Source organism: Benincasa hispida, chromosome 5 (assembly GCF_027475165.1).
Source record: "Benincasa hispida cultivar pf3 chromosome 5, pf3_genome.v1.1, whole genome shotgun sequence".
Classification (NCBI taxonomy): domain Eukaryota; kingdom Viridiplantae; phylum Streptophyta; class Magnoliopsida; order Cucurbitales; family Cucurbitaceae; genus Benincasa; species Benincasa hispida.
In genome coordinates this window covers 37180969-37253057 of record NC_143482.1, presented here as the reverse complement: position 1 = coordinate 37253057, position 72089 = coordinate 37180969, and the positions used below count along the sequence as shown (strand labels likewise).

The window sequence follows — 72089 nt, the reverse complement described above, 5'->3', positions numbered from 1 at the left end:
GCAGTCATCTGGTTCTGCAGGGATGCGATGGCCCCGTTATTTGCGTCATTATCTTTTACTCTCAATCTCTTATCGTTTTCTCTCCAGTCCTCGTGATTTTTATAGATGCGATCCTGGATGCTCTTGGCCTCGTCATACGTTTTTTCTAGCAGGCCACCAACAACTGCCGCATTGGCAACGGTCCGCGAAGAGGGATTTAATCCGTGATAAAAGATCTCCATTTACAGGCAGTTTGGTAATCCGTTGTGTGGACAGTCCCTTACCAACTTCTTAAACCTAGCCCAGGCATCGCTGAGCGATTCGTCAGTTTCTTATTCAAAATTTATTATTAATTTCCTTCTCCTAACATTCTCGATTGGTGGGAATACATATTCATAAACTTTTCCACCACTTGTTCCCACGAAGTGATCTCTCGCCGTTCGAGAGAATACGCCCATTTTCTTGCCAGATCACACAAAGAAAATAGAAACAGAGTTAGTCGAACTTCTTCGGTAGAGATGTTCATAAACACAAAAGTATTGTAGATTTCTATGAAGCTCTGGAGGTGAGTGTTCGTTGCTATGGTGATTCGCTCTAGGAGTATTTTGTATAAAATAAATTGGACGAATAAGTTCTAAGTATAAATGACGCGTTTAAGTAATTGTAACGCGTTGGGGCATCAGATATATGCAACAGAACACACATAACTCCTAATGACGTTCAAGTTTTCCTAAACCAGACCCAAGTATAAATCTAATTTAGGTTCCTGGTAAGTCTAGGGTCAAACTCAGGGATTCAGTTAACCAAATGCAGACCTTGCATTGTATCTATTGTAGGGGTTTTTCCTAAATAAATGTGAGAAATATGTTATTTACACTAAGTTGTTGTGCCTGTGCAAGAGATGCAAAAGAGTTGAGTAGTTAGTGATGGATCATGTGAGAATGGAGTTTAATGTAAGTGGATGCATCGATCTAAGACGAATGTACACAAACCAAGATGTGATGTGGATGAGATGGAGTGATTTGCTTATCTTTTGTTCATGAGTTAGACTTCATTCAACATTTCTCAATGCGAATAACATACAAAACCTATCTCTAGGATGCATGCGTCTAACACAGAATGCAATAGACACCAATAAGTCTATCTCTAGCTGTACTAGGCGTCCTACTTGATGCAGCTTAGTTATTCTTTCGAACAATCTAAGTTAAAGATGCTTTTTACCAATTTGTCAAGTTGGCTTGAGCGTTGGAATGAAGTTTGACATAAAGTATTAATGCGTTCAACATAAACAAGAAATAAACAATGGCAAGTATGATGGATCAAATATATGAATTTTATAAAGAAACGGAGAGTCTTTACAAAAGCATTATTTAATCAAATGAAGTGAAAGCGATAAATGAGATGAAAGAAACTGAGTCAAGCCAAAGAATACAATCTCTTGTATTTCTTTGGCTCAATCTCGTTGTGTACAATCACTTATATAGGAATTGGATGAAGTGTCTTTCTCAAGAGTGGCTTCCTCCGCTCCCTGACAGACGATGGTGGTGGTTCTCAACCCTTCTGATCGTCTGGCACCATAACCCGGCTTCTAAGAACTAGAACTATGACTACAATATATAGAGAGTAAAGATCTTGATTATTTGCGAACTTCTTGACTCTAGACGGACTTCATCTATTTATAGGCGTTGATCACGTCCACTTGGTGAATGGGTAGCATTAAAGTCCTTGCCCTGATTAACATTAAAGTCCATGCCCTAATTAGCCGCCTGACTCTCGGAAGTTTTTCAGATGTCACCTGCTGCAGGTGACCATACTTGCAAATTGTGATGTGAAGCAATCAGCCTGGAGAAATGAATCTTCTCTACGTTGAACTCCTTCCAACGCATGTCCCATGCGTTAGAGCCTTTCCTACGACACTTGTCTAATGCGTTAGCGTTAATCCTTGCGTTGAAATCCTGCAATACAATGCGTTAATGTCATGATATTTAGTAATAAAACTTATTTTGCATGAATTTGCTAACGTTTGAATAAATCCATGCGTTTCTTCTTAAAATGAGGAGAATCTATCATTAAAAACCTTAGTTGTTCCAACTTAAGAGCAAAAATAACTTGTATTTCTACAAGTTATCAGTGAGCGTGCGGGTCCTCGCCACGCCTTCCTCTAAATTGTCCACCAATCTGGATCATCTGCAGCATCACCGGTTTCATTTCAAATCGGGATCCATAAAGGGCAAGCCTCATGATTCTGGAGAGAAATCGTAGAGGTTTGGCGATGCATAGTCCCGAATGGGCCTATTACGATCGTTTGCCAGTAGGATTGGATTCACCATGATGTTGTTTTCGTTTGATGCTCCGTTTCCAGGTTGCTCTATCGTATCTTCTTTATCTGGTTGTTATTGTTGGCAGCTGTTTCTTAATCTTCTTCTGAACATCCTCTAAATCTCTGGGTCGTAATTCGCTAGAGATTAAGAGCTGCAAATAAATCAGAAATATTACCGTTAGCACATTGATTTCTTGAAGTCCCCAGCAACGACCTCAAAAACTTGATGCGTTATTTTATGAGGTGAAGTTATGGAATGAGATACGGTGATGGAAATGCGTTGAGCAACAACTTTTCTCAGTAGAATCCAAGTATAAACCCGGCTGAGTTTCCTGGTAAGTCTAGGGTCGAACTCAGGGACTAGGAAAAACGGTATGCGGTGATAATTTCTAAGAAGACTTTGCAATAACCAAATAAATCAAATAGTTGTTTGGGTTGTTGTATGCGGTAATAAAATAAACGAATGCAGTGGATTTGAGAATAGTTCGATTATGCGGCAGATACACTGAGTATGTGGAGGAACAGATTGAGAAGGTCTTTCACTAGCGTTTCCCGAGAATGCATCAAACTATGCGATCATGCTACACTCATGCGACAGCATATCATTTTCCAATGCAAATGCAGTGCTCCTAGTTCTAGGACGCATGTGTTGAATGCAACAATGTCCATAGAGCTTATTCCTAAGTCTCTACTCTTTTCCTATGCGATGATGCAAGATGCACATAAAGACAAGGTGACTGCATACAATCATATCCTGTCTCTAGGATGCATGCGATGCGTTAATAGAAAACAGTGTTTATTCCTAAGCTTCTATCTCTTGATTATGCGTTCTAATCTGACTCTCCCGAGCCTAGATTCTAACCTGGCTTTTCTAAGCCTAGATCCTGTTCTTAGACTACTCTCCCAAGTATCCCTAATGGACGAATGATGCGTATATAATAAGAGATAATCGCATAAAATGAAGATTCCCAATTATACTAGCTAAGTGCTTCTCAACCCATTCGACAAATTTAGCTACTCATGCATAATAAACAGAAAGTGAACAGATATAGAGTACTAAATTCCATTTCTATAGATGAGTTTAAATACAGAATGACAATGGAAGATAAGGATAGAGAGCCTGGTAGCAATCCCTTGCTTCCCAAGGCTTTTACACTGTCAACTCTATTCTGTTCAGGAGATGTTCCTGCTTCTGCAGGAGCTGGCCTTCTTTCTGATTTTGAAGCCTCCGGCACTCTCCCAAGTTCACCGGAACGATCTATCGGCACAATATCGCTTCTCTCACTTCCGCCTTCAAATAAAAGAAAACCTAAGAACAAGGTTAATCTGTCTAAAGGAGAATTCTCTAACTATCCGAACTGTCTGACTCTTTTAATGAAGGTTGCCATTGGTATTTATAGAGCTTCTGGGTAAAAGGCGGCTTCTCTCTTATGATTGCACAATATTTCTGTCCCATCATGACTTTAATTCTCTGACTGATGCACCGAATATTTCTCACCAAAAAGTTGTTCTTATTTTACCCGAAGGGTTTGAATTAGTTTGTTATCGTTAGCGGCTTGTCAACTTAACTCAGACTCAATCGTCATCATCTTTCTATCCCATCGTGATTAATTATGCTTTTCACCGTGATGTGCCCACTAAGTTGCGTTGGCTCTATATGGAAATCCTTCTTGAGCATATGTTTGCGAGCACAAATCACCACAAAGCCTTGTGGTAACACTGCGCTCAATCGTTGCTTTCTTGTGATCGTACTTTTCGCTTTGCGTCAACACATATTCTGCACAAAAATACAAAAGTTAACTGTTTCTATGCGATAAATGCATGCGACCGCAATGTTATGAACTTAATGCTTTTTGGATGCAATCTATCATATTTTATCAACCCAAACCTTCATTGTTTAATAACTTAGCACTGTAATAACGTTCATTTTTGCCCGTTATCAAATCCCATAATGAATGAAGTATTCAAGAAAGAAATCTTAAAGTGATTGGACGTAGGAGTAATCTACCCTATTTTCAATAGCAGCTGGGTAAGTCCAGTGCAATGTGTCCCCAAGAAAGGAGGAACAATAGTGATAGTCAATAGTAACAATGAGCTCATCCCTTTAAGGACTGTCACGGGTTGGCGCATCTGCATGGACTATAGGAAACTCAACGTGGCAACAAAGAAGAACCACTTCCCTTTTCCCTTCATTGACCAAATGCTTGACAAACTGGCTGGAAAAGAATCTTATTATTTCCTAGATGGATACTCCGACTATAACCAATTTTAATCAACCCAGAAGATCAGGAAAAGACGACATTCACTTGCCCCTTTAGAATGTTCGCGTTCAGACACATGCCCTTTAGACTATGCAATGCACTTGGAACATTCCAAAGGTGCAAGATGGAAATTTTCTCTGACTTATTGGAAAAGACCGTTGAAGTTTTTATGGATGATTTTTCAGTTTTTGGAGACTGATTTCAATCATGCTTAGATAACCTGGAAGTTGTCCTCGCTCGATAAGAGGAAACAAATCTTGTGTTGAATTGGGAAAAATGTCACTTTATGGTGATTGAAGGCATTGTTTTGGGCCACAAGGTATCTAAAGCCGGGTTGGAAGTTGATGAGGCCAAGGTAGATTTTATAGCTAAACTTCCTCCGCCATCAAATGTAAAAGCTCTACGAAGTTTTCTAGGACACGTTGGCTTCTACCGAAGGTTCGTAAAAGGATTTTCTCAAATTGCGCGACCTCTGAGTGCATTATGAGAAGCAAACCGGCCCTACGAATTCAATGACGATTGTTGCAACGCATTTGAAACACTGAAGTATGCATTGACGATAGCTCTGATATTAATAGCACCGGATTGCACGCAATATTTTATTCTAATATGCGACGCAAGTGATGTTGCAGTAGGCCCCATGCTGGGGCAAAAAAAAGGGAATTTGATACACCTAATCTCTTATGCGTCGAAGATACTGAACGACTCTCAGGAACATTATACAAACATGGAGAGAGAAATGTTGGTTGTAGTGTTTAGAATCGAAAAGTTTAGTTCTCACTTAGTTGATGCATCAGCAACCATCTATACAGACCACTCAGCCATTAAATTCCTGATGAGTAAGAAGGACGCGAAACCAAGATTAATTAGATGGGTGCTACTATTACAGGAATTTGACATTAATATTCAGGACAGAAAGAGGACTGAAAATTAGGTGGCTGACCACCTGTCCAAATTAGAGAATCAGGAAATACAAGACCAAAAAGATGAAATCAAAGATGCATTTCTTGATGAAAGCTTATTGAAAGTTGAAGGCAGGGAACCTTGGTACGCAGACATAGTTAACTACTTAACTACCAAACAATTCCTCGAACACTTCAACTCTCAGCAAAAGAAACGGTTGGTACACTATAGCAAATTCTATTTTTGGGATGAACCGTTTCTCTAAAAACAAGGTCCTGACTCCATCATGCGTCGGTGCATTCCGGAGAGAGAGACACAACACATTTTGGCTGAGTGTCATGACTCTCTTTACGAAGGGCATTTTGGAGGGCAAAGAACCACTGTGAAGGTTCTTCAAAGCGGATACTGCTCGCCTACCCTCTTCAAAGATGCAAGGGAGTATGCTCGCAAGTGCGACCCTTGCTAACGCACATGAAATATCTCATCAAGGGACGTAATGCCTCTAAACAATATTCTTGAAGTCAAATTATTTGACGTCTGAGGCATCGATTTTATAGGACCTTTCCCCCTGTCCTGCGGTCAACAATATATCTTGCTAGCAATAGATTACGTATCAAATTAGTGGAAGTAGTAGCTTATGCCAGAAATGATGCGTCGATTGTTTCTAAGTTTCTCGCCAGGAACATTTTCACACGTTTTGGAACACCAAGAGCCCTGGTGAGTGACGAAGGTACACATTTCATTAACCGCATCATTTCAAAATTGTTTGCCAAATATAATGTCAGGCATAAGATTGCTATCGCATACCACCTGCAAACCAATGGTCAAACTGAGGTATCGAATCGGGAAATAAAATTAATATTGGAAAAGGTTGTCAACGCATCGTGGAAAGATTGGGCACACAGGCTAGATGAAGCACTCTAGGCCTACAGGACTGCCTATAAGACTCCCATAGTATATCTTCATACTCCTTAGTATTCGGAAAAGCTTGTCACTTACCCTTAGAGTTGAAGCACAAAGCTTTCTAGGCAGTAAAGAAGCTGAAATTAAACTTGGACGCCACGGGCGATCAACGCAATCTTCAGTTCAATGAGCTTGAGGAATGGCGGTTGAACACATATGAGAACAGCAAGCTTTATAAGGAGAAGACCAAACGTTGGCACGACCGACGCAGTAGTAAGAAAGAGTTTGTTGTTGGCCAAAAAAATTTATTATTCAATTCACGATTTCATTTGTGCCCAGGAAAATTAAAGTCATGGTGGTCAAGATCATTCATTATCAAAACAATATTTCCCCATGGAGCAGTAGAGTTATGCGGGAGGATGGCACAAATATGTTCAAGGTAAATGGGCAAAGAGTGAAGCCCTACTTTGAAGATGCAGTAGAACGACAAAAGTCATCCCTCGCATTAAGCGAAGCCAACTGAGGCTTACATCGAAGCATCCCTGCATTCTCATCGACACATATTCCAGGGATGCTTCTTTTACCTTCCTTTTTTTTGTATTATGTATGTTATGACTGCGTTTGTATTTACTCTGACTGGTTGCTTGTCCTTGTGTTACGTTTTAAGTTGATTGATGATTGTTATTGCTTTCTTATTTAACAGATTTAATTAATTTAACTAATGCGTTGGTCTTAAGCCTACGCATGGCCTAAACCAAAAGGACGCATCTCGAAAACACAAAGCACTCGACTGCCTAGAAACCCTAGGCACGTCCTTTCGTCTGCTTAATGAATGATGATGTCAGGCACCGCCTGACATCACCTCGTCCTCTCTCACAGGCCTATAAAACGCTCACTTTCAACACTCTCTCTTCTTCCACCTATTTCAACCCTACTTCGCGAAAACCCTTGCTCCCGAAGCTTCACCGCCTCTTCAATCAAATCTGTAGCATCTGACAGCCAAAACCAATCACTGAGCTATGGAGGCGAGTTGCCGGTAAGTTCCTTTTCATCTTCTTCTGCTTCAATGTCACCCCCCTTCAAACCCTCGCTGAATCTCAAAAATCCCCTTTCCGACTAAGCCTTCGCATGACGAACCTTCCTCCATATCCTAGCGACCATCTTGGTCGAAACCCATCAAAACCACCACAAATCCAAAACCTTCTAAAGCCCACCAAAAACACAAAACTACTGCCAAACCTAAGCCCAAAACTCCCACCAAACCAAGGCAGTAGTGCCTTTCTACCTCCGCAGCTGCCGAGAAGCCCAACACGTAGCTGGCCCTACCACCGTTTATTTCAAATATTACACTGGTGGGTGCGACGCATGACCCTATTCCCACCCATCTCCACACCGTACCATCGCCCGTCGTGAATCCACTTCCCCCTTATCCATCCAATCCTTAGCCACCATTTACCCCATTGAAGTAGCAGAATTAGGCCAACCCCTTCAGCCGCCTTCACCCATTACCATTTCATCTCCCGGGTCACCGCATACCCCATTCAGCACCCCACCAATCACACACCCCAGACCCAGCTCTGATAGTCCTACGTCAAAGCAAAATAGTGCAAACTTGCGAAATTGGCTCGAAGAGACGAACAAGAAGTTTTTTGAGCAATTTTGGCAAGTTTGAATCAGGGACAAGTCGAAGAGGAACAAGTGATGCGTCCCGACCCAATCGACGCATCACATGAAATTGATGAAGCGAAGCGTTATGCAATGATGCTTGTGATGGAAAAGTAGGCATGCACAACGAAATTGAGGATCAATTTTACCCTAATTACATAAATTAAACATACAACCCTAAATTAGTTAATTAGGGTTTTTTAGAAACAATACCTTTGAAGCTCCCAAAACTCGTCTATCTCCACTAGAACACTAACCGGACAACTACTAGAGCTGACCTACTATCCTCTGGACTCAGAACCGAGTTGTGGGACCCAATGGATGAAGAATCCGAGAGAGAGAAAGAGAAGGAAATAATAGAGTGAAATTTGGGTTGGGTTTGGATTTTTTCAGCCCTATTTTTAAAAACTTAATTCCAAAATGACAACCCTATATTTATAGAAAAGGGCCATGCAAAATTGAATGAAATAACTTCATATACTTGTCGGTTTCTCTCTCTTCACCTAATTTGAACAATTCGAATTATTCTATCATACTATTCTAAGTTTATTCCATATGAGCTAGTAAGGAAACCTAATGGACCTATAGATCATGGGCTCCAACGATCCGAGATTAGCTGGCTAGACTCTTTAGATAGAGCTAATCAACATTCGTTAACTCACGGGTCATTCCACTATAGTCTCGTACTTGCACTCCCCTCACTATAGATATATTTGTGTCCAGATGATATAAACATGATTAGTAAGCTAATCCTTCACAGATTGTTCGTAATCTCGGCTGGGTCATAAAAACTGTTTTACCCCCGAGACTACATCTTATTCCTTAAGTTCCACTAATCCTCTAATGAACAATTGGTTTAAGGTCAAACCTATAAACCGAACCCTTCTCGGGCCAAAGAGAGGGTGGGACCCCTTGTTCAAGACCTAGATTCAGTACTAAAGGGAACAACCTATCTACTATCTCTATAATGGGTAGGAGTGAATTCCATCTTGCACCCTATGTTCCTAGCTATCCACCTAATCTTACCCCTGAAATGGGAGGCTTAGTGGGCCAGCGATAATGAGCTATCCTCACCTACAAAGATCTAAGGATAATTCCGAGTGAACAGGAGTTCATAGTTAGCTCAAGATTAAGATTAAGTTACCTAGGTCATCAATTAACAAAATAGTTAGTTTTATACATTAAACGGCATTTAGAACGTAAAAAATAACTATTTCATGGTTCAGTCTTATGTAAACTTTTTACATAGGATGCCCCCATTTTCATGTCTCCACATGAACGGTTTAGGATCACATCATTTGTAATAACTAGAAAATGGGCCGCATCCATATATTTGAACTTGATCCACATTTATGTCACTACATAAAGTTCAAACTTAAACTTAATAGCCTCGGAACCTTAGTTTATTGAATTCATGAATATAGAATTTAAATTTACTAAAGATTTTCAATAACAGCTTTATTGAACAAGAATATGATATTACAAACTACGAGTTTTAGGACATAAAAGCCAATAGCTTGAAGCATAGTTGGAAGAAGAAGAAGAAGAAGAAGAGAGAGAAGGGGAAGTTGGCCTGGATGTATCGCAACCTCGCCAATCTGACGCGGATGAAGGGCCATCAAAAGGAAAGAGAGTGATGAGAAAAAGAAAATTAATTTTGAAGGATGAAGAATAGCAGTTTGCATCTAGTCCTGAGGGTGCAACGCATGAGAGCTGTTCAAGATCGAGAGTGTTGGAAAAGGAATTGGAGGGGTACTAGCCTGCACGACAAGAGCGAAGGAAGTCTTCCCTCCAAAAAGAATTGGAAAATGAATTAAGGGAGCTGGCTTAGGAAGCCAAAGCACATGAGGCGGGCAAACGCAAGGTAACTATCGCGTTACCTAAAATGACCAAAGGGAGGAAGCACCAATTTAGTGACATCCTTGCCGAGAAGGGCTTCTTCCCTAAACACAACACATTGCCACCATATATAATCGAAACTGTGGACGCAATAGGCTGGGGTCAACTATGCGTCGGGCACACAAGGATTTGGCCCAACCTTGTCCGCCAATTTTATAGTAGTGAGTTTGATATGAAGAAAAATACGGCATTTGTTGATGGTATTTTGGTGCGCTTCTCAGCCGACAAAATTAATGAAGTGTTCAATATCGCAAGCAACCCGGACGCAGAGGGAAATCGCATCTTGGAACATCCAACTCCAAGTCAGATAGAAGATGCGTTAAGATTAGTGGCCAAACCTGGAAGCACATGGCAAACATCAAGAAGTGGAGTAATGATCTTAGCTTCCAAGAATTTGAAACCGAATGCGAACTTATGGTTATACTTGATTAAGAAAAGTATCATGCCTATAACGCATGATGAAACAGTATCAAGAGAATGCGTCCTGGCCATTTATTGCATCATGCAGTGCATTCCTCTAGACGTAGGGAGGATAGTCATGGACCAGATCAAAGCCATTAAAGCAAAACCACGAGGACAAATTTACTTTCCTTAGCTGATCTGTGCGCTGTGTGAATGTCGGGGTATCCCTCTGGGGGATTATGAGGAAATTAATGATCTGATGGATATCAAGTTAATTAGGCGTCTGCTTCGCGGTTCGCCGCACCAGCCTGCCCTACCTTGCAAGGACGCGACAGTAAGACCTCGACCCTCCCAACGTGCCCCCAAAAGAAGACGTATTCGAGTAATTGAACACAGCGATGAGGCTTCAGAAAATGAAGATTACGAAGCGGAGCATGCGTTTACTAATGAAGAAGCACGACCAAACTTAAAAATCCCTCTTCCAAACTCACCTTTGACCCCGCAAGAAGGAATTCTTGATCCAATGCAGCATGAGACTACTAATTTAGAACAAGAAATCCCTAGTCCCCTTCCTTCTCCCTTATCATCTCCAATTCCAACTTTTGTACCTCCTCCAATTATTTTTGAACCAAGTGGGTTAGGGACAAGCAATGCAGGAAATATTGAAGACCCAGTTGAAAGAGCCGAAGAGCCAACATCGGCACAACCACGCATTGATATTGACGAGTTGAAAACTTTCATCAGCGATCAACTCAGACCACTGGCTGTGTACATTGAAACACTTCAACATCAAAATAGGGTTCTAAGGGATTACATGCGGCAGCAAACAAGAAGAATGAAGGACAAGTTCATGTATACAATGCAATATATTAATCAAGTCATGGTCGGAATGTTTGCCTTGCCACCGCTACCTGCCCACCTAAGGAACCCTCTGCGCTTCATGGATGAAGACTCTGCAGAATAACGTAGGGATGACGCGTCAGCACAATAAATTTAGGAGTGTTAGTTACTTTGTTTTATTTATTGATCTTTTGTATTTGTTTGTTATGTTTGTTTTATTCCATTACTGAGTTATCCAATGAAATGAATGAAATTTCTATCATTTTTCATCCTTGCATATGTCCTTAGCATACCTTTCTTGTTCTTTAGCTATTTTTCTCGTCTTATGCGTTGTTTTACCCCAATGATATTAGTAATATGGAATTTATAAGTACAGAGTAGGCATTAGGAAAATCAACAAAGCCTGAACTTTTCTAAAAAGTCTACATGTTTTCATTCTAATGCATACAAGCTCTAAATCAAAACTTCTTTCAAAATTCTCAAAGCCTTTTCGAAATTTTATTTCTCTTTTAGTAATGAGGATTTAGTTGATCTCCAAAATTTGGGGGTAAGGGAAATCGGAGTTAAGACGCATTCATCGATTAAATCAGAAAGAAAGGAAACAAAATAGAAAGATTTTAAACACAAACTCCTTTGTCAATACTCTAAAAGAAAACCTCAAATTGGCATGAGTTAAAAATTGGAACAGGCACTTAGTCGTAGTTGGATGCTCGCATGACACCTGTGGGGGCAAGCCAAAACGAAGTTAAGTCTCCTAGACCAATGCATCCCAAAATTCCGCTATCTAGTTTAAAGAAGCTATATCTTGAAATGCATGCATGCTAGATATAAGTTTAGTTGTGAAGGGCTCTCACTCGTAGTTGGATGCTCGCATGACACCCGTAGGGGCAAGCCAAAACGAAAGTGGGATACCTTGAACAACACATGGGTAACCCAAAATTCATACTTTTTCTTTTAACTGGCATCTGTTTTTTTTTTAAAAAAAAAAAAAAAAAAAAAAAAAGGAAAAGCATCTAACACATTGCTGGTTTAGAAAAAACGAGAATGTTTTGAGAAACAAAAGGAGTTGTTGACAAAAGGCTTGATACACCTGAAATAAAACATTCTTCCTTTTAGAAAAGAATCAACCTGCATGACATTTTCCAAACTCTAGTCTCAAGTTTATAAGTGAATATGATGAGAAGTGAACCCTGCACACTAAAGACAATGGAGATAACAAAGAATTATTTGTGGAATGCTCGAGGACAAGCATTGTTAAACTTTGGGGATGTGATAACTTGTAGAAATACAAGTTATTGTGGCTCAAAATTTGGAACAATTAGGGTCTTTAATGATAAAATCTCATCATTTTTAGAGAAAACGCATGGAATTACTCGAACACTATCAAACTCATGCAAAAGAATGTTTATTGCTAAAATACTGCGGCACTAACACATGATATTGCAGGATCTCAACAAATATTCTAAGTGTCGCAGGCAAAGTTGAACGCATGGGGCATGCGTCAGAGGGATTCAACTCAAGGAAGATTCATTGATTCAAGCTGTTTGTGTCAAATCACCACTTGCAAGCATGGGCATTTGTAGCGGGTGGCGTCTGAAAAGCATCTGAGTGTTAGGCGGATGACCAGGGTATGGAATTTAATGTTGTCCATCATCAAGTTCGAGAAGACCGACACCTATAAATAGAATAAATCCCACCAAATGAACGGATCTTTTAGCTCATCGCTTAATTCTGAAATTTTGAGACCTTAAATTTTTTGTGCTGTGGTGACGAGAAGAACAAGACGGAAGAGAACCACCACCACCGCCGATCAAGGAGCGGAGAAAGCTAAGCTCGAGAGAGAACTTTCTTGCAATTCTTCCACAAGTGGTTGTACACGAATTAGAATTGAGCCAAAGAGGACAAGAGATTGTACTCTGTGGCTTGACTCCTTTCATATCATCTTACTTATCATTTTCGTCATCTCATTTGATTAAGTATTGGCTTTGTAAAGACAATTAATTTCATTATAAATTCACATATTTGAGCTATCTTACTTCGCCACTGTTTATTTCTTGTTTTACGTTGGATGCATCTATAACTTCATGCAAAATTCCATTTCTAAACGCTTAAGCCAATTAAATCACTTGGTAAAAGCAGCTTTAGCTTAAATTATTCGAGAGAATAAGAAAGCCAGTATTAAGTTAGAAACACTTTGTACATCTAGAGATAGACACACTGTGTTTTATTGTATCCTGTGACTGACGCATACATCCTAGAGATAGGTATTGTATGACATTTGCATTGAGAAGTGCCGAATGGAAGTCTAACGCATAAACGGAGATAAGCAAGTCATCTCATTCGCATCATATTCTTGTTCGTGTACATCTAACTTAGATCGACGCATATCACTTGCATCGAATTCCATTTTCACACGACCCCTTATTCTCTACTTGACCCTTTTGTATCTTCTTGCACACAGACAGCAGCTTAGTGTAAATAACTCATTTACACATTCACTTAGGATATTTCTACAACAATTACAACATAAGGTCTGCGTTAGCTTTAATTTAAATCCCTGAGTTCGACCCTGGACTTACCAGGAACCTGAGTTGGCTTTATACTTGGGTTTGATTTAGGAAAACTTGAATGCCTAGAGGAGTGTCATGCGTCCTGTTGCACAGCAATAACGTATCAACGCGCCACTAACGCATCATAAACGTATCAACGCATCATTCACATTTACACTTATTTTTCCAAGTACTTTATACAATACACTCCTAAGCTTCCATCACGAAATCAACGAACAATCACTCGGTGAGATCCTATTTAAGTTTGGAGATATTTAAGTTGATGGTTTACAGAACACCTGCTACCTGGGGATCAAACCGACGTATGAGTTAGGCTAACCCGATTTTATGAGCATGCATGAATGATGTGAGGTAATAAATTGGTTTATCACCAAGACTTAGGGTATGTTTTATTAGTCGAAATATACCTAAGAAAACATTTACCCAAAACAAATAGAACACTTCAGTAGGAGATTAATAATATAACGATATATTATTTTTAGCTCTCACGTCCCTAAGAGTTCACACCATTAGGTCCATACTCAGCTTCATATCATTTTTATTGCAACTACTCCATTCAGAAAGTGTTTGCATGGGTCAATAGCAAGGTGAATAGAGAAGTAGTTCATAGTAAGTGGCTAAAGAAGGTGTGTTAACACATCCTACGGTCTCCTCAATTAGGTTGGACCGTGAGATTCCTACGTTGTGCCTGCTTATCATTTTTAGACGGCATTAGCTAGTCGTCTTTTCAACGACTATCCCCTTAGAGGGTTGTAACATGGGATTCAAAACAACTCAAAATCCAAAAATGGATGGGTCTCTTAGGTCGATTCCCAACTTTGACTCTCTAATTCAGTTGCATTATTGGGGTCGACCTCTAGGGTTTGAAAATGGCGGGTCACACTTACGAGAATTACTAAGAGTTAATATATTCTAGACCAAAGAAACAATAGCTAAAAGATCTATTGGAGTATGTGTTACTTTGGTAATAGTGATTAGCTGAGATTGTCTCAATACAAATGAGGAATAGCAGACTGCCCCATGGTGGATATTGCTCTAAACCTCTAAATATCACTGCAATAAGAATAATGATGGGTACATTATTTTCTTTGCTAAACCTGATTGGATAATATTAAAAACGTTTATAGCAATTCACTAATAGAATTTGTTTATATTTTCAGCATGACTAGCTCTTTAGTACAACTACTTGCTTCCAAGAAACTTAATAGGGACAATTATGCTACATGAAAATCAAACTTGAATACAATACTGGTAATTGATGATCTTAGGTTCGTTTTAATTGAGGAGTGTCCTCCAAACCCTGGCTCAAGCGCAAACTGAATTATTCGAGATGCATATGAAAAGTGGACTAGGGCAAATGAGAAAGTCAAAGTTTACATTCTTGCCATCATATCTGATGTCTTGGCTTAAAAACACGATGATACGGGTACTGCTGAAGAGATTATGGAATCTATGCGGGGGATGTTTGGAAAACTGTCCTTCTCCCTTAGACATGATGCCATGAAGTATGTTTATAACTGCATATGAAATAAGGGACCTCTGTTAGAGAACATGTCTCATGATAGTCCATTTCAACCTGGCAGAAGTAAATGGAGCTATCATAGATGAGAAGAGTCAAGTTTGTTTTATTCTAGAGTCTCTTATGAAGAGCTTCTTACATTTCAGCACAACTGCGATGATGAACAAAATAGAATATAACTTAACTACTCTTCTCAATGAGTTTCAGACTTATCAGTCCCTCTTGAAATCTAAGGGACAGGAAGTAGAGGTAAATATTGCCACCACGAATAAAGTCAATAAAGGACCATCCTTTAAGACAAGGTCTGGCCCTTCTTCTTCTAAGAACAATAGTGTTTCGATGAAAAATAGTAAGGGAAAAGGGAAGACTCTTACTGACCACAAAGGAAAGGCAAAGTTGCAGATAAAGGAAAACGTTGCTACTGCTACGAGGAGAGGCACTGGAAAAGAAATTGCCTAAAGTACCTTGCAGAGAAGAAACCTGAAAAAGCAAGTTCCTGAAGATTGCTTGTAGAAAGCAACAGCGTTATGAATAGGAGAGGTTGTCCCAGCCAAATCAGTGGGAGTTTCTAAAGTTTTATCTGGAGATAGATTCATTAGATAATGTATTTTTTGTTTCTAAGATGTTAAAAACAATCTATCTCTTGTTAGAACAATTGTACAAAGTATCTTTTGACATAAATGAAGTCCTCGTTATAAAAAGAAGTATTCTTATTTGTTCTACTAGAAAAAGAACTTATATGTTAAAAACAACCTAAGCAATGACAATTTTAAATATCGAGATATTTAAAATAGTTGAAACGAAAAATAAAAGACAAAAAGTTTCTTCAAGTACATATCTTTGGCACTTAAGACTTGTCACATTAATCTCAATTGGATTGAGAGATTGGTTAAAAGTGGTCATATAAACCAGTTATAAGACAACTTTTTACCTCCATGTGTCACACCCCCTCCTGGTTTACCCTCTAAAACCGGAAGAGGATATGACGGCAGCAATTACCAACCTAGGTGCCAGCATTTACTACTAACTTAAGTGAACTTGCTTAAACCTGAATATGCAACGACTTGGCACAAAACACATCCATTAAATTAAACAATGCAAGTCTTAATTACAGATCCAAAACAAACATATGTCCAATGAAATAAGATGACCAAGACAAACATGTGTCCCAAAAGAAAATAAGTTTCACAAGTTCCCAACTCCTTTCCAAATATGTGTACATCAAAACAAGTTTAACCTATGTTTCTTCCTAAGGTCACCAAACTTTGGGTGGCAAGCTGCAATGGATTCAACCGCGAGGGAACTGACCATTACCTGGGAAAAAGGAAAACATTTGAAAACTGTGAGCTAGTTGCTCGGTGAGTGACTCATAGAAATACATTCTTCTCAAACCTTTCATATGCTTTAATGTAAAATAAATAACATGCTGGAAAATAATCTCAAGCAACTTGCATAATATCATAAATTAATCATAGCGTTATAATCAATCATGCTACAAAACCTTAGTTGAGGACAAGCATTCATAGTTTAAGCTCCCAACATCCATTCATGTTCATGAGACCCATACTACGGTCCCGTGATAAAGACTGTGACTAGGAGACCCATACTTCGGCCTCTCATAAAGAACTACCTACGTGCACGTGGAGTATACTAAGTACCATCAAAACCTTATGTACTTCCTCGGATACCTTCTATACCTTCGGTATCCGGTATATTAGAACATAATATCCATGGGAGATTCAAGCATCATTATCAATCAACATACATACTTCACAATTAGTAACATGTAGTTGCATTACTTTTCATACATTCTTAACATATTCTAGGATTAACAAAACTCATTTAAAATACAAGTATAAACTTTAGTTGCTGGAAAAACCCATGAACGTTAGCATGAAATTCATTTGAAACGCATGTCCCTTTTGTGAACATATTTGAAAACATTTAATCACTTACAAATCCTTAAGCTTGGTTCTTTCTAAGCTTTGTAGGCCTCCCCAATGGATGTAGCTCCTACACATAAAAGAATAAGAGTTAGTTGCTACTTGGCCTCCCTTTTGAGACCACTCTTTTAACTAAGCTCATACTTGGAAAGGGGTTGCCTAATCATCCAACATTTTTCAAATTCAATTTCTAACGTAAATAACTTGAAAACTAAAACCCATTTTAGGGAAGTTCCTTCTTCAAACATGTTTAGAATTTCGTTACCAATGTTACCTGAAAGTTTAGCATGAAACTCCTTATGGTTTAACCTGAACCCTCAGATCTTTCCCGATAGCCCTAACTGCAACTCCCTGCTTGAGTAAAGATTCTAGGGTTAACTTCCCAAAATATATAACTTGAACCATCAACCCTTTCCAAGGTTCTTTCTACAAACTTACTTGAAATGGTATCTACGAGAATACCTTGAAGTCTTGGCTTGAAAATCCAAGTAGTTCGGTCTAGATTTACATTTCTTCATCGAGTGCCCGAAAACGCTTGAAAATGAACCTTCGACTCCTTCTTCCTTCTCTGGCCTTCTTTTCGATGAGAACTCCTTTCCAAAGGCTCAATTTTTGAAACTAGACTCAAAAAACTTTCCAATGGTACCAAGTTTGCCTGGTTTGCTCGAGTAAAACATCCAAAATGAGCCCTTCAAGTTCTCTTCCTTTTTATACTACTGTCCAACCCTTTACCTGAAATCTCCTTAAGCCACCTCACCCACTAGAGGAGATCAAGGGTCGAGATTAAGCCATCTATCTAGGTAACTAAAAGAGAAGTCTAAAACTGAGTGTTTAAATCTGAGCATTTCGAGCAACTCGATCCTCGTTGGGAAAACTCGATGGAGAGAGGTCCTTACTCGACAGAAATTTCAAGGACTCTCTGTTAAATACTCGATGGGAGGACTCGCTAATCAATGGGGAAACTCGACACTAAGAGCTTGCTCGACGTACGTTCTTCACTCGACGCTCGAACTCGACACGCAATCTTTCCTCATTTACCCTCGACATTCGCCTCCTTCCTCGCTCACTTATACTCGACACTCGGAAACCTTTACTCGATGCTCGACCCTTCTCGATTACTTATACTCGATGCTCGCCTGGCACTCACTCGATGCTCAATTATCCTTCAACACGATCAACACTTAGTTAGAATTTTTCTTGTAAAGCCAGATTAATATGTACTGAAAGCTAAGTTTTATTACTTAACCATTTTTCCTTCTTCAAACTCACCTTTTACCTCTGAATTCACAAATCCAATCTAACTTAGATATTTAACCCATAATTTTGCTTAACTTAAACCATAATATAATTAAAAAGGTAGAAGTAAGGTGTGGGTCTTACACCATGTGAGTCTTTTATGCGTTAATTTTGTTAAGTGGAAATATGGATGATATGCGTTGATGGATTGCGTTGTGCACTCAAGTTTCCCCAGCGGAATTCAAGAGTAAATTCCTCTGAGTTTCCTGGTAAGTCCAGGGTCGAACACAGAGACTTGTGAAAATAGCTGCGTTGGTGATTTTTATGAAGACTTGCAGCAACCGAGTAAATAAATAAAGTGTGGGTGTATTGTTGCATTGATAAAAAAAGGAAGTAAATAAAAGCGGCGGATTTGAGAAAGATAGTGGGTTGATAGATGCAATGAGTATGTGATGAACGGGTTGAGAGGGTCTTTTAGTTAACGTTACTTGGGAATGCGTCAAACCTTGCGATCAGGTTACAACCATGCATAGCAAGTCATTTCCCAATGTAAATGCAATGCTCCTAAGTCTAGGATGCATGTGTTGAATGCAAAATGTCCATAGAGCTTATGCCTAAGTCTCTACTCTTGTCCTATGCGTTAATGCAAAATGCATGAAAGCAAGGTGACCGCATACAATCATACTGTATCGCTAAGATGCATGCGGTGCGTTGATAACAAATAGTGCTCATTCCTAAGCGCCTATCTCCCGTTTATGCGTTCTTGTTGACATATAAATTTGATTTATAGTTTATGCACATTACTGATGAAAGAATGAATCATGCAAGCTCAAGTCCCCGGCAATGGCGTCATAAACTTGTTGCGATATAAATTTGATGATTCTATTTTAAACTACGATATATGATGCATGATACAAGCTCATGTTACCATAAACTTGTAACGCAAAATGTAATCTTATGTTGTGTTGTTGCTCATGCACACTTTATGCGATACTACATCTAGATAGATGCGTTGTTAATTCTATGCTTGTAGTACGCTATGGAGTAATGCATTGTCACAAGTTTCCTTGTGCTGAAACCAAGTATAATTCCAATGCAAGTTTCTCAGTGTAATCTAAGGTCGAACATAGGGATTGTTTTCATTAATGTGTTACAGTCGTGATATATGCGACCAGTTTGTACAATTAATAAAGATTGTGTGTTTGTACAGGAAAGTAAATTGCGATAAAGTAAAATTGTGTAGATAAACTAAAGTTGCGTTAATAAAATAAATTGCGATGAAAATAAACCTAAGCTAATGTGACACAAGATACAAGATACATGATATACATGATGCTAAGTTCGAGACTGACTGTGAAATTTATACAAAGGATCGTGGTATGCGATGGCAAGTCTTTATGGATGAATCAGAAGGAGAAAGAATAATTAGTACAAACGTCACAAGTTCGTTAATTGCGTTAAAGATGTAACTAAGGTTCCGCTTTCCCTTGGTGTACACCTCTCGGTGATCGGCCGCGTTCCCATATCTCTATGGTGAAATAGGGATAAACGTGATGAATGCAAGGTTGCTTCCATCTCTTGAACTACTTCTTGCTTTAGTTAACGCATTCTTCCAACCCTCTCTCGATAGGCGGGATAGCATTTTCACTTCTGCTCTCACAGGTGAAGATGTCGTCTAGCATGCCTTGACTAAACTTAATTATTTCCTTAACCCAATTAATTTACTTGCTTAATTCTTGTTGATTACCCATGGGATTAAGAAAACGTCATGGAGAAAATGAATTATGGGTGAACGGAAATAGACAGAGAAATGATAATGGAAATGACCATAACATTCAATACTAAGATTAAGCGTCTGATACATGGTGTGAATGATAGAGATTAAGAAGGTGAGTACAAGTGATGATAAAGAGATACAAAAAAATATAGAAGAGTGTCAACGTCATGACACAGATCTGGACGGTGGTTTTGCTTGCCGGCGTGTGGAATGGATAAAGAGAAGAGCTTCCCTCTCAGGCTTGCTCGTCTGGTAGAAGTGACCTTCGTAGAGAGCTTCGACAGCAGAGATCAAAAGGATTCTTTGCCCAGAGACTCACCTCTCGGCCTTGTCTCTTAATTCTTCCCGGATCTACTCTGATTAGTTGCTCAACCAGTCTCTCTCTCAGATCAGTATATACACTTTTCTATGTATTCAAGCCTCTTGTATATCCTTTCAGTGGAATTGCCGGAGCTATTTATAGGCTCAGCTTTGACTCTCTGCCTTATGGTCCCCACTTTATTGTTAAGGCAGTTCCGGAAATGGTGGAATGAATATTCCTTCTGTTACGCAATCAATTCTGTTAGAAATGCACAACGGTCAGCTGTACACGCATCAGAATCCTCCGTAATTGCGTTACTCTTCACTCTTCGATCGTTTGCCCACATGCGATGTTGTTTTTTATTACCGCATGCGGTTGATATTGGGTTAATCGCTTAGTTCTTGATCGATTGTTGCATGCGCCGTCATTGCATTGATCGTCTATTCATTTCTGAATGATGGGCGCAATGCGACGTAAATGCATTGTTCTTTCTATCTTGAGCCTTGAACACATGCAGTGACTTGATTTCCTGCAAAACAGACTTGAAATATTCTTTTCTACCATCGCAATGGTGTCAGTGGGTGTATTGACTACAATTTATAATTCTCGTATTTCTTAGTTAATTTCCATACAATTAACGCAACTTTCCTTTCTTTTGGACGCAATATCCAAATAAAACAGTATAAATAACTTGTATTTTTACAAGTTATCAGTTCTAATCTGGTTTTTCCAAACCTAGATTCTGACCTGACCTTCCCAAGTCTAGATCCTGTCTTTAGACTACCCTCCCGAGTATCTCTAATAGATATACATAAACAAGATAATCGCAAAGATGAAGATTCCCTCGTTATGCTAGCTAATTACTTCTCAACCCATTCAACTAATTTAGCTACTCATGCATAAATAACAGAGAGTGAACAGATATAGAGAAAGACATTCCATTCTTATAACTGAGTTGAGTACAAAATGATAATGGAAAATAAAGGTAGAGAGTCTGGTAGCAATTCCTTGCTGACTGAGGCTTTTTACACTGAATCTCTATTCTGATCTACAAATGTTCCCGCTTTCGCAGGTGTCGGCCCTCTCTCTGTCTTGGAGCTTCCGGTGCTTTTCCAAGCTTGCCGGAATGATCTATCGACACACCTTCTTCCTCGCATTCACCTTAAAATGAAAGAAGACTATGGATAGAGACGTGAACTTGTAAAGTGATGAAGTAATCGACTGCATAACCCCTTCTCTAAAGAATGCACTTGGTATTTATAGAGTTTCCATGGTGAAAGGCGGCTTTTCTCTCCCGGTTGTATAGATGGGACAGCTTTTATTCCTGATTGAATTGCCGGATGATTGTTACCGATAAAGCTGAATGTACTTTTTGACCGTTATCGGCTGTCAACTTAATTTGGATCCGACTGTCATCAGCTTTCTGTCCCGTCACTCTTAATTATCCTTTCACCTGGATGCGTCCACCATGCTGCGCTGACCAAGTTGCGGTGATTCTTCTTGGGCGAATATTTACAAGCATGATCAACGTAAAGTCTTGCGGTGAAGTTGCGCTCAACCAATGTATTTCTGTGATTGTACTCTCTGCATTGCGTTAACGCATATTCTGCAAAAAAATGTAAAGATCAACTGCTCTAATGCGTTGGATGCATGCGGCCGCAATATTATAGAATTTATGCTTAATGGACGCAATTTAACATATTTCATCAACGCAGTCCAACATTGTTTAAGAACTTAGTCCTATGATAATGTGCATTTCTGCCCATTATCACACCACCAAATTTAAACAATGCTTGTCCTCAAGCATAAGCTCAAGATTCCTTTAGCAAGTTAACTACAAAGTTCTCTCCCTAGATTTCTCAAGGATACTTCGTTCAAATCCTATATACCAGAATTTCCTTTAGTCTTATTCAAGTCTCTTCCTAAAATATTTCTAAGACTTAGAAATTGCAAGCTTAACTTTCAAAAGGACTTTACTAAATTCTGGAACATCGCATGATTTATTTCAAAAAGAAAATTTTCCACCGGGGTGACAAATGATTTATCCTTGCACAAAAATTTTCTTCATTGCTATTTTTTTCTGACCTTGCGCTGATTCGAGTGCCTTGCCTTCATTTTGGCTTGCCCTCACGTGTATCATGCAAACATCCAACTACGAGCAATGCACTATTTCTTAAACTAAACACATACCAATTTGGTAGTGGAGTTGTGGTCATTGATTTATGCGTTGATCCTGGTGACTTACTTTCATTTTGGCTTGCCCCCACGTGTGTCATGCGGACATCCAACTACGGGTAAGTGTCTTTTCACAACTTAACTCTTATCAACATGGATTTCCCATTGCGTTGACAGTGAAGTTGTTATTCTCAAATATTTTTTTTATAGCAAGGTCGAATATAAATACCTCACCCCTAAATTTAAAATATGACAATGTTCTCATTGCCAAAAGAAATTAAAGTGTCATGTGATGGTCATAGAATGCGTTGTAAAGAAAGTTTGAAAGAAAGCTAGCAAACCCCTAACTTCTAGAAATATTTCATGAGGTGACTATCTTAAGATTTAAGTTGAATCTAGTATATACGAAAGAGATAGAAGAATATTTTTCATCATGGAAATCATACTTGGCAAAGGACAGAATGCGGTAAACTACTAAAGTTATCTACTTGTTAAATGATTGCGGTAATCAAGGAGGATGCGATGATAAAACTTTGAAAAGTAAAATTCAATGTGATAGCGCAAAATTTGAAATAAAGATAAGGAAGAGTACACCCACAAATTTAGCATTGTCGCCTGCATGGAGTATTGATGCATCCATCCTTGCGACGATCTTTACTCCTGTGGATTGCAGTGATGAAATGAGATCATTTGCTTCTTCTCAATCCTGTGCCTTAATTCTTGTAGATAGACAAAGAGAGGGTCAAATGATTTTAAAACAAAACAACAATTTTTTTTTATAGAGAAATAAGTGAAATGTTGATGATAGTAAAATGACGAAAAGTTAAGTGTTCAAGAGTTGAGTAAGGGATAGTCTGGGTTTTTCAACTTTGTGGAGACTGTTTCTGGCCAGAAATCTCCTCCATAATATGTCTTTATCCGTTGTTTATTAACTTTAAATGTTCGACTGCCATCCTTGGTGATCAGTTCCATCGCACCATGTGGAAATATTTCTTTGATGATGAAAGGACCAGACCAGTGCGATTTTAATTTTCTCGGGAAGAGTCGCAATCTTGAATTGAAGAGTAAGACCTTTTGCCCGATTTGGAGGTTTATAGCGCATATGCGTTTATCATGCCAGCGCTTGGTGCGCTCTTTGTAAATCTTCGCATTCTCATATGCGTTGACCCTCCATTTTTCTAGCTCGACAAGCTGCAATTTTCGCGCTTCCCCTGCTTTCTTCAAATCAAAATTCAGTTTCTTGACCACCCACAATGCTTTATACTCCAGCTCCAAAGGCAAATGACACGCCTTGCTGAATACCAATGCATAGGGGGACATACCTATAGATGTTTTAAATGCGGTTCGGTATGCCCACAACGCATCATCAAGCTTCATTGCTCAATCCTTCCGCGAAGGTTTTACTACCTTCTCAAGTATCAATTTAATTTCACGATTGGAAACTTCAACCTAGCTATTTGATTGCGGATGGTATGTGGTGGCCATCTTGTGGAGGATATTGTACTTGCACAATAGCTTCTTTATATTGCGGTTGACAAACTGTGATCCTTCATCACTTATGATGGCACGGGGAGTGCCAAAACGAGTGAAAATATTTTTCTTAAGGAACTGGGAGACTACCGCCGCATCACTTGCGGTGCATGCAATTGCCTCTACCCACTTAGAGACATAATCGACAGCCAATAAGATATAATGCTTACCATGCGAAGGCAGGAATGGTCCCATGAAACCAATCCCCCAGATGTCAAATAATTCCAGCTCCAAGATAGTGTTCATTGGCATTGCGTTCTTCCATGAAATGCTACCGGTGCAGTTACACCGATCACATTTCATTGCGTAGTTAGTAGCATCTTTAAATAATGAAGGCCAAAAGAATCCACTTTGCAAAAATTTGGCTACAGTACGTTGTCCTCCAAAGTTCCCTCCATATGGCGAATCGTGGCACTGTGACAATATGCGTTGTTGAGCAGCGTTTGGTACGCATAATCGAATGATTTGGTCTGCACCTCTTTTATACAGATTCGGCTCATCCCAATAATAATGCTTGCATTCATGTTTGAGCTTCTTCTGTTCATGGTATGTGTAATCTTCAGGAAATTGTTCACAAACCAAATAATTAACGATGTCCGCATACCAGGGCAATTCTTCTATGTGGAACAGCTGTTCGTTCGAAAACACACACTCACTTTAGATTCATTGCGGTCATCCTCGGGATTTTCCAATCTGGACAAGTGATTTGAAACTTGATTCTCTGTCCCCTTCCGATCAATTATCTCGATATCAAATTCTTGAAGGAGGAGAACCCATATGATCAACCTCAGCTTTACGTCCTTCTTTGTCATCAAATATTTGATTGCCAAGTGATCAGTGTGAATGAGTACATTGGTTCCCAATAGATATGCCCGAAATTTTTCCAATGCAAAAATCACAGCCAGGAGTTCTTTTTCAGTGGTGGTATAATTGATTTGAGTAGGGTTCAGAGTTTTACTCGCGAATGCGATGGGGTGCAAAATAGTTTTCTTCTTTTGTGCTAATGTGGCTCCCATCACATACCCACTTGTGTCGCACATGATTTCAAACAGAAGTGTCCAATCCGACGCAATTAAGACAGGGGCGGTAATCAGCGCGTCTTTTAAAACTCGGAATGCGTTGAGGCAATTGTTGTCAAATTCAAACTTTCTATCTGCCTCTAACAACGCATTCAGTGGTCATGCTATTTTAGAAAAGTCCTTGACAAATCGTCTATAGAATCCAGCATGCCCCAAGAAGCTTCGCTCAGTCTTCATGCTAGTTGGAGGTGGAAGCTTTTCAATTGCATCGATCTTTGCTTTGTCCACCTCCAACCCTTCTCGGGAGACCTTGTGTCCCAACACTATACCTTCTTTCACCATGAAGTGACATTTTTCCCAGTTGAGCACCAGGTTCGTCTCTTCATATCTTTTCAGAATTTTCTCCAAATTGGCCAGGCAGACTTCATAAGTGTTCCCATAAACAGAGAAGTCATCCATAAATATTTCCACTGGGTCTTCGAGAAAATCTGAAAAGATCGCCATCATGCACCTCTGGAACATGCTCGGCGCATTGCAGAGACCAAACGACATGCAGCGAAAAGCGAATGTCCCATATGGGCAGATGAATGTGGTCTTGGTCTTCAAAAGCTATTATGATTTGATTGTACCCGGCATATCCATCCAAAAAGTAGTAAAAATCATTCCCTTCTAATCTGTCTAGCATTTGATCAATGAATGGCAGAGGGAAGTGATCTTTCTTTATGGCTGCATTCAACTTGAGGTAGTCCATACATATGTGCCATCCAGTGATGGTTCGTTGCGGTATTAATTCATTGTTCTCATTGGGGACTGCTGTCATTCCGCCCTTCTTCGGCACACATTGCATGGGGCTGACCCACTACTATCTGCAATGGGATAGATAATGCTCGCATCCAGCCATTTAATAATCTCCTTCTTGACGACCTCTTTCATCACAGGGTTGAGTCTGCGTTGATGTTCAATAGTTGCTTTATGGTCGTCCTCAAGAAGAATGTGGTGCATGCAGTACGCGTGGCTAATTCTTCTGATATCAGCGAGCGTCCAGCCAATTGCACACACATGTTTCTTGAGAATGCCCATCAACGCATTCTCTTGATCTGTGTTGAGCATAGAGGAAATTATCACTGGCAGCTTCTCATTCTGCCCTAGAAATGCGTACTTCAAATGTGTTGGTAGGGTCTTCAGTTCAAGTGTTGGTGGTTCCACGAGGGAAGGTTGTGTTGTTTTTCTTTCTTCTTTTGGTTCTTCTTCTTGCATTGCAATCGTTTCTTCTTCTTTGTTTGTTTTTGATATGTTTGCATTGTAGGCAGCTAAGAATGTGTTGGCCTCCTCTTCTTCACACTCTTCATCATACTTTTCTTCTTCAATCAAATTTAGGTCATCGTCAGAATCTTGTAGATCTTCCTCATCCGGGAATTTCATAGCATAAATTATATTAAATTTGAGCTTCTGTCTGTTTATGCTCAAAGTGATGTCTCCCTTGTGCACATCAATTTGAGCACGACCCGTTGATAGGAAAGGCCACCCCAAAATGATGGGCACATCTTTGTCGGCCTCATAATTTAGGACGATGAAGTCAGCTGGCAAAATAAATTTATCAATCGTGATCAGCACATCCTTCACCTTACCTTCTGGATGAACCAGAGATCTGTCAGCCAATTGGAGAGTCACGGAGGTGGCTACAAGTTGCCCCACATTTAATTGTCTAAAGAACGACAGCGGCATCAAATTTATGTTGGCCCCTAAGTCACATAGGGCTTGCCCAATATAGAGTCCTTCTATGGAACAAGGAATAGTGAAGCTCCCAGGATCGCTCATCTTTGGTGGAATAATAGATTTGGAACTTTGTGTTAATGCCACTGTGGCAAATTTTGCAATGCCTCTCTTCTTAGTTACCATGTCCTTCAGAAACTTGGCATAGGCAGGCATTTCCTCAATCTCTTCATTGAAAGGAATATTAACATGTAATTGTTTTAATATAGACAGGAAGCGTTGGTACTGTACCTCTTCGTTTTTCTTCTTTCTTAGCCTCTTAGGAAAGGGTGGTAACTGAACTTTCACAGTTCCTGTTTCATTTGACTTTGAGGTTGACGCAACCTCAGGTTCTACTGCTTCATTTTCTCTTTTTTCTTCTTGCGTTACTGCAATCTCAGAATCAGTTGCGATGGAAGTTGATTTGTTCTGCTCCTATTTTTCTCCTTCCACAATCTTTCCACTGCGCAATGTCACAACCTAACATTGCTCCTTTCCTGATCCCCCTGGGTTGCGTAGAAGCTCGGTTGAACTTGGAAATGCCCCTTGCGGTCTACTTTTGAGCACATTCGCAATCTGGCCCATTTGCAATTCGAGGTTGCGGATGGACGTAGCCTGACTTTAAAGCACTATCTCATATTTCTCTATATATTGCTTCAATAGGCTCTCTAGAGAAGAAGATTTCATTGGTTGTTGTGAGCTACTTGCTTGGTTCCTCTCTTGACCGTTGTTGCATTGAAAGAATCCTGGTGGCCCTTCTTTCTGCACCACAGATTGAAAATTTTGTTGTTGATTCTTCCAAACAAAATTGAGGTGGTTTCTCCACCCGAGGTTATAAGTGTTCGAAAATGGATTATTCTTTACAAAATATACAGACTGTGGATTTTACGGGCAATCTTCCATCGTATGCCCATTACTGTAAGTCGCACACCTTACGGTGTTTTGACTTATTGTATTAAGTTGTTCACCTTGCAGTGTTAGCCTGTTAATCGCTATTCCTTGAATCAAATTCATCATTGCGGTCATTTGGTTTTGTAATGAAACAATGGCATCGTTATTTGCGTCAGAATCTTTGAGTCTTAATCTCTGGTCACTCTCCCTTCAGTCTTCATGGTTCTTGAAGATGCGGTCCAGAAAATTATTTGCCTCTTTGTAAGTTTTGTCAAGCAGACCACTAGCAGTTGCTGCATTGGCAGCGGTCTGCGAAGCAGGATTCAAACCATGATAGAAAAATTCCATTTGAAAACAGTCTGGTAGCCCATTATGCGGACAACCTCGAACCAACCTTTTAAACCTCGCCCAAGCATCGTTGAGTGATTCGTCCATATCTTGTTCAAAATTCGTAATAAGATTTCTTCGTCTTGCGTTCTCGGTAGGCGGAAAATACTTTTTCATGAATTTCTCCACTACCTGCTCCCAATGAGTAATATCTCCTGGTTCGAGCAAATAAGCCCATTTCCTATTCTAATCACAGAAAGAAAATGGGAACAACTTAGTCGAACTTATTCAATAAAGATGTTCTAGAACACAAAAGTACTACAAATTTCAATAAAACTTCGGAGGTGGGCGTGTAGATCCTCGCCATGCCTTCCTCCGAATTGACCTGTAGTCTGGATCATCTGTAGCATCACCAGTTTCATCTCGAATCTGCCTCCGTCGAGGACAGGCCTTATGATTGCTAGAGAGAAATCATAGAGGTTTGGTGATGCATAGTCCCTAATGAGCCTATTGCGATCGTTTGCCAGCAGAACCGGATTCGCCATGACATTATTATCATTTAGTGTTCCTCCTCCAGGCTTCTCTGCCATCTCCTCTTTATCGGATTGTGGTTGCTGTTGGCGGTCTCGTAGTCTCCTTCGAAATGTTCTCTCAATCTCCGGGTCGTAGTTCGCTAGAGATTGAGAGTTCTACAAAGAAATCACAAAAATTACCATTAAAAACTATTTTGCCGAAGTCCCCAGCAACAGCGCCAAAAACTTGATGCATTAATTTTGTTAAGTGGAAATATGGATGATATGCGTTGATAGATTGCATTGTGCACTCAAGTTTCCCCAGTGAAATTCAAGTGTAAATTCCTCTGAGTTTCCTGGTAAGTCCAGGGTCGAACACAGGGACTTGTGAAAATAGCTGCGTTTGTGATTTTTATGAAGACTTGCAGTAACCGAGTAAATAAATAAAGTGTGGGTATGTTGTTGTGTTGATAAGAAAAAAGAAGTAAATAAAAGCGGCGGACTTGAGAAAGATAGTTGCGTTGATAGATGCAATGAGTATGCGATGAACGAGTTGAGAGGGTCTTTTAGCTAGCGTTACTCAGGAATGCGTCAAACCTTGTGATCATGTTACAACCATGCACAGCAAGTCATTTCCCAATGTAAATGCGATGCTCCTAAGTCTAGGACACTTGTGTTGAATGCAAAATGTCCATAGAGCTTATGCCTAAGTCTCTACTCTTGTCCTATGTGTTGATGCAAAATGCATGAAAGCAAAGTGACCGCATACAATCATACCTTATCGCTAAGATGCATGCGATGCGTTGATAATAAATAGTGCTCATTCCTAAGCGCCTATCTCCCGTTTATGCGTTTTAATCTGGTTTTTCCAAACCTAGATTCTGACCTGACCTTCCCAAGTCTAGATCCTGTCTTTAAACTATCCTCCTGAGTATCTCTAATAGACGAATGAAGCATACATAAACAAGATAATCGCAAAGATGAAGATTCCATCGTTATGCTAGCTAACTACTTCTCAACCCATTCAACTAATTTAGCTACTCATGCATAAATAACAGAGAGTGAACAGATATAGAGAAAGACATTCCATTCTTATAACTGAGTTGAGTACAAAATGATAATGAAAAATTGTAAGACCCTAACACCAAAACTAAAGTTAAATAGAGAAGGAAAAATACCAAGTAGGAAGAAACCACTCCAATTTTGCAAGGAAGAATAACCAAGGGACCAAACACTTAAGAAAGGCTTAAGGTATGGTGAATGCAAGAAGGAATAAGGGATGGAAGCAAGAAAGCTTAGGAAAATTTGTCTAAGGGTTGCATATCACCAAGCAAATGCATGTAGGAGCCATAAGGGCAAAATAAGCTAGCATGCGTCGAGGCCAAGCGCGCAAGCCATACGCCAAGCGCACAGGCCATGCGTCGAGGCCCAATGCACAGGCCATGTAGCAGGGACGTGCGCAGGCCGTGCATCAAGCTCGTGCCTATGTGTCGGAGCTTACGCCTATGCGTCCGATGGAGAACGTGCCTATGCACCTATGCGATCAAGAGTGCACGCCTATGCGTCGACAGGGGACGCGCAACCTACACGTTGATGAGCGTCGGTCCATGCGTCGAGCGAGCGAGCCACCCTATGTGCTACCAAGTGACCATGCGTCGATGTACTAGTCCAAACGCACGCCCACGCAGCCGAGAGGGCCTATGCAGCCAAACCTACCATGCGACCAACTGTGCAAACGCACCATGCATTGATGGTCCAGCACATGCGTTCACTAGGTCAGGCAAGCCTATGCGTTGAAGAGCCACCCTATGCGTTGGTGGAGATCACTTCATGCGTTGGCCAAGGAGGAATTGATGGGGAATTTTAAGAGAAAAAGCCAAGAGTTTCGAATAAAAGACTTAAACATTTGGGTAGAAAAATATGTGAAGTATTTAAAGAAGTGATGTGAAAAAGGAGAATCACATAAAAACTAGGTAGGAGGTGGCTAAAGAAGATTTCATGCAACTTAAGCAAGCATGAGGTGGGTGAAGGAGATTTCATGCAGCTAAGGGGCTTTTGGCTGGCAAGCTAAGGAGGAAACAACATAAGGCTAGCCTAGGGGTAGACTTAGTAGACTTCATGTTGGCAGCCCTAGAGTTAGACAAATAGTAGATGTGTTGTCAACTTGAGGTGAATTTGAGATGGCTATAAATAGGGAACTTGGGCAAGGGAATTCATTTATACCAGCCTCAAAGTCATAAATTGAGAGCATTTTAGGGAGCGAAATTAAGTTATTAGGCGAAATTGAGAAAAAAAAGGGGTTGCATTGGTGAGTGAGGGCAGCCGGACGCCCAGCCTTGCACGCACGCAGCACTGCGTCCATCGCCCATTTCGTGCGTCATAGCAGCATGCACAACGCCCATGCGCATCGCCCAACCTCAACGCACAGCGCCAGCGCATAGACGCATCCCCAGCACACACGACCAACGCGCAAGCGCACATCTGTGCAACGCCCTACGCCCATTGTGCCACTGCTCAACGCCAGCTGCCTATTCTTGGGCCAAAATAACCTCTAAAGGACCAACCTTGATATTTTGGCAGTTTCTAAGTGGGGTAAGCTGGTATTTTCAATAAATGGTGATATTCTAGCTAAAGTTCAACATTTTGACTTACATAGCAAGTATTAAACTAAGGAATTTCCATGTATATGGAGAAATTCACAAGGGAGTAGTCAAAAGGGTGATTTTAGTGGAATACGTGCAGACGGTGAGTGTTTACGTAGCTTTATGCTTTGATATGTGAATAAATGCATATGTAAATGCAAAATACATGTTTGATGATTGCCATGATATTGTTTGTGAAATGACTATGGAAACTGAGATTATACCCTGATTACATAGCTAGCATGCTTAACAAAAGGTGCTTGGCGGGAAAATACAGTCGACCTCGGTCAGCAGGAAATAATAGTCGGTGATGACCGGCGGGAAATATAGTCAAGTACCTAAGCATGACTAGCGGGATAAAGAAATAGTTGATGTGCACATTGGTGGGAAGTGGGTCATAGGAGGTTTCCATAGGTGATTGTGATGACTGATAATGATATATGCATGCCACGTATAGCATGGGACTAAAGGTTATTGATTGCATGAATATATCCATGATCATGCATAAGTTATCCTGAGATTATTATCATGTGATTGATTTCCCAGAAATGATGATGCAAAGTGATTTCTGTCTTAAAAGAACCACTCACTGGGCTTAGTAGCTCACACTCTTCAAAATGTTTTCTTATATCCCCCCCTCCCCCCAGGTAGCAAAGCGGAGCGTTCAAAGAGGAGTCCACTACCCACCACCACTCAGGATTTGGTAAACTCTCAGGGCACGGCTCAGATCATGTAACAAAGAATAGAGAAAAATTTAACTATGTGTATAGATGGATAGGTGGAATACTGTAAACCTATTAAAGCCTGTAAGAAATATGGGGGAATATTGAATATGAGTGTTGTCTTGAGATACTACTGGTTACCCTCACGCTCCCTTCCCGGTCTTGGGGATTAAGGCTTGGGAAGGGGTGTGACAAAAATAAAGGTATAGAGCCTGGTAGTAATTCCTTACTGGCCGAGGCTTTTTACACTGAATCTTTATTCTGATCTACAAATGTTCCCGCTTCCACAGGCGTCGGCCCTCTCTCTGTCTTAGAGCTTCCAGTGCTTTCCCAAGCTTGCCGGAACGATCTATCGGCACATCTTCTTCCTCGCATCCGCCTTAAAATGAAAGAAGACTATGGACAGAGACATGAACTTGTAAAGTGATGAAGTAATCGACTGCTTAACCCCTTCTCTGAAGAATGCATTTGGCATTTACAGAGTTTCCATGGTGAAAGGCGGCTTCTCTCTCTCAGTTGTACAGATGGGACAACTTTTATTCCTGATTGACGTGCCGGATGATTGTTACCGATAAAGCTTAATGTACTTTGAGATCGTTATCAGCTGTCAACTTAATTTGGATCTGACTGTCATCAGCTTTCTGTCCCATCGCTCTTAATTATCCTTTCACCTGGATGCGCCCACCATGCTGTACTGACCAAGTTGCGGTGATTCTTCTTAGGCGAATTTTTATGAGCACAATTAATGCAAAGTCTTGTGGTGAAGTTGCGCTCGACCAATGTATTCTTGTGATCGCACTCTCTGCATTGCGTTAACGCATATTCTGCACAAAAATGTAAAGATCAACTGCTCTAATGCGTTGGACTCATGCGACCACAATATTATAGAATTTATACTTAATGGACGCAATTTAACATATTTCATCAACGCAATCCAACATTGGTTAAGAATTAGTCCTATGATAACGTACATTTCTGCCCATTATCAGTCTTGTCTTGAGGGTAAAAGGACTAAAAGTTTTTTTTTTTCTGGAAAAGGTCTTAGAGCCAAAGAACCCTTATAACTCGTGCATTCAGATTTCTGTGGACCCATTAACATTAAAGCGCGAACAAGGTATGAATATTTCATCAAATTATTATTCAAGGTACAGTTATGTTTACCTAATTCATCTAAAGCACTTGAAAAGTTCAAGATGTATAAGGTTGAAGTTGAGAACTTGTTAGATAAAACGTTTAGGACATTTCGATCAGATAGAGGTAGAGAGTACAAAGACTTGAGATTCTAGGACTATTTGATAGAACACGGAATCTAGTTACGACTCTTTACACCTAGGGTCTCAACAGAACGGTGTATCAGGAAAAAGAAACAAAACCTCGTTAGACATGGTTCGGTTGATAAATGAGCAATGCGCAGTTGCCTAATATTTTTAGGGAATAGGCAGTAGAGATTGTTATATACTTTTAAACATAGGCTCCATTAAGAAGATTTCTGAAACTCCATATGATATATGGAGAGGTCGTCAAAGTAGTTTATAACACGTACAGGTTGTTTACATTATTACATAATTTAAGGACTATCGGCACATGTGTTGGTGTGAAACCCTAAGGAATTGGAATATCGTTCAACAGTATGCCTATCGGTAGGCTACCCAAAAGCTAAATATTTCTTCAACCCAAAAGAAAATAAAGTATTTGTATCTACAAATGTTACTTTTCTTAAAGAAAATCACGTGAGAGATAATCAATTTTGTGATAAGCTAATATTGTGTCAACATTTCCATAGAAGTTATCGAAAATCAACAAACATTGTTGATTAAGTTGGTCTTATAACATGATTTGTTAGAACTAGTCAGATGCATCTTTCTCAAGAGTTTAGAGTGCCTCGACTTAGTGAGAGGGTTGTTTGATAGCCTGATCGTAATATGGGTTTAGCAGAAACTCATGTCATCAATGTTTGATGATGGCATCGAGAATCCATTGATCTACAATTAGGAAATGAATCATCAAAGGAACAATGTCCTAACACACCTCAAGGAGTTAAAGATATAAGATGCATTCCATGTATGTTGAATGTAAAAAGTCTACTGTATGTTTATTAGTCTACTGTATGTTTATTAGTCTACAAAGGCCCTCACAGCTAAAGTGTTTAAGGTCACCTAGTGAACCTAAGACTACGAGTTTTATAATCTAGGGCAAGTGGGAGAAAAACCTATGGGTATATGATGCCTAGTGAAGACAAAACATGGGTATGTGATGCCCTAGTTTATTGTGTTTCACTCTCAAAACTCAACAACTCAACAACTCAACATTATGTATATATGTGTTACCACTAGAGTTTTAGTCAAAGTGGGAGTTTGTTGAGTTTTATGTCCTAAAACTCGTGGTTTGTAAACAATAAACTTATTATGTTATCAATAAAGATGTTATTGAGATTTATTCAATAAAGTTTTTATCAGATATATGAATTGCTCATTTCATTTTATAAAGAATCTAAATTCAATAAATTAAGATTCATGGCTATTACATGAATATTTGGACTTTATGTGGATACATAAAAGTGGATCAAGTTCGAGTAAATAGTCTAAATGTTTTTGGGGACACTATGGATGCAGTCCACTTTGTATTTAGTACAAACGATGTGATCCTGAATCATTCATGTGGAGACAGTTTAGTAGAGGTGTCCTATGCAAAGATTTTGCATGAGACCAAACCAAGAAATAAGTCACTCTTACTTTAATTATAAAGTTGTTTACTGTTTAAGACTGACTAGTCAAAGCGATGACATAGGTAACTTGACTTAATCCTGAGCTAACTACGAAGTTCTTTTTATTCGGGATTATCGTTATATTTGCATGGGTGAGGGTTGTCTCAATAGTGCTGACTCAATAAGCCTCCCATTTCAAGGGTAAGGCCAAGTAGATAGTTAGGGACATAGAGTGTAAAACCCGCACCTTACTTTCTCCTTTTCAATTATGTTTATTGGTTAAGTTAAGCAAAATGTTGGGTTAAATATCTAAGTTAGATTGGGTTGGTGCATTCCGAGGTGAAGGATGAGTTTGAAGAAGGAAAATGGTTAAGTAAGAAAGCTTAGCCCTCAGTACTTATTAATCTGGCTAAAGGTTGATCATGCTGAAGGGTGCTTGAGCATCGAATGAGCGTCAGGCAAGCATTGAGTAAATGCTATCGAGCGTCGAGTATAAGTAATCAAGGAAGGGTTGAGCATCAAGTCAAGGCTGCCAAGTGTCGAGTATAAGTGATCGAGGAAGGGATCGAGCATCAAGGGTAAGTGAAAAAGGATCGTGTGTTGAGTACGAGCGTCGAGTGAGGAGCGTGCGTCGAGCGAGCTCCCAACGCCGAGTTTCCCCATCGAGTATTTAACAAAGAGTCTCAAAATTTTCCATTTAGTAAGGACTTCTCTCCACCGAGTTTTCCCAGCGAGGATTGAGTAGCTTAAAACGCTCAGTTTTAAACTTCTCTTTTAGTTGCCCGAGTGATGGCTTAATCTCGGCCCTTGATCTCTACTAGTGGGTGAGGTGGCTTATGGAGATTTCATGAAAAGGGCTGAATAGTAGTATAAAAAGGAAGAGAAATTCAAAGGCTCATTTTGGATGATTTACTCGAGCAAACCAAACGAACTTGATACCATCAGAAAGCTCTATGAGTCTAGTTTCTGAAATCAATCCTTTTGAAGGGAGTTCTCACAGTAAAGAGGGCCGGAAAATGAAGGAAGAGTCGAAGGTCCATTTTTTAGGCGTTTCCAGACAATCGATGAAGAAATGTAGATCTAGACCAAACCACTTAGATTTTCGAGCCAAGACTTTAAGGTATTCTCGTAAACACCATTTCAAGTAATTTTGTAGAAGTAACCTTGACAAAAAAAAGGTCTAGGGTTCGAGTTACATATTTTGGGAAATAAAACCTAGAATCATTACTCAAGTAGGGATTTGCGATTAGGCTATCAGGAAATATTTGAAGGCTCAGGTTAAACCACAAGGATTTTCATGCTGAAACTTTTAGGTAACATTAGTAACAAAATTCCAAACATGTTTGGAGAAGGAACTTTCTTAAAATGAGTTCTGGTTTTCAAGTTATTTACGTTAAAAATTGAATCTAGAAAATGTTGGACAGTTAGGCAACCCCTTGCTAAGTATGAGCTTAGTTAAAAGAGTAGTCTCAGAAGGGAGGCCAAAGTAGCAACTAAACTCTTATTCTTTTATGTATATGAACTACGTCCATTGGGAAGGCCTACAAAGCTTAGGAAGAACCAAGCCTAAGGATTCATGAGTGACTAAATGTTTTCAAATATGTTCACAAAAAGGACATGCGTTCCAAATGAATTTCATGCTAATGTTCATGGGTTTCCAAGGAACTAAAGTTTATACTTATGTTTTAAATGAGTATGAAAAAGTAACGTAACTACATGTTATTAATTGTGAAGTATGCATGTTGAATGATAATGATGCTCTTAGGGCGAAAGCTAAATAAGTGCTAAGCCTAAAGCTTATGATGCTCGAATCTTTTATGAATGTTATGTTTCTAATATACCCGGTATCGAAGGTATAAAAGGTATCTAATGAAGTATCTAAGGTGTTGATGGTACTTAGTATACTCCATGTGCACGTAGGTAGTTCTCTATGAGAGGATGAAGTATGGGTCTCACGACCATGAATGGACGTTGGGAGCTTGGGCTATGAATGCTCGTTCTTAACTAAGATTTGGTAGCATGATAGATTATAACACTATGATTAATGTGGAATAGATTATAACACTATGTTTAATGTGTGATACTATGCAAGTTGCTTAAGATTATTTTCCAGCATGTTATTTATTTTACATTAAAGCATAAGGTTTGAAAACAAATTTATTTCTATGTGTCACTTACTGGGCAACCAGCTCATAGTTTTCAAATGTTTTCCTTTTTTCCAGGTAGTGATCAATTTCCTTGCGGTTGAATTCACTTTAGCTTGCCACCCAAAGTTTGATGAGCTTAGGAAGAAGCTTAGGTTAAGCTTGTTTTGATGTACACACATCTGGAAAGGAGTCGGGGACTTGTGAAACTTATTTTCTTTTGCGACACATGTTTATTTTAGTCATCTTTTCTCGTCGGATATATGTTTGTTTTTGGAATTGTAATTAAGACTTGCACTGTTTAGTTTCATGGTTGTGTTTTTCCAAGTCGTTTGCATATTCAGGTTTCAAGCAGGTCCACTTAAGTTAGGCAGTAAGTGTTAGCACCTAGGTCGGTAACTGCTACCGTCATATCCTTTTTCGATTTTAGAGGGTAAACCGGGAGTATTTAGTACAAATGATGTGATACTGAATCGTTCATGTGGAGACATGTCAGTGGAGGCGTCCTATGCAAAGAGTTTATACAAGACCAGATCAAGAAATAAGTCATTCTTACTTTAATTATAAAGTTATTTACTGTTTAAGACTAGCTATTTCAAAGCGATGACCTAGGTAACTTGACTTAATCTTAAGCTAACTATGAACTTCTTTTTATTCGTGATTATCCTTAGATTTACATGGGTGAGGGTTGTCTCAACAGTACTGACTCAATAAGCCTCCCATTTCAGGAGTAAGACCAGGTAAATAGTTGGGGACTTAGGGTGCAAGACGGAATTCACTCCTACCCGTTATTAGGAATAGTAGAGAGGTTGTTTCCTTAAATGCTGACTCCGGGTCCTGAACAAGGGGCCCCACCCTCTCATTGGCCCAAGAGTGACTTGATTTAATGATTAGATCATAAACCAATTATTCATTAGAGAATCAGTGGGACTTAAGGAGCAAGATGTAATCTCAGGGGTAAAATAGCTTTTGACCTAGCCATTATTACGAACAACCTGTGAAGGGTTGACTTACTGATTCTGGTTATATCAAGTGGACAAAAATGTTGGGGATGATGCCCTAAACTCTCATTGGGTTCTGTAGTTTGTAAACATCGTATTGAACAAATGCTTGTGATGTAATAATATATGATATTTTTTTCACTATTGTCTATGGAATATTAGATGTTTTATTTGCTTTACCATAAACCAATAAACTAAGATCCTTGGTTTTCGTTGTAACTTAAGCATGTATGTGGAGACATATAGATGGATCATGTCTTAAGTGATAACCAAAATGGTCTGTAATATATAGATATAGGAGGGAAACCTTATCTTGGTAACACTACAGATGCGGCCCGCTTTGTAGAATAGTTACAAGTGTTGTGACTTGCTATAGATGGTCCGATCCTGATCATTCATGTGGAACATGCGACCGGGGGCGTTCTATACAAAGGAGTTTGTATAAGACCAGACCACAAAGTGTTATAGTCTCGTTATATAACGACGTTCGTGACAGAGACTTTACTTCACTAGGATGACCATAAGTAACATGACCTCAATCCTGAGTGAGTTAGGAACTCCTGCCTTTGAGGACGGTCCTTTGATTTACATGGGTGCGAGTGGACAGATTTTTGACTCAAATCTACCACTTTGGAGATTCGTCTGATTTGGGAGCTGGGAACTCAGCTTCACAAGATGGAATTCACTCCTTCCCCGAAGCAGGGGCAAGTAGATAGATTGTTCTCTTAAGGGCTGATTCTGGGGCTTGAACGATGTGGCTCCACACACCTTTTCATGGCCCGAGAAGGGTTCATACATAGTAGGACTATGTTGTATTGTTCATTAAAGGGATCAGTGGTACTTAAGGAGTTAGATGTAACTAAAGGGGCAAAATGGTAAATTGGCCCAGTTGTACTTATGAGCTTCTGTGAAGGGTTATCATACTATTGATTGGTTATATTTGATGGACACATAAATATATATGTGGTGAAAAGAGTGCAACTGTCGGTCTTTAGTGGAATGCCTGACAGTTAACGGATGGTAGATCTCGTGGCTAAAGAGTTTGGTCAGCTATTCACGTACCGTTGGAGCTTCGAGCCATAGATCCATTAGATCCCCTCGGTAGCTCAATGGATTCAAGTTGAGAATAAGTTTTTGGGTTAGTTTGAAGTGTTCAAATTGACAAGAGAGAGTTCGATTATATATGATATGATTGAACTGGTCAATTATATATGATATGGTTGACATGATGTATGAGATACATTAATTAGAGGAAAAGGATATAAATATGATTTATATCTAGTGAAAGATATGGTTTATATTTTGTATATGATGTGATATTAAACTATGTTATAAATATAATATGATTATATTTATTTCTAATTAAACAATTATAGGATAATTGTTGTCGGTCTTTTCTCCATAACCGAATGAGATAGTGGGAGGTTGTATTCAGTTTTCGTAACTGAAGGATAAAATAAAAATGGTTTTTATTTTGCAAGGGTATCGGTTAATCGCTCCCCAAATTAGTACACTACCCATCGCCTAGCAAACGAGAGCATACACGATAGCTCAAAGTTTACTAAACGATTGTGTACACGCGCAACTTACCTAAACGATCGCATAGTATTTGCTAAGCGATCGCGCGCGCGGAGTGATTTTTCTAAACGATCGTCTAAACAATCAGACCCTTTTTACTACAGATCATGCACCTTTTACTAAACGATCAAGCACTCGTCTATACAATAGACTTCAGATATCTCCCACTTGCTTGGTCGTGGTAAACAATCATTCCTTCCTCCTTCCCTCTACCAAATCCAACAGAGATCACACCTTCTGGATTCTCACTCCGAGAATATTGAGGTTTTCGAGTGGTTATGTCCTTCTTGCTGCCGTGTTTGTGAGAAATTCGTTCGGTGGTAGACGACAGCATGATTTGGTGGACGATAGCCTTGATGATCTCAGCGAGGACAACGAGAGTTGCTGACTTGACGAGAGTGAGATTTAAAGCGAAAAAGAGTTCTTCAACTGGTATGTATCTCGCACCTTTGTTGTTTAATTTTCAAAGCATGCTGTAATTTGTTGTTAAATGCATAACTTGTATGTTTGATTGTGAATGCGGTATTTCTGCCACAATGAATCTGGAACGATCTTGCTTCCGCTCATAGGTACTCTTTAATAAGAGTTCCTTCAAAAAAAAATATATCTACAGTGAGGGGGGTGCAACTACTGGGCTTTAGTGGAAGGACCTGATAGTTAACGAATCACAAGAATTTTAGGCTTCAATGTCGGTTAAAAATGTAAAATCGGATGTATAATGTCGGTTTAAAAAAATGGATCTTTAATGTTGGTTTTAAACCGACATTGAAGATAAGTTTTCATATCGATTTAAAACCGACATTAAAAGTCTAATTTATTTTTTTCTTACTTTATTAAAAAATTCCTTTCATTTTTTAACACTCTCGCGTCTATCTCTCCTACCCAAACCCTTTCATTTCTCTCTTACCTAAACCCTATCTCTCCTTGGCCATGTGAATCAGGGTGTCTGTCGTCTGTCCGTGGTTGTCTGCCGTCCGTTCGACAGTCTCCATCACGTTTGGGTCTCTCCTTGGTCATGAGTCCCTGTCAGTCTTCAACAATGCAGATCCGTAGGAACAATTCGAAAAGTGGAATTTAATTTTGGAAAATTCAATTAAAAACAGGTGAAAGAAATTTATTGTCATGTAAGGGAAGAAGAAGCTAATTTTTTGTGTTTTTGAAGGAATTTTAACTTCTCCATCAAGCCTTGGGTGAGTTATCTCTGTGTTATCCACTTTAGAACTGAACGTTAGGGCATATAAAGGACAATGAAAAACAACACAGAATTGCAGCTGTCAATCTTTCTTTTACTGTTGTTTTTATTTTACTGTTGATTTTTTAGTATTTTCACTTGGTTAATTCCGCTCCTAGCTTGAATCTCACAAGCTCTCTTCAATCTTAGTGCCTTGGGATAGTTCCTTGCTCGGATTGATTTTCACATATCTTAAAACATGGTTAATGGAGACTTATTGATTTATATGGGATGAGTTGTTCAATGGAATTAAGTTTATGTGTTGGTTACATTATTTTTAGAGCAAACAGAGGTCGGGGACACATGCGACCCAGTTGGTTCTTGCCCTGAATAGTGAGTGACTCTTTTTCTTTAAAATAAAACCATTATATTAACTGAAGCAAATAATACCTGTATACATAGTAACTTGCTACACTATTTGATATGCAACTTATGGTTTTTTGTTGTCATACTTGTTTGCTTGTGGTTAATGTAGATTTAAATGTTTGTAGGGGTCATCTGTTTTTAACTCCTACATCAAAAGATCCCTCGAGGAAACATGTCAAGTTGGAAGATTCCATTGTGTCCCGTGCACTATCCTCTAACTGCGTTAGTCATGGTCTTGGTGATGTCATTATGATCAACCAATTCTGTGAATTGCATACTCTTTTCTGCAGCTGAATATATGGGTTCATGTAATTCTGTATTTATTGCCCAGTGTTGCTGTTAGGTATCTAACACAATATTTCTTGCAAAAGACAAGTAAACAGCAAAATAACACAACATTTCCTTCAAAATAATTACTAATTAAGTTCTAAGTAAATCACTCTAAATTTTTAAGAAGGTTGACAAGTGGAAAAAGTGCACCCAATACAAAAAGGACTTCATAACAACATTAATAACAAGTACAAGGTAATATTTATAAGATGCTTATCTTAAAAGTCTATTTGCTCTAAAATTTTGGATTAGATTCAGTGTTGGAATGCTATGACTATCTTGCAGTTATGGTAGTCATAGTTTAGTTGTTTATGACTTCTATTGAGTGGTTTATGGTAGTGGAACTTCTGAAGCATCCTTTGGTAGTTTATATTTATGCATTATTTGTCTAAATGAATCCGGTTGCACTATGGTAGTTTGTGGGTTATTCATGCATTGTGGGTTGGGTTAATTCTTCATTATCATCGTCGAATCTTTTGTTATCACTTGTTTAACTATTTATTTTGCTTCTTTGTCAATTTGAATATAATTCATCCTTGGAATCTTATTTGGATAATCTAGGACGATAGCATCTTTTAGTTGGAGATGTTTTTTGTGGTTTCATTTGATTGAAGTCTTGTACCCGTTTGGTGTGCTTTTTAGTTGCTTGAAGTTTTGGTGTTGCTTTAGGGAATTTTTTACTTTTTAGTTATATGGAAAATGTAAAACTTTTTAGCTGGAGATGCTAATTTTCTCCTTTCCTCTTTCATTTGCTTATACTTATGTTTTGGCATATTTTGGTTTTTTATTATATGATTCGAGCTTCTATGTGGTTGTTTATAACAGAACATGTTATCTCAGCCTTCTTTGCTAATTCCTGTGAAGACTCGAAATCATAAATTCCCATGTTGTCTTTCCATAGCTCCCTAGCTTGCATTTCATAAATTCTTTTGTGTGGGATAGTTGAATTCTTATTAAATGTTGTTTGTCCATTTTTCTTTGCTGGAAGTCGTGCTTTCGATTTGGATTAAATCTGTGGTAAATGGTGGAGAGAACAAGTTTTAGTTTGTATTTTATAGTTTAAAAGTAAGTTCTCGCTCTTTTTAGATACACCAATAAAAGTTGTTTGGATCTAACAAAATTTTAATTTTGCTATGTAACACTTATGAGTTTTGGTAATTTATTGATTACCTTGGTTTTAGAGTTAAATTATCATCTCCAATTCCTCTTTTGTGACTTATTATTGTGGATTTGTGAAAGCAATTAAGAATTTATTTTGTGCAGGTACAGGTTGATTACCTTGGTTTTAGGGACATGTCGTTTTTAACTTTTTGACCGACATTCTTTGAACTCGATCTCAGCTCAGATTAGCCCGACATTCAAAAAGAAAAAGTCGTTGAGGTTCGTCGTTCTTTGAACTCAATCTTAGCTAAGATCTGTTCCAATCTTTGACCTCTAGGTCAGATTCATTCCATCTTTGATTTCCTTATTACTTTCCATTCTTTGCACTTTTTCTTTTTATCTCGAAATCATTTGCTAAACTAGGTTAGTTTTCATTTGTAGATCTATAAAGTGTCAACACAAAATTGGGGTTTGTAGAAATTAGAATAGCTACCAAGTGGAGGCTTTGTAGGTGGATTTGGGGCATTCGGTAGTCAGCAAGGAAGTGGTGGTTTCTTTGCTTTTGGTGCTGCCGCTGGTGGAGTTGGAGGAGCTGGAAAACCTCCTGAGCTTTTCACTCAGATTAGAAAGTAGTTTCATGTTGACTATCGATAGGCAGATGGTAGAATGTATATCTTATTGTTAAATTTCTATATATATATATATATATATTTGAATAAGATTCAAATGTTTAAATTAAATATTAGATATTTAATTTTCTAAATTAATAATTAATTAATTTTAATTAAAATAAAATCATTTAAATTTAATTAAAGGAAATTAGTTGGTGGTTATTCCAACTAACTAGAGAGGTTTTCCTCTATAAATGCAAAGTTATGGTAGAAAAGTTTTTTTCATTAGGAAAATCTCTCCCTCCTAACTCCTAAAAGGAATTCTCTCAATTTTTGCTGTGAAAAGAGTTTTCTCTATAAATATCTCTACATGAACACAAATTCCCTTTATTTTCAAAAAGTCGACTCCCACAAACTGGTCCTTGTCAAAAGAATAGTCGGAAAGATCCAATGGTAGTGTCTAGAGTTTGTTCAAGGGAGATGCGTTACGGATTTTTTTTTGAAGACCGGGAGAATATTTGAAAAGTGTCTTCAAATGTAAATTTCTTCTCCCCTCTAATTTCGGCTTAACATACTACATATTGATGTATGTTTCTTCTTTTTTGTGTTGTCATTTTAAAACAAAATCGAAGAATAGCAATCACTCATTTCCACCATGGGATTCAATCCCTTCATATCCATCATTCTCTTAACCAACAATGGTAAATGCAAGAGGAACAATCTTAGAATTATTATCAAGAGTGCAGGCAGATAATAATGTCCCCATAATTTTGTTCTTCATAGTGGCACAATCAACTAACATAATAGAAAAACAGTAATTCCATGCATCTATAAAAAGCATTATAGGCCATGAAATAATACTTAAATCTACCTTCATCATCGATTCTTGTGCTCTATATATTTCTGCAAGGAATAAACATTTTTAGTGAATATTGTGGCAACTTAAACCCGTATGTCTCATTAATTAAACTGAACATTGAAAAAAAAAAGTACCAGGATTTTTTTTTCAATTAGTTCATATGAGAATGATGACAAAAGAGCATATGGGGACTCAGGGGTACCTCTAATATTATTGAGAGTAATCTCACGGCCTCTCCAAGCCTCGTCATAACATACATTTACACCATGATATCTTCTTATATAGCTAACGATCACAAAGACGACATGACACATTGTCATTCATTTTAAAAAAAGACTTTGTACACTTAGCAAGAATTTAGGATGTTGCTTGCCTATAACTATCTTTAACAATGTCGACAACACATGGATGGATATTCATGAATTTTCGAACCATCCACACCTCACTTTTCCTATATACGAATGCACGTAGATACCAACCACGAGGTGAATCCTTGCAATGAATATCAAATGATGTACGATTTTACCTAGTGGTAGTAAGTTCAAAACTATTGTTAAGAGCAAGCAAATAAATCGCTTTCTTCAATACAAATTTGCTCTAAAAAAAGTGAACCTTCTTTAATAAAAATACTAAATTGACAGGATTTAAAATATTGGAAATCAATAATTTCAATATTTCAATCAAACTGTTGGGGAGAATAATCTGTTCCTTGCTAACTCATTATTCAAATACAATGTATTTTCAGAAGTACCAGAAGATATGTGGTCAACCACTACACGTAAATCATTTTGGGGTAGTCTGATAAAACTGACATCAACTATAAAACATCTTTATCTTCAACAACCTGAATAAGATTTGAATTATTGAAACCATCTTGGTACATTGTCAATCGAGATATAGACAGATTGCCAAAAGGAAAAAGCTTACCTTGGATATATTCAACAAACTGTTGGAAGGACGAGTTTGATGGAATATAAACCTCAAGAGCTTGAAAATTATGATAGTGTGAACTTTCATCCCATCTACCGTCGAAAAGAAGTTTAACTCATTGTAAACCCATAGCAAAAATAGCAAGATAGCAAAATTGACTAACATGAACTCTTGTTGAGATATTGATAAAACAAAATGTATATAAAAATGTTTAAATCGGTATACTAATAATATAATAATATGTATGTGATACGTGATAAAAAAAATTTGAAAAATCCGAAATTTGAAAGAAACACACACACATAATTTGATGAGAACATGTATAAAATAATGAGCAAAAATTAAGTCGGAATTAAATATGGTAACAAAAATTTAAAATAATAAAACTTATTAAGATAATGTAAAATTTGAAAATTTACAATAAATTAAAAATTAAATCAAGAGAGAAAAATAAGAGATTGAATCCATTCTAAGAGTGGTTATACAAATCTAATATGATTAAAAACTACCAATCCGAAATTCAAATGGGTGAAAAATTGGCCACTTTTTTTTACAAATTATTTAGTTTAGAATCTTATAAATGATGCTTACCCATTGACATTATATTTCTAATTCAGCTATATTTACACTATAACAATTACACAGTACTTAACATTTCTATTGGATGACTACATATGAAAAAGAACTTAAGTGAGTGGCACACATTTTGCAAAAAATCTTATTTCCAGATTTTACTATAAATCCAAGTGAATCATCCAATTTTGCTGTTCTATCCAAATTTCTTTCCTAGTTTTTAGGGCTAACTAGATAAATAGCAAAATTTAAGTTTTCATTTGGATAAATAGCAAAAACTTTTTAAAATTGTAAAAATAGCAAAACGAATTATAAAATTAGAAAATAATAATTAACAATTGTCAAAACTACCCCATATGGAATTCTAAAGGTGTGAAAGAAATAAACTGCTTTTTTCAATACAAACTTGCTCCTAAAAAGTAAACCAAGTCTAGTGGGAATATAAGATTGAAAGGAATCAAAATTTTGGAAATCAACGATTTCAATGTTACCCTCAGGAGATTGGGAAGCATGATCAATGTTTGCTAATTCATTATTCAAATGCAATGTATTTCCAGTGATCGGGCAACAGATGAGACATGGTCAACCACTACACATAAATCAATCTGGGGGACTTTGATAAAACTGACATCAACCACAAAATATCTTTATCTTCAACAATCCTAATAATATTTGAGTTGGCATAACCAATTTGGTACATTGTCAAATGAAATATAGTTAACTCAATGGAGAGAAATTTTTACCTTGCATATATTCCAAAAATGGTTGGAATGATGAATTTGATAGAATATACGCATCAAAATATTGAAAATCATGATAGTGAGAATTCTCTTCTCATCGACCATAGAGGAGTCTAATGTGTTGTAAAGCCATAGCAAAAATAGTAGCTTGTTAAAAAACCATAATAAAATCTAAATTGATGAACACTTTGTGTGAGTAACAAAAGTTATGACCATTTTTTCTGAAGTGATATTTTTTTTCCAAATCATTAAAATAATAGCAAAAACAGTATATAAAACTAATTTATTAAGAATATGAGAAATATACAGCTAATTTATTAAAAATGTATATAAAAAGTTATAAAAACCATTCAAAGATTTGAATAAAATCGAATACGTATAAAGTAATGAAAAACCATTCAAGATTTAAATAAAATATATGGATAAAATAAAAGTTAATAATATATGAATATTTAAAATATAATTTGGTTGAAAAATATGAATTTTTAATTAAGGTGAAATTAATTCGAAAAGTGGTTAAACAAAATCTAATATAATAATAAAATATGAAGGTTATGTTAATTACATGTCCAAAATTAGGACGAGAATTTTTCTTGTGGTCATGTACATATGACGTGAGTTGTCATAAATCTTGTTTCCTATTTTTTAAAACAAAATCTTAAATTTTATCATATTCTCCCATTCCCCTAGTTTTTAACCCCGAATTGACTCAACCAATTGGTTTAATTTTGTTTGGGCTCTTTGGTCTTATTAAATCGAAGTAGGGAGAAATTGGGCTAAAGATGACTAAAAGCTCGGTGTTTGACCTAGTCAACTAGGTTTTTTAAAAAAAAGGTAATTGATGTTTTTTCTGTTCAGCCGCCAGAACCCCCCGTGCGTCTCTCTCCCGCACAGTACTCTCTCTCTTCCAGCCATCCCTCTCTCGCCCCAGTCTCGTCCTTCTTCACGCACGCTAGCGCCGCCGCAACCTCCTCACCGGACGACGACTGCCGCCGAACGCCGTCGGTAAGTCCTCCGTTTCTTCCATTCGTTCTCTCTCTCTCTAACGTTGTTCTCTCTCACTTCTCTTCCTCACAAATCCCCGTCGCCTGCCAGTTAGCACCACCATCGCACGTCTCCGGTCGCCGCCGCCGCCAATTTTGGTTGTGGGTAAGAGTTCTGTAAGTTTTGGGTTTTTTTTTTTTTTTTGGGATGATTCTTGAATACCCACACACACTACAACAAATAACGCATTTTATAGCATTTTTAATAAATTGCTATAGAAATCCCGAAAAGAAATGCGTGATAGTCTGTTTTCTTTTAAGTTGCTGCTCAAAAGTTGCACTTCCAACACTTTCCCCCTTTTCTCTTTTACATTTTTCAGACTCCTGCTATGTCTCTCTCTCAATTTTGTGTCCCTCCCCCTACATTGTCCTTCTCTCAAGCCCTAAGTCTCTTTGTCTCTCTGCCCATGACCGCCCCAAGCTTCACACTAGCAACCACCGGCAACGACAACTCCACCTGTTACATAGTGAGTCTGAGAACGTTGCAGGTGGGGCTGCGATTTAAAATGTAAAAGGGGTAAGTGCCACATTTTGGGTATGAATTGTGATTGGAGAAGCTCAGTAGATGGATGGGCATGATTCGTTGTGAAGTTCGATCCTTTCCTTCCTCCTACCTTGGCCTTACTAGGGAAGATGGTTAGACCTGTGGAAGAAAGGTTTTTTCTCCAAGGTTGGTAGCCTTATCCTAATCAGAACGGTGTTGAGTGGAATTTCCAGTTCGGTTTCCCGAGTATTGAGAAGCTTATGAGAGACTTTCTTTGGGCACAGGTGGAGGAAGGGAAAGGGTCTCATCTGGTTAACTAGGAAGTTGTGGGGGAGACATGTGAACTAGATGGTTGGATATGGGAAATTTAAGGTTATGCAATAAAGCTCTGTTGGCTAAAATTAAATGGCTTTGGCACTTTGCCGTTGGGCTCAAATCCTTGTGGCGTAGGATTATTATAAGCATCGCCCCCACCCCTTTGAATGGGTGGCAAAGGGTGTTAAAGGGATGCACCAGAATCTTTGGAAAGATACTTCATTGATCTCCCTTCTTTCTCTCATCATGTTCATTGTGTTGTGGGGGAAGGTAAGGAAATGTGGTTCTTGGAAGATCAGTGGGTGGGGGATAGACTCCTCTCCTTTGCGTTTCATTGGTTATATCATTTATCTTTGTTTAAAAATCATCTAGTGACCAGTCTTTGATTTCTTGGTCTGGTCTGGAGAGCTTTGTGACATTTTCCTTTGTTTTCCGATGTCGGTTGTCCAATAGGGAAACAAAGGAGATTGCCTCTCTTTTTTCTCTACTTATCGGAAGGCGGAGGAAGACTTGGATCATCTTTTTTTGGGACTTGACATTTGCGAGATTTCTGGAACTACTTCTTTCAAGAGTTTAATTTTGAGTTAGCTCGCTTAAGGGATGTTCATGCAATGATTAGGGAGTTCCTCCTCCATCTACCTTTTAGAGAGGAAGGTTGTTTCTTGTGGTTTGCCAGGGTGTTTGCTTTGTTGTGGGATCTTTGAGGGGAGAGGAATAATAGAATGTTTAAACGTGTGGATAGGGACCCTAGTGAGGTTTGGTCCTTGGCGAGGTTCCATGTTTCTCTTTGGGCTTCGGTTCTGAAGACTTTCTATAATTATTGTTTAGGCAACATCTTATTTAGTTGGAAACCATTTCGCTAGTGAATTTTTTGTGGACTTTGTTTTTTGTATGCCCTTGTATTCTTTCATTTTTGTCAATGAAAGCATTTGTTTCCGTAAAAAGGTAAATATATTGTTGAATAAGAGTCCAGTATTTCTTTGGGAGGCTATTTTTGGTACACTATACACCAAATCTAATCTTACTTTGTCTCTACTTTTGTGCATCACCTAATTTCTCTCTTCTCTTGGATTTCTTTTCATTTTTCACGGTCAATTGGTGCCCTAATTTTTCTCTAAATTTTTAAAAGATTTTTCAAGTAGTACTTTGTTTTTCATACTCCACTCATTTAATCATTATTGGGGAAAAAGTTCTCTCGTTATTTTCATTGTTCACGATTTCTTCAATTTAGGGTATGAGGTTGTTAGTTTGACCCATGCAATTTGGTGAACTGTGCAGGTATCAAAGAAGAGGGGTTTTTGAAACTGATTGCTGAAATACAGTTATCAATCATGGTCAATTGGGTTTAAGGTATATGTTCTTATTACTGTTGGTTACATGGGAAGAATTAATGGAAAAATATTGTTTTTAAGAAAATAAACTTTGTATGGGTACCTCATAAACCCTTGCAATCTTTGGGTTGGTAAATAATTGTTTCCTCTAATAGTTGCTTAAATGGATTGTTAGAATATCCTTTCAGTATATGTTTTGAAATTGTATATTATTTGAATGTGGTCTTCTCTTGAGATTATACTGATTGGTTGAACATTTTTATTTAAATTCTTTATTCTATGATTATTTAAATAGAGAAATTTTGTTTGGTGCTTTATCTGTAGGAGGTTTTTTTATGAGCTGGAAAGTAAAACAAAACAACGAGAAATTAAACTTAGTCATGATTTTAGCTAGAAAGACCAAAAGATGGAGCTTTTGGAAAAGGTTCTCTTGATTTTGTGAATACAGAGTTAGATTTGATGTTGAGGTTTAATTCTATAAAGTTTGTTGTATTCTGTTAGATGTTTATATTTCAAACAAAATGTTGGATGTACTTATGTTTGAGATTCATGATTTTTATTAACTTTCGCTTAAACTATACTTAACGATTAGATTTTAGACACACAAAAGCTCTCATATTTCTTAATCAAAAATGCAATTTTTTGTAACGCTTTTGAATCAAATAAGCTTGTAAGCTTTAATGATGAGTTATCTAAGAGAGTTTAGAAAATGAATCAACGTAAACTTCCAGTTTGGTTAAATGTTATGAGTCTTAGTTGAGAGACATAACATTGCAAAATATGTAAAAAGTCCTCAAATATTTAATCGTTCAACATAAAACTGATTCCTTTTATGTATATTTTGGAAAAAAGGGATTGTAGAGTTGAATAAGAGTCTAAAGCAAGAGTGTAACAAGAAGAATCACTTTATTAGATAAGTGCTTCAAACTAGCTGATGATTTGAACAATTGAGTGTTGTATGAAATTGAAGTATGAGTTTTCCCCTTTTAAATTCTATTTTTATTAGTTGTTTGATTAAAATTGGTAAGCAAGCAAGAAAGGATAGGGTTCAAGAGCTTTTTCGATGAAGCAAAGTAGTATGATACTGGTTTGAATTGATATAGAATATAGCTTTTGAGCTCACTTTTCTCAAATTGCAAAGCTAGTAATTAACTTCTTTCATGTTTCAATTATAGATAGTACCGTTTTGTAATTTGTATGGCAAAATATTCTATAAATTCTCTCTTACTTGTTTTTAGATGCTTTATGAATAAAATGAAGTAACGAGTAGCAACATTGAAAACCTTAATTGTTCTACACCATCACCTTGCAGTTATTTGAAGTTCAAGGGATAGTTTGATTTCAGCTTTAAATATTCAAAGTGTAGGAGTGAAAATTTAAAATATTCTATGGGTGTGTACTATGTGATTATCATGCTCATGAAGCTTTCTTGAATGTGGTGTTGAAAACAATCAAAGTCATCTCACTTGTTATCTATGTGTAAAGTCAAGCCCTTATACTTGTCATAATGAAAGATGATTTTTGAGCTATCTTCAAATATACATTTCCTATATATTTCTTTTGATTAGTGATATCTAAGCACTAAAACAAGCATTACCTTTCATATCATAAATAATTTTTCCGTCCATAAATTTCTAATTTGAATTTTGATGATGGTTCCCTTTACTTTCCAGAATTGCTGAATGGGAAGACCCATAGGAAGAAGCCTTGGCTCGCTACTGAGGAATGTATGTGTGTTCTTTCTTTGCATATATATCCTTAAGCTTTTGCAGTTTTGCTTTCTATTTTTTTGATTTATCAAATCTAGAAGAATGAGAGAGAGGCTTTTTTAAAATTTTTTTTTTTTTAAATGGCTTGATTCTTTTTACTTTTTATTTTTTAAAAAAGAAATGTAGTTTCAATTTTTTTGTTCGGTAAGGTCATTTGGGGGTTTCCATATTTTTGTTAGGTCTTGTTTCTACTTATAGTCTACTTTACTGAAGTTTGTTGTTAGCCAAGTAGATATTAGCTATTTTAGATTATCACTTTATCGCATCTTATCTTTCTTAGGTACATCAATTAAATTATCTCTTATCCAGAAAAAATCTTATCTTTTTAGGTTATGCATAGTGTCTGGTGTAAACTAAAACTCTAATTTTGAATCAATATCAATTCTCTCCCAAATGAGGGAGAGATGTGTTTTATTTATAGGAAAATTGATTACAAGTAAGGCTGAATAACAACTAACTAACAAGTAACTAACTATTCACTAACTAACTTTTATTCTAACTCCCCCACATTTATTCTCAGTACACCAGTGTCCCTAGCAAAAACTATGGCAAATTTTTTACGAAGATGGTATGTTAGTACAGAATTAGGATATATGTGTGTGTGTATATATTTGGATTTCTTTGTGTTATTACAGAAAAAGGGAAGTGAGTTGAAGGTCATGAAGGTCTAGAAATTGAATAGAAGGTTTGAACATGCCTATGGTTGCTTTTATTTTTTTATTTTTTTATTTTTTAATAGAAACAACTACTTTCATTGAGAAAATACAAGAGCATACCAAAAAACAAGCCCACGAAAGGGCTTCCAACTAAGTAGTATGTTACCTAGGGAATAATTAAAAAAAAAAAAGCTTTGAAATTGAGCAAAACATGAAACTTCACTAAGGACCAAATTTCACTAAGGTCCTCCAAACCTCTCACCTCAAGTATCCCACAACAAAACACACACCCTGGAAAACCCCAAAAACCGGCCGTCCTCTCTAAAAGGTGGATGAAGGAAGAACTCCCCTATCATCGCACGATTGTCCCTCTGGCTGGCAATCTGAATATCAAACTCCTGCAAGAAGCATATCCACATGGAACTCGCATACCAAAGTAGGTGAACAAAGTCTTCCCCTGTCTTCCGACAGAGAATACAATAGAAAGGGCCTTTTAACGAGGCCATCTTCCTAGTAAGCCTATCCAAGATGTTCACTCGACCTAACAAGACTTGCCAGGTAAAGAACTTGATTTTCTTTATATCTTTGTCATCCAAACCACATCAAAGACCGACTCACTAGGAGAGGGATCCAAAAGCAATATGAAGAAAGACTTACAAGAGAAGCCATTAGAAGAATTGGGCTTCTAGACATGAACTTCCCTCCTCCCCTCCCTAAAAACACATTCATCCAGCAAAGAAAGAAGGGAAAAAATCTCCGCAGTCTCCCTATTGGATAAATGACGATGAAAACCAAAGGAAAAAGACAGAGCTACCTGACTAGAAGCTAACCTTTTACGTATCTTCTTAGAAATGGAATCCCAGAAGGACACGACTCTCAGGTTACCCCCTAATGGATGGCAAAGGTAACTGGTAGGAAAGGAACCCACCTCGCAACCGACCACACTAACCCATCTATGAAGCTTATCCTGATCACAATTAATACCCAAAATTTGGCACTTACTCTTGTTAATTTGAAGCCTAGACATCGCCTAAAAAAACCCCACCATGTGCATAAAGATGAGGAAGGAATCCTCATTACCAGAATAGAACATCATCGTGTCGTCAGCAAACTGAAGATGAGACAGGGCAACCTCATTAGAACCAACTTTGAAAGGCTCAACAATGTTTCCTTCCACTCCCCATAAGATAAGTTGACTTAAGACATCTGCCACAATTAAGAACAAGAAGGGGGACAGAGGTCTCCTTGTCTTTAGTCTTTGTAAGCCTGAATCGATCCCTTTGGGGTTCCATTAATGAGAATAGAGTACGTTCCTAACACAACCCCAAATCCACATCCTCCATTTATACCCAAAACCTATCTTCTCCAACAATTTGTCCAAAAAATCCCAGTCGACATGATCATAAGCCTTCTTGAAATTGAGTTTGAGGATTATGCCTTCCTTTTTTTTTTATCTCTATAGTCCTCAATGGCTTCATGGGCTATAAGAGATTGGACAAAAATTTGCCTCCCAGCTAAAGGAGAAGTCGAAGGGAGCACTTTCCTAAGGCGATTAGCAAGAACCTTAGCCAAAATCTTATAGATACTCGTTTTGAGACTAATAGGCCTGAACTCCTTCACCTTATTGACATTTTCTTCTTTAGGGATAAGACACACAAAAGTTTTCACCATCGAACGATTCAAGATGCCTCTCTCAAAGAACTCTTTTTAGACACTGTCCAACTCACCCTTAACTGAATCTCAATTATCTTGGAAAAAGGCCATATAGAAGTCATACGAACCTGGGGATTTATTCCTGTCTCAACCAAAAACCACCCTCCTAGTTTCCTCCAAAGTGAAATGGACCACCAGGTCCTCATCCTGCCTAGATGAGATGGGACACCAATCAATGTCGCTCATAAACGGTTCGGTTCCGACACACGGGTTATAAAGAATGAACAAAGTCGATAGGACCTCTTCCTCAACCTCTTTGTATCATTTCTAGTGTGTTCCCCTTTCTCCAAAATCAAAGGGCCTATACTATTCTTATTCCTTCTTCTACTAGTCGGGCTATGGAAAGAGGAAGTGTAGCAATCCCCTTCCTTAGCCCATTTGACTTTAGCCTTTTGACCCCTAGTAAATGATTCTTTTCGAAGAAAATGCTTATGCTTTTTGTTGATATCGTTAGGAAGTGTAGAAATCCCCTTCCTTGGCCCATTTGACTTTAGCCTTTTGACCTCTAGTGAATTATTCGTTTCGAAGAAAATGCCTATGCTTTTTGTTGATATCGTGATATAAATGTCTACATTGTTATTGTTATGGGTTCACCTTCCATAAGGCCTTTAATAGATCTAAGAAACTCCCAATACAAATATATTCAGTAGGGGAAAATATGTTCAATAGCCCAAGATGACTACGTTTGTTGCAAAGCATGAGACAAAATACTAAAAGTGATAAGACTCTTGCCTTCACATCCAAAGCCATGATTTTGATGAGGACTCATGGTAAAGTAGAGCTGGTGTCAAAGCTTTGTAACTAAGTCCAAAAATTCATAGTATCTGTAATATTTTGTCAGTTCTGTAATTAACAACTTAAAATTTAAGAACTTTATTAAGGTAGATGTAATTTTAGTAAGCATCTTTTAGTTGCAAATATTCCAGATACAAAATACTATGGAACCTTGGGAAACTGTAGGAACTTTCACACAAAGTTGCAGTCTTATGTTAGGATTCTTCTACCTGCAAACTGGAAATCCCAACCAACACACAAATTCCAGCAAAGAACATAGCAACAACCTCTGCTCTTATATATTTATAAGCTGATCGATATTCTATTACAACTAAAAGAAAGAACAATCAGCGACGAGATAAAAATAATAAGCAACTAAAGGATAGATTTCTCAGCTCATTCAAGAGGGTTGAGCATTCCTCTCCAAGAAAGTTCTTCTTCTTCACAAAACATTTCATAACCTTCATTGGTTCCCCTAAACCCTTCTTAACCCCTCAACGGAACCTCCATCTGATTCCAACTTGTGGTCCCCTCCTCTATTCCAGCCATACTCCAACCACACTTCATGTCCCACTAATGGTTTGCCCCACTTGGAATTCCTTTCTTACCCCTCCTCTTGTAAGTATGATTTATGAATAATTGGATGCCTTACATCTTATTATGGCAACTAACAAAGTATAGAGAAAATGAAGATAATTGTTTATGTAGGTGGGATGTAAAGGAGTCTCAAGTTCTCAAAAGTAGGAGTTAAGACCTTCACAAAGCTATTGTGTAGTTGTTTGTGTTATGAGAGTTCACAAAGCTATAAATATTTTTCTTTGACGTTTCTTCTCTTTTCTTATAACTCAAGGACACAGTTGTACAACCTATAGAACAGATCCTATTCAAGTAAGGTTGTTGTTTCTTCTCCTTTCCTTTAAATTTCCTTCTCTATTTACTTGTGAAATTATGATTTTCCAAGCTCCATGTGCGCTGCGATCTGGACTCCAAGCTTTTGTTTATGGAATATTGCATTTTTGGATATTGAGCAAGCTGTAGAAAGAACATACCTTCACGTTTGGAATCGAACAATGTAACCAACTAAGAGAAGGAATAATGGAGACTTTGCAAAGAGAGTAAAAGTGAAATGAATCCCTAAATGGAAAAATGGCTAAATGTTGAGTAAGTAAAAGGAAGAATTTTTAACCCAGGGGTAAAAAAGAATTGCATTCCTAAAAATAAGGGAAAATAACTTCTTAGGATTTGGGAAGCATGCCCTTTTTATAAAGTTTTTGGTTTAATGTTTGTTTGTTTTTTTGCTTTAATGAGTCATTTGCCTTGAATATTATAATTTTTTCACTGTTGGACACCACTTGCTCCAGTTTGGAGTAATCGACATCATATGGCTGAAGAAATCTTTTGAATCTGAAATTGAATTTTGGCAATATAGCAGTTAATTGCCTTCTAGATGATGGGGAGCAGTGATGGAGGAGGAGAAGATCTGGTGAAGCAAATGACGGAGCTAAGTAAAACCCTAAAAGAAGGAGAAAGGATTCTAGCACCAACGAGGCGGCCTGATGGTACTCTTCGAAAACCCATTCGGATTAGGGCTGGCTATGTTCCGCAGGAAGAAGTTGCCATTTACCAGTCTAAAGGGGCGCTGGTATGTATGCCACATGCGTATTATCTTATTTCCATCTCTTTGTACTGCACTTTGTTGTGTTTCTTTTGCTTTTCCCTTTCATATTGAGATATAGTTTGCTTTCCCTTTATTATGTTGTTTGTACTAGGAAAATGAAATCATCCTTTGAGTTGCTTTTGTGTTAATGTGACATGGCTACTATCTAAATCACTATATTTTCCTTCGGTGTGTTGTAAAGGACAAAGCAAAGGACGGAGCAGAGTGAAATACAATAGCCCACAACATTAAGTGATCATTTCATTTGATGAAGCACACAATAGAAAAATAAAATGTGTGTACATGATGGAAAAGTCCAGTGAAAATAATGAGATAATGGAAGTGGAAGCCCTTTTTTAAAGAAAATATTACCTCACACGTGGGTTGGAGGAATTGAGCCTATGATCTCTTAGAGAAAGTAGAGTTTGACTTAAATGTTGAGCTATCGCTGATACTGGTGTAATAAGTGCCTTTTTAAGAATTTGATAAAGGATATAGCATTTTTATGCTGAAAATTTCTTATTTTTTTATGGAAAGGAAATATGATGATTGTACATGCCTCTTGTGATTCAATATTACTCATGTCTATAATCACATCTCTTGAGCTGCCTCTTGTTGATCAGGTACCCTCGATAGGAGGCCTATACATCATCCAGGACTTATTGAAGTCCTTGCATCATCCACAATTTGACATACAAACAATGTGTTGAAATGAAGCGAAGCACCCTCATTGGGCTTAGTGCCTAGGTTGCTCTATAAATCATTGATTTTCTTTGCTTAAGTTTAGTCTTTAGGGTGTGCTTTTTTGTGGGGTCTTTGTGGGAGAGAAACAGTAGAACCTTTAGAGGAGTTGAGAGGGACTCTAACGACATATGGTCCCTTATTACGTTTAAGGTTTCTCTTAGGACGTCGTATCATTTCCTTTTTTTTTTTTTTTTTTTTTTTTTTTTTTTGTGAATACTTGTTAGGTCTCATTCTTCTTGATTAGAGCATTTTTCTCTATTTGGGCTACCTTTTTTGGGTTTATTAATTTTTTTGGATGCTCTTGTCAACATCTTTATGGGCCAAAAATTTTTCTCCTGTAAAATGATGAAGATTAGCTTATACAATTCTAATCATATCTCGCTTGAGTAAGGAAACAAAAGAAAAAATTTATTATATGTTCTGGAAAACTGATGATTTGAGTGAAAGGCAGCGACTTCATTCTATTATTTTTCTGCTAGAAGTTTAATTCCTATGTTAGTGTTCCCTACAAGTCATCTTTGTGGCATTCATGGGGCTTCTTTTGTTTCTGTGGAATACAGTGGAAAAAGGAGATGTCATCCCACGATGGACCTCCTGGTTATGATCCTCCAACAGATGTAAAATCAAAGACCAAGTCAGCTAAGCGGAATGAGAGAAAGAAAGAGAAGCGACTGCAGGTTTGTCTTCCCCTTTGTTGGGATGGATAGGCTATGTTTCTGATGGCAGTTCAAATATTGTGAGAATTTATTTGAAGAGCTCAATAGGAGTTCATTTTGGTTTATTTTCCCTGGGTAATATGGTCAACTGATATGATGCCTATCATCCAAATGAATTTATTTATGATTCCTAAATGGTGAGGAAAATAACTCAAATTTATAGTGCCGATTTTATGCTTATTTAAAGTGTCCTGAGGGTAGAAAAGGTTTTTCATCTTTACTCTATTTTCTTTTCCCCCATGCAATGAAGTATGAGTCTGGTAGGTGATGTTTTCAACTTTAACCGAGGATTCAGCTTGTAAGCTTGAGCCATAGGTCTTTGTGCCTAGAACTTGCACTAATCTGTACAAACATTAATTGATTTTATCTCTTGCCGACTCTTAGAATCTCAGGTGTGTGAGTCATTAAATAGTCAGAAGATGAAACTCATTCAAAGCACATGGCTGCGATGACTAGATTCAAGTAAGCTGTGGCAATTTCTAGGAAGAGTTTCTTTCCAGAAATACTGAGTGGAGTTGGTCCTATATTGTCTAAAAGTTCTATAATTTAATTTTAGACCTACATTCTAATTTGTGATGGTTTTCAACAACTAGGTTTTTCTAAGTTTTCCCGTGAAGATTTTTTTGGGGAGAACCATATATTGAAGGTTGGCATTAGTGTCCTTTCTGTTATTTCCATGCAGTTATAAATTATAATACAATATATATATTTATATGTGGAAAAGGAAACAGAACTTTTTATAAAATGAAATGAGACTAATGCTAAAAATTACATTAGCCTTTAAGAGGAGAGAAACTGAGAAAAACAAAAGAAAACAATACTATTGATATACAAAGAATAGAATACATCAAAAAGCAAACACTTAAAACCTACCAAATCAGTTCCAGAAAAGAAACCAAAGCTAAAAAACACATAAACTTTAAAGCCAAAGCCAATTGAAGACCATTGAGCAGACGAGGAAGGAAGTTCTTTAAGACAAAAGAGAAGATCAAACCACAAAGCAAACCAACTTTTAAACTGTTGCTTCCAAGCTTGCAACTACTAAGAAAAACACAACTTCTTAAGGGCAAAATGGTAAGGCTTAGTCGAAAAACCACGAGAATTCCACAATAATAGTTTAGTTCCTGGACCAAGCCACAAGCTACACTTTAACGGAAGGAGAATGAGGTGAAATTGACATCATTTGCAAACCACATTTTTCAGTCAAAGCAAAGAATTTGACAGGAATTATGGGTGACTTTTTTGCTTGAACATTTTCACCATTTTGAAACAAGGTGTCAAATCGTTTGGAAAGGAAACCTCTGAATTCTCCTTAACAAAATTATCTTCTGCTTAAGAGTCCATAATATCTTCGCTGCTTACACTAACAGCTAAATCTCCATCAGAATCATTACTAGAAGATTGTCTTTAGGAGGTGGATGACTATAAACTTATTTAACAAAAGAAATATTTGTTTTGGGATATTAATGACTGATTGGCTGAAATTCAAACCAGGAGAAAAAGGATGTAGATTGTGAACCTGGCTGTGAATCTTCTATTAGGAGACATGTACAAGATTCCTTCAGAGCATCTGAATTGAACAGAAGATCTTTCAATCTTCTCTTTACTTCCCTTTAAGTCAACAGTCAATGGAGTGTGAACAGAGATTTCCAAAGAACAATTAAGACTCTCGATGGGTACTGGATCTGCCTCATTCAGAGCTGAAACAAAATTAGTATCCTTGTCTGATGGTATGGGAACACCATCTTCAATAAAATCAGATACCTCATACACATCTTCATCTTGCTTAACTTCAATCAATCTTGCAATATCCAAAGAAATTTTGAGGACCTAGCAGAGAAATATCACCTAAGCTAAGGTGAAATTACCATTACCATTAGACTGATCTTTAACTTCAATTTCAGCGGGGAGAAATCCACACAAATTTCTTTTAACTTCTATACAGGCTTTAGAGCAATCCAAGAAATTCAGTGTTGAGAAGAAATACTAACCAAACCCCAAGGTTTTCTTCGATGGCTTCAAATGCAGGACATGTCCAACGACCTCCATAGTTCACAATAAACGTCAGATGAGAATGTACATTGTATGACCAATTTTATACTAAATGTAAGGAACCAATGTCCCTCCATTTTCTATTGAAGTCCATATCAGCAAAACTATCTTCGAGTTTTATCAATGCCTTATCAGTTATGAAAGGATTGATTAGAACTTCAAACTGAAAATAATCTTCCAAAAGGAGACGAATATCCTTCCAAGAATAGTGGACACCTTCAAATCATCTAGGAAAGTTGGAGCTAAAGACTCACCAACTCTAAACCGAGGGGAGGACATCAAACATGATTCCGCTTTGCCCAAAAAATCTGTAATCGTCTCCTAGAAAACTATCCAACCTATCTTCAAGAAACCAGTTGGAACATGCGACTTTTCTTACCATGAGTAGAGGCCAAATAACCCATTCAAACTGAACAATTTAAACTTAGCCAAACGAATGAATCTAAAGTTGTATTGATCTTTCTTGGAGAACACATGAACCGGATCTTGTAACATCTCAACTAAGGATAGTTCATACCAGCGGAAATAAGAGATTGAAAGGTAAGGTCTCGTTTGATAACTATTTGGTTTTTGGTTTTTGGTTTTTTGTTTTTGAAAATTAAGCCTGTAAATACTCCTTTCATCTCTAAATTTATTGCTTTATTATTTACTTTTACCAGTGTTTCAAAAACCAAGCTAAATTTTCAAAACAAAAAAAAGTAGGTTTTAAAAAGTAGTTTTTGTTTTTAGAATTGGGCTAAGAATTCAACTCTTATATTTAAGAAAGATGCAAATCATGGTAAGAAATTGAGAGGGAATGGGCTTAATTTTCAAAAACCAAAAACGAAAAACGAAATGGTTAATAAATGGGACCTAAATCTTCTGAATTTTACTTGAAATCTCAATAGGAAACATGTTCTTCTCACACCTAATCCAGAAATAAGAGTTTCGAAAACAACTCATTGCCTCCCATGGGTACAAAGTCATCTTGCTAAATGTGGCAGTAAGTGAGTTTTGCCACAGACATCTTGAAATTGTGGATTTTGCTGCTCTTATGGAAGTTCTCTCCGGGGCTATGGTAAGTGATGGGTTTGATTCTAGATTTTGGAGTTTGGAGGCCTCATGTTCATTCTCGGTGAAATCCCTCTCTTGCGAATTAAGGTCTTTTTCTCCTTTATCGAAGGGGATTTACTTGGCGTTATGGCAATCAGGAAGTCCCTTTGCGAGTTTCCATTTTATCTTGAATTTTATTGAACAGTAGCCTCAAAACAGTTGATTCTTCAGAAAAAATTAGCTAATTCCTGCCTTCAGCCCTCAATCTGTTTCCTCTGTTGATTAAGTGTGGAAAGCTTCAACCATGTTCCTTTTGCTTGCCTTTCTATCAATAGTGACGGTGCAATCTCCTTAATTTCTTCAGGTTACCGTGGTTTTTTGACTCCAATATTAAAAACAATTTACTTCAATTGCTTGAGGGTTTTTCCTTTACAGTGAGGCCACGGCTAATTTGGATTGATGCCGTGAAATCCCTTGTATCAAGCTTGTGGTTGGAAAGAAATTTGATCATCTTTGAGAAGAAGTTCTGCTCTAGTTCAGATGAAGCTTGCCTCAATGCTTCACTTTGGTGCTCTCTTACTACATCCTTTACTGGCTACTCTTCTTAGGACATCAATCTTAACCCACCAGCCTTTTTAACTCCTACTTAGTTTGGCTTTTGGTTGATCATTTTTTATGTTGCTTCTTTTTCAGCTTATGGAACTTATTATAATTATGTTCTGTTTGATGGTTTGTTTCTTGTTTCTTTTTTCTCTCCTCTGTGGAGTTCTGTAGTATCTATTTAGCATTAATCTCTTTTTTCATTTCGTCAATAGGTTAAAATAAAAGAAAAAAGAAAAAACCCATATCAATACTTAGAAAGATAGTTTATATGCATATTTGGATTTAACCATATGCAACTTAACTTTGTTATTTTCAGAAAGGCTATCTTAAATAAAAAATTTCATGGGTTGAGTTTATTTTTTTATATTCTTCATTTTTGCATTGGTTCGGACTTGACCATGCTTTAGAGTTTACAGATAACCGTTTATTTATTTTCTAACAAACAGCTGTGTCTTTTCCTCACTTATCTGCAGGCTGCTCATGAAAAGGATAAAGTCTTGGAACAAGTGGTTGTTGGAGAGAACACTGAAGCAAAGGAATCATATGTAGATAATAGGCTGGAACCTGTCCAGTCATTAAGTTCCCAGATGAATGAACTTGCTGTTTCTACAAATCCGAAAATTGAGAGCCTTTCTTCCGAGCCAATTGATGATCCACAGTTTCCTTCCAATGACCTCGATAAGAAAATTAGAGCAATTAAAAAGAAGGTGAAGACAAATTTGCGTTGGTAGAATATTACAAATCATCTTTGCTTCAAAGTCTCATGAAAATTTGTCAATCCATTGCAGGCAAATATGTCTTTTATTTAAATTATATTCAAAGTTTAAATATCTTGATTTCCTTATGAAGTAAAAACCATAGTTTTCATCACACAATACTGATTCTAGAACTAAAGGGAAAACCATTGGACACGACCCGTATCAATCTCTTTGAACAACTTTTTTCTCATTGGTACCCTTGCTGGTTTTGCATATTGGCCGGAGTAGATATTAAAGTTTCTCTCTTCTGCTCTTCTTGCTTTGTAATCTTTCTTAGCCCATCTGTTCCCTAAAAACTGCTGAATGGATATTTTCCTCTTTTTGCACCTCTTTCTTCATGGTTCTTGGTGATCTCTTATAGCCCTCTCATAACAATTGTTCAATTGTTTTATAACAGCATACCTTAAATCAGGCCTGCCACTGGAATTTTCTGTTCATCTCCCTGAAATCCATCTCATACTCTCCCGTATAAATCCTAGTCATGCTTCAACCTCATACAAAAAGTTCTCTGTCTACTTTCCTCTTGCAATTTCCAGCTTCAAAAATTGAAGAGGTGGACACATGAGTCCGCTACGAGTGATTGATTTCCAAAGTCCAATGTTTGAGTAGTCTTGCAATTCTATCTCATCTCTTCCTAGCTGTATTAGCTCTAGTATTACAGAAGAATACTACAGTTGGAATATAACATGCCAAAGAGTTTCGGGCCCAGATAGTTATTACAGATGATTCTGGTGGTGGTTTGTTTTTGGAGATGCAGAAGTTGACCTTTTGCTATGTCGTTGAATGAAAAGCTCTCCTTTAAAAGAAAAGTGCTTCCTCTAAAGCACAATATATTAGAATTGACAAAGTTTCTTTTGTTTATGTAATAAAAAACCATGAAAAATCTGAAGTTCTTTTAAACTTTAAGGATGACTGCATTCCAACATTTTCACAGAGCCTAATGGATCTTCCTCCCAGTCTCGGCATATGTAGGAAAACATCTAGTGGTAGGATTCAAAAGCCTACAATGTTCTTTGTCCTGTTCGCTCTTCATAAACTTATCTGGCCAGTGAGGAGTATACTTTATGCAAGTATAACTTGTTCAAGAAATTCATTTATTCTTGCAATATAAGTACTCAGTGCCAATACTGATAAGTTTTTGACAGATCAAATATAACAATAACAATCTGAGCTAGCATATTCTTACCCAACTGATTATGCGAACATCTTTTAGTGAATTATTGGTTGCTTTGTTGACGGCTGAAGATTTGAGTTTTTTTCTTGACATTTGCAAGTTTACTTTAGTCTGTCTATGCATTACAACATCCTTGATTTTCCTTGCCTCGTTCTCTTGTTTGGATTTGCAGATTCGAATTGCAGAAGCTCAGTTGCAAAAGACACCACTGCATGATATGAAGCCAGAGCAGTCGAACAAGTTATCGAAACTCGAAACTTGGCGCTCTGAACTAACCCTTTTAGAAGAAGAAAGGCTAAAACTAAATTCTTCGTCGTGAATGACTGCATATTGCATTATCACTTTATTTATGCTTTATGATGAGGGGGAAAAAAAAAAGAAGAAACCAGGGATTGCTGCAACAAAATCATTTCGATTTCCACTTTTGAAAATCTAATCACCTGTAAAACCCTACTCTTTTTTAATGTGGTGTGTGTAATTGCATTTCATTCAACTGGTTTTAGCAACCGCTTGAATTGTAGATAGTTTTGAAGACATTGATTTTCTTTTGCTTCAACATGAGTTATTTATGTGATTTCGAATCATAATGATCAATGGATATTTTAGCTTATCAAAGTCTTTTTTTTCTTTTTTTCTTTACATTTTTTTTTTTGAAGAACAAATGAATTTTACTTTTGAACTATAGGCCGGAAATTTGAGTTTCTGTTGTCTTGTTATACTGAAATGTTGATGTTGACAAGAATTTTATTAAAAATGTTGTAAATCATGAAAATTGATGGAGGTCATGCAAATTAATAAGATGTAAACAATACTTTAGCTTATCATTCCTGGTTGCTTTATTCAGTTTAATGTTGCTATCTGTAACAGAGTAGATCACACATGCATCAACCCATTTAATAATCTTTTGTTTGACTGGTTGATTCCTTGAATGTTAAGGATTGTCTCATCATTTTTGTGCCTTACAAGGGATTGCAATAGAAAACAATTATCTTGGTCAATAATGATAGTTGACATTATAATAGAGTTTTATTTTCTCTCAAAAAGACCTTTCAAATGAGGTGATAGTAGTGTATGTTGAATTATGGATGGTTGAATAGGCAAATCTTCTGTAGATCACAACCAATTGTTTTGTGCATCCACATAGGTTAACCCTTTCATTGATTGGTCATGATCAAAAGATCCTTCCTAGTCACTCATTTCTTCTTCAAATTGCTGCTTCTCTGCCATTTGTAGTGTTTCAAGGCTTGAGTGTTTTCCCAAATCCCCAGAGGCTGATTTTAATGCATTCAAGACATTAAATGTGACTTGTTGATCTTTTACTGGCATTGTAAGTTATTCTTATTGAAAATCTATCAATATTCTGTCTGTGGCTAAGAATGGTGTTCTTAATGATAAAGTTTACATGGAAGCAAAATTATCTTCTTTTACAAGTACATCACTAGTTTATCTACTTTTACATTTACATCCTCAATTTTTTTTTGTTGGCTTATTAGCCACATATCTGTCAGTTGCATAGTTATTATAGTAGGGCTAACTTTACAATGCCTAGTTTGTTAAAGGCTAACGAGGGCATTAGGTTGATCATAAGGCACATCCAACGTTTGTTCCAACAATCATGCAAGGAATTGTGGAACTTCCAAGATCTTGTAGCTTTGGTAAGCATCTAGCTTGTTAACAACGCACTACAATTATTTGTCAAAGCTATTGTTTTAAATTCTCCTAACATGTACTTGGTTAAGATGTCCGTTAAAATTTTAACATGGTTAGACATTTCCTTGAGTGTCTTTACTAACAATATATTGATATGGATTTCTTGAATCTATGTGGAAATGGTGGAGGTGCTTTAAAACCTTAGGGTGTGTTTGGGGTAAGGATAATCTAAGAACTATAATAACCATCTCTTGCTACAGTAAATACTATTTTGTATTATCTAATTAGTTACAGTCAATATTATTTCAAACTTCTGTTTTCTACGATATTTAGTATTTGCTAGAGGTTTTATTATTTTACATTCATCGTTTTTTTTATACTTTGTTACAATGTTTACTATTTTTTTCTTAAACTAAAATAATTTACACCTCAAACATATACTATTGTGATTCAAACTAAAATAATCCACACCCCAAACAACATACTATTATAACCTAACTATAATAATGTAGGACTATAATAACCAATTTCTTGTTTCAAACGTCTCCTTGATATTTTTGAGTTACTGATTTAGGAATTGTTGTCTTTATTTGACTCTAGGTGCATTGCAATTATGTCACCCATTCCAACGCCTAATCTATCTTTAATTGTTTCTCGGACTTCATATTATATGTTTTCCTATCATCTCTCATTTCAATCCTTGGAATTGCTTGCACTTTCCTGCAATGATACATCAGTTGGGTTTTCTAGCTCTACATATTTTAGTTCACCTCTTTATGTGATCACCTTACATTGTTCATTTCCTTCTCTTTATGGAGTTTTGGTACTGTTGAAAGATCTCCTTGCTGCCTGTTTATTATCTCTATTATCAGTTGTCCTAACTGCACTTCTAAACTCTCCAAGGTTGTTATACTACTTTTAATAATTGCATCATTCTTTGCAATATATTCCTCAATGAAAATTCTCTATTGACAAACATTGAGCTACTTTTTGTGTCAGTGCTGCTTAGTTTTGGTTGTTAAATTCGGGAGTGAGTGGTTGTTTTGCCTGTTGATTTGTATTAGAAGAGTTAGCAATTTGTTCTCCCCACAAGAAATTAGGATGTTGTCTCCAACCTGGATTGTATGTATTGGAATACAAGTTAGTCCTATTGTGACCTACATAATATATAGAAGCAGGATTAAAAGTACAATTGGTACACAGGACTGTCATTGCAATAAACACAAGGAGGTGTAGAAATTTGATTAAATGTAGCAAGATTCCTCAAAGCAAGAGTCTTTAGTGTATGATTCCTCAAAGCAAGAGTCTTTAGAGTATCATTCATCACAACTATCTATGTACTTAATGCAGGCATTTTCTCACTAATTTCATGAAACTTTCCATGTAGTATCTACTCCTTCATTGGAACCCTGCTTGAAATTGGGAACCTCCTCTTAATTGTCCAATCTTTGTTGGAAGATTGTACTTTAACATTCCTTTGATAACACACCCCATGTTATTGAATTTGGGAGAAAAGAGTCTAGTCGAACTTCTGCATGGAGATGCAGAGAAAAAGGAAACTATTTAGCTCTTATTTTGATGAGAATTTTCTTTCTTAAATTATTATAGTTTTTGAAGTATAATGACTCAAATTGTTAATGTTTAAAGACTAAACTACTATAAATTTGAAACCATGTATAGAAACTAAACTGTGGGTTCTTAAATTATTTTAGTTTTTGAAAATCCTTTAAGATTGTATGAATGAAATTTTACTTGAGTTATAATCGTAATCGACAAGATTTCTTGTAAGTATTTAAGTTGATTATTTATGGTTATTAGGAGATAGCACCATGACCTTTTGGTAAGAACGTTAGAAGGGGGCAGGTGAAGGAAACCAGACATGAGAATTTTTATAGTAGTGAAAGGATTGTTCCAAATTCCATTTGCTATTGAACATACACAATTACAGTACAAAACGAAAACTAACAGACCATGCACAATGCGAAATTACAACATGCTTATAAGATAATCAAGGGAAAGATTGTATATATCTTTGAAGACTCATTCTTCAAACTATTTAGTAAGCAATCCCCATTTATTCTAGGTGAACCCCACAACGATAATAAGAATAACCTCAATTAACTATTTAGTAAGCAACCCCAAGAAAGCTAAACAGATTTGGCTTGGAAGATTGATCGATGATCAAGAAAAAAGGAGAACTTGTTCCTAACTTCAAAATTTTGAACTTTCCACAATCTAATTTATCAAACTAGATTGAAAGTTCTAATACATGCATTCTAAACACAAGAATACAAAGAAAAAGCATAAAGCTTGAGAGACAAAAACTCTAATGAAAATTCAAAGTGTGTTCCAATGACCAAAATTCAAAGCATCTTGTCCCTTGAGATGCTTTAAACTTTCATGATCAGTATGGATGACAAATTCGTTTGGCCATAGGTAATGTTGTCAAGTTTGTAATGCTCTTACCAAAGCATACACCTCCTTGTCATAAGTTGGATAGTTTAAAGTAGCGCCATTCAATTTCTCGCTAAAGTACATAATGAGTTTTTGTTTCTGCATTAAAACGACTCCATTCCCTATTCCACTAGCATCACACTCAATTTCAAATATATTTTCAAAGTTAGGCAAAGACAACAAAGGTGCAGAGCTTAATTTTTTCTTTCAAAACATTAAATGCCCTTTCTTGAGATTCTCCCCATTTGAAAACAACATTCTTTTTAACCATCTCATTCAATGGTGCATCAATGGTACTAAAGTCCTTGATGAACCTCCTATAAAAACTAGCTAAGCCATGAAAATATCTAACTTCACTAGCATTTTTAGGTTGTGGCCATTCTTGGATAGCTTTAACTTTCTCATTATCAACTTCGATACCATTTGCAGAAATAACAAATCCAAGAAAGTTAATCTTATTGTCAAAATGCACACTTTTTCAGATTGGCAAACAACTGAGCTTTTCTTAATGCAAGTAAAACCTTCCTAACATGCTCCACATGCTCTTCTAAAGACGTGGAATAAACCAGAATATCATCAAAGTAAAATACCACACATTTTCCTATGTATTCACGCAAAACATGATTCATGAGACGCATAAAAGTACTAGGTGCATTGGTAAGATTAAAAGGCATAACTAACCACTCATACAATCCATGCTTAGTCTTAAATGCATTTTTCCATTCATCGCCAACTTTCATCCTAATTTGATGGTATCCAAACTTAAGATCAATTTTAGTAAATAAAACAGATTCATGCAATTCATCTAACATATCATCAAGTCTAGGGATAGGATGACGATACTTTATCGTAATCTTGTTGATGACTCTACAATCCACACACATTCTCCAAGCTCCATCTTTCTTTGGAACCAAGATGACACAAACAGAACAAGGACTGAGACTTTCTCTCACGTATCCTTTGGCAAGCAACTCATCAACTTGCTTTTGAATTTCTTTTGTCTCGGTAGGGTTAGCTCGATAAGCTGGCCTATTTGGAATAACTGCTCCTAGAAGGAAGTCAATTTGGTGTTCAATCCCCCTTAGTGGTGGCAACCCACTTGGTAGATCTTCAGGAAAAATGTCCTTAAATTCCTGCAACAATCTAAGAAAAACACTAGGCAAAGAAGTTTTTGAGTCACTAGTTAGAAAACATGGACCTTTGCACAAAAGTACAAAGATTGGTTTTGTGGAAACCAAAGCTTTTCTAACCTCACTATTTCTAGCTATCAGACTCTCCGTTCTTTTTTTTCTCTCTTTGGGATTTTTTTTTCTTTCCACTCCTTTCTTTTTCTTCACAATTATTTTTCTCACTCTCATCATGTCACACCCCATCCCAGATCACCCTTTTACCCTAGAAAAGGGCGTGACTGCAGCAGTTATCAACCCTTAGGCTGACACTTACTGCCTAAAAACTCTTGCGGAATAACTCTGATACCAAATACAAATTATATGCAACGGGACGGCTGTAGGCCCAAAATTTATTAACTTAGAAACTTAATATGTTTAGAGTATTTACAACATTAGATTTACAAGTCCCAAAACCCACAAACTCTAGTCCCTATATGAACAATAGTAACATGTGTATAATATTAACAATAACCACCTAGCAAATGGTTACAAGTCTTTTGGTCCTTTAGTGGCAGAGCAAATACTGAGATGTCTTCAGAGAATTTGACCACTGCCTATGGGGGGGAAAAACAAAAACATTTGAAAACGAGGTGAGCTTACGCCCAGTGAGTGACGAAGAAAACATAGTAAATTCTCATGCATAATTTCAGAAAATAGTTTTATCTGAAATATAAACTTTTGCAGCATAAATATTTTCCAAGCGTAATGTATAAAAAACTGTTTTAAACATAAAACAGTAAAATCATTTCTCAAGTCAAAGTACTGTATATCTGGTAAAATAATCCCAACACCAATTACTAGTCCAGAGAGAACCCTTTTGCTCAATCTCTGACTTTATTCACCTGTGGCCACACTAAGTACCTTCACACATTAGGTACTACTGCTCAGATACCTTCTCCTTGTACTTCAGTATCGAGCTACTAGGATACCTTCTCTAACGTACTTCAGTATCCCGTTGGCTTGGTACCTTCTCAAACGTACTTCAGTACCAATAGATACCTTCTCCTTGTACTTCAGTATCTAGTTGGGTGGATGCCTTCTCCTTGTACTTCGGCATCGCATTTTACCAAAACTATTTATAAACAACTTTTCTCTTTAAAGCATGTACAGCATAACACATATACAACATGGCTTTAAAGATGGTAACGCATGCTGGATAAAATCAATACATATGCATATGTAAATAGTTTTTCAACAATATGCATGCATTCAAATCACAATTCGAACTTGCTTGGAAACCACTTTAGAGAACTAGTAGGCATGAGAATTATTTTCGCAAACATGCTTTCTGTAAAACGTTTGCAATCAAAACAGTTTAAAAACGTTTTAGTTCGAAAACATTTTAGCCACTCACCTCGAACTCTTAGGAACTTTTCACTCTAGTAGCTCCTTGGGTCCCTTTTTAGAAAACTAGTAGGCATAAGAATTATTTTTGCAAACATGCTTTCTGTAAAACGTTTGCAATCAAAACAGTTTAAAAACATTTTAGTTCAAAAACATTTTAGCCACTCACCTCGAACTCTTAGGAACTTTTCACTCTAGTAGCTCCTTAGGTCCCTTTTTCACCCCTAAAATCCAGATTCAACTTACAATTTAGATTACTTATAGTTCCGAACCTTATTTGCAAATACTTACTTTTACAAACTTATTCTAAAATGTCTTAGGAATCTTACCCTAAAATTTCAGCTCAGAATTCCTCGTGGTTTGGCCGGAATCTCAAAATCTTCAAGATTGGCCCAGACTGATCCGAAAGTCTGACCCTTCTGCCTTCTTCTCAACCTCCAGCCCAGTTCCTTTGAGCCTTTTCCTCCGGCAGCCCTACTCTGAAAACTAGACTTCCAGAGCTTTCAGATGGCTTTGGAATCACTCCAAACGCACGAGTATATTGGAAGATCTTCTCGTCCAAAGTTGACACATTCTTCTGAACCCTCACTGCCCTCTACTTTCTCTACGAATTTTATCATTTTTATGTGATTTGAAAATGAAATCCCAACTCCCTATTTATAGGCGTTCAAATTGCTCATGGGATTGACAACACCTACTTGGCTGCATGGCCAAATGTTTAATCCTCCCTTTATCAACGTAAGCTGACTTCATCTTGGTTCAATGTGTTCTTCCCAAACGCATCCAACATAATTTCTTAGGGTTTAAGAATTTCTCTTAATCGGACACCTAGATTTTAATTGATGTTTGCCCTTACGTCTTCAAGCTTTGTTTGTATTCAAATTAGGGTTTTTACATGCATAATCCCCCCCAACGTGTCCAAATACATCGCCCAGAAGCTTGCTCGGTCGTTCAATACATAGGTAAGGCGTGGGCGTGACGTTCGAATCGGACAAAGCAAGGCTAACACATAGGCGCTCTCGCTCTTTCCGCTCTCGGCAGTGTCGCTCTCTCCCATTTTCTCGCTGGTCTCGCTCTCTCCAACAATCTCGTTGGTCAGCTCTTTCCAATCTCGCTCTCCTTCTCGCTCTCTCCAGCTTTAACTTTTCTCTCCACTCTCGCTCTCTCCAGCTCTCTCGCTGGTCTCGCTCTCTCCAGCTTTCTCGCTGGTCTTGCTCTCTTCCGTCTTCTATCCAATCTCGCTCTCTCCCATTTCCTCTCCAATCTCGTTGGTCTCGATCTCAACGATCTCGCTGATCTCACTCTCAACGATCTCACTCTTAGCTACTGCAATCATTGTTCCCCGTATATATTTTTTTTACCCGTTTACTCACCACTTAATGATATTTTTACACGGATCTTCCAGGATAATTCCAAAATAATATTTTCTATATTTTTCCTTAATTTCTTACTCCGTACTTCACCTAATTTTTCATACTTAGCCATATTCTTCCCTGAATTTTCCAAACTCAATCTTCATATTATTCCACATTAATTCCACGTACTTAATTTCTATATTTATTCCCACTTAATAATTTTCCCCAACTTTTCCAATATTATTTTCTCCTTTCAAATCTTCATTCCTTCTTTCACCAATCACACTAACTGTTTTCAACAACCTATTTATTATACAAATTTCATTGCAATTTTACCAATTAAAGCTTAACTTAAATTATTCAAGGAAAATCTACTTAACACTTAGAAATTTCCTTCCCCTTAACTTAGGATTTAACTTTCACTTAGTTAATTTCTTTTATCACTTGCTTAAGTAAGGAAAATAGAAATCCGGGTTTCACACATAAGAAATTTTCTCTTTTTCTTTCAAATTCTTTTCTCTTTTGCTTTTGCCATTCAATGAATTTTTTTTCCTCTTTCTCATTTTTTTCAACTTCCACTCTCATTTTCTCTAACTTGCATTGCTCATCATACACATCTCTGGTTGACAAAGGAAGAAGAATGGTTTTCCTTTCATCTTTAGTGAATTTGTAGCGATTAAGATAGCCATCATGAATTGCTTTTCTATCAAATTGCCATGGCCTTCCTAATAAAATCTCTCTAGCATGCATAGGTGCAACATCACATAAGATACTATCATTGTATCTTCCAATAGAAAAAGACACAAGACATTGTCTATTGACTCGCACTTCCCCACTATTATTCAACCACTGAAGTTTGTATGGTCTAGGATGTGGTATCGTGGTCAAAACCAATCTTTTGACAAGTAATGTACTAACAACATTAGTACAACTCCCACCGTCAATGATTACACAACATGCCTTTCCATGTACATGACATCGAGTATGAAACAATGTTTCCCTTTGCTCCTCCACTAGATCTTCTTTAACTTGAGCACTTA

At 37.4% G+C, this 72089-nt stretch overlaps 1 protein-coding gene and 1 long non-coding RNA gene across 5 annotated transcripts; both read left to right on the top strand.

The window, feature by feature from the left end:
- Positions 1-40818: 40818 nt before the first annotated feature.
- On the top strand, positions 40819-43202 carry LOC150036085 (uncharacterized). The gene is made up of 4 exons (XR_016529833.1): positions 40819-41079; positions 41238-41455; positions 42712-42822; positions 42985-43202. It is a non-coding gene; the product is annotated as an uncharacterized LOC150036085 (long non-coding RNA).
- Positions 43203-47045: 3843 nt separating this feature from the next.
- Positions 47046-63692, top strand: LOC120077844 (partner of Y14 and mago). 4 transcript variants are annotated; one of them, XM_090314028.1, is made up of 8 exons: positions 47046-47265; positions 47356-47405; positions 49377-49448; positions 51103-51156; positions 55774-55983; positions 57303-57419; positions 61619-61852; positions 63250-63692. In XM_090314028.1, the coding sequence occupies exons 5-8, from the start codon at positions 55789-55791 to the stop codon at positions 63394-63396; spliced, it is 693 nt and encodes a 230-aa protein (XP_090170154.1). In that variant the 5' UTR covers positions 47046-47265; positions 47356-47405; positions 49377-49448; positions 51103-51156; positions 55774-55788; the 3' UTR covers positions 63397-63692. The 4 variants fall into 4 exon arrangements, with proteins under 4 accessions (XP_090170154.1, XP_090170152.1, XP_090170155.1 ...); XM_090314026.1 differs by having other exon boundaries at positions 47093-47265; positions 55771-55983; XM_090314029.1 differs by having other exon boundaries at positions 47093-47265; positions 47356-47416.
- The last annotated feature ends 8397 nt before the right edge of the window (positions 63693-72089 follow it).

What these genes read in the sequence shown, in the direction of transcription:
- LOC120077844 (XM_090314028.1), top strand. Translation starts at nt 55,789, where the DNA reads ATGATGGGGAGCAGTGATGGAGGAGGAGAAGATCTGGTGAAGCAAATG. An exon ending in AGAAAGAGAAGCGACTGCAG is followed by an intron (nt 57,420 to 61,618) that starts GTTTGTCTTCCC and finishes ACTTATCTGCAG; the next exon opens with GCTGCTCATGAAAAGGATAA. An exon ending in TTAGAGCAATTAAAAAGAAG is followed by an intron (nt 61,853 to 63,249) that starts GTGAAGACAAAT and finishes TTGGATTTGCAG; the next exon opens with ATTCGAATTGCAGAAGCTCA.